The sequence below is a fragment of the Akebia trifoliata genome, chromosome 10 (assembly GCF_017979445.1).
Source record: "Akebia trifoliata isolate Shusen 1 chromosome 10, ASM1797944v1, whole genome shotgun sequence".
Classification (NCBI taxonomy): Eukaryota; Viridiplantae; Streptophyta; class Magnoliopsida; order Ranunculales; family Lardizabalaceae; genus Akebia; species Akebia trifoliata.
Genome location: NC_141384.1, coordinates 743,324 through 814,937, shown reverse-complemented (window position 1 = coordinate 814,937; position 71,614 = coordinate 743,324). Strand labels below are relative to the sequence as shown.

At 33.4% G+C, this 71,614-nt stretch overlaps 7 protein-coding genes across 12 annotated transcripts in view; 3 read left to right on the top strand and 4 right to left on the bottom strand.

Annotated features, from left to right (window-relative positions):
- The window catches only part of APX6 (ascorbate peroxidase 6), a 10,405-nt gene extending 9,940 nt beyond the window's left edge, over window positions 1–465 (top strand). The window contains exon 10 of the mRNA XM_086455753.1: window positions 239–465. Coding sequence (XP_086311879.1) covers window positions 239–341 — 103 coding nt within the window. The 3' untranslated portion in view covers window positions 342–465. The remainder of the gene's footprint in view (window positions 1–238) is intronic.
- Window positions 466–11,757: 11,292 nt separating this feature from the next.
- Window positions 11,758–17,511, top strand: LOC147392579 (uncharacterized). Of its 2 annotated transcripts, none has more exons than XM_086455604.1 (9): window positions 11,758–12,099; window positions 13,027–13,274; window positions 13,366–13,644; window positions 13,764–13,825; window positions 14,372–14,458; window positions 14,561–14,660; window positions 14,759–14,830; window positions 14,944–15,054; window positions 16,806–17,511. In XM_086455604.1, the coding sequence occupies exons 2-9, from the start codon at window positions 13,032–13,034 to the stop codon at window positions 17,217–17,219; spliced, it is 1,368 nt and encodes a 455-aa protein (XP_086311730.1). In that variant the 5' UTR covers window positions 11,758–12,099; window positions 13,027–13,031; the 3' UTR covers window positions 17,220–17,511. The 2 variants fall into 2 exon arrangements, with proteins under 2 accessions (XP_086311730.1, XP_086311731.1); XM_086455605.1 differs by having other exon boundaries at window positions 11,759–12,099; window positions 14,372–14,449.
- Window positions 17,512–19,482: 1,971 nt separating this feature from the next.
- On the bottom strand, window positions 19,483–22,321 carry LOC147392578 (uncharacterized). The gene is made up of 2 exons (XM_086455606.1): window positions 22,043–22,321; window positions 19,483–19,881 (listed from the first exon to the last, which is right to left on the bottom strand). Exons 1-2 carry the CDS (start codon window positions 22,296–22,298, stop codon window positions 19,736–19,738), a joined length of 402 nt encoding a protein of 133 aa, XP_086311732.1. The 5' UTR covers window positions 22,299–22,321; the 3' UTR covers window positions 19,483–19,735.
- A 7,940-nt stretch (window positions 22,322–30,261) lies between these two features.
- LOC147392577 (CBL-interacting serine/threonine-protein kinase 24-like) lies at window positions 30,262–40,958 on the top strand. Of its 4 annotated transcripts, XR_015181961.1 has the most exons (16): window positions 30,263–30,488; window positions 30,625–30,809; window positions 32,017–32,079; window positions 32,250–32,321; window positions 32,401–32,508; window positions 32,749–32,823; window positions 32,925–32,982; window positions 33,740–33,861; window positions 34,537–34,626; window positions 35,464–35,586; window positions 35,792–35,911; window positions 39,084–39,200; window positions 39,937–39,993; window positions 40,103–40,177; window positions 40,593–40,759; window positions 40,863–40,958. XR_015181961.1 is itself a non-coding variant. In XM_086455198.1 (15 exons), exons 2-15 carry the CDS (start codon window positions 30,651–30,653, stop codon window positions 40,692–40,694), a joined length of 1,341 nt encoding a protein of 446 aa, XP_086311324.1. In that variant the 5' UTR covers window positions 30,262–30,482; window positions 30,625–30,650; the 3' UTR covers window positions 40,695–40,958. The 4 variants fall into 4 exon arrangements, 3 of the variants coding, with proteins under 3 accessions (XP_086311324.1, XP_086311323.1, XP_086311325.1); XM_086455198.1 differs by having other exon boundaries at window positions 30,262–30,482; window positions 40,593–40,958; XM_086455197.1 differs by having other exon boundaries at window positions 40,593–40,958.
- A 1,120-nt stretch (window positions 40,959–42,078) lies between these two features.
- On the bottom strand, window positions 42,079–42,675 carry LOC147392576 (EPIDERMAL PATTERNING FACTOR-like protein 2). Its single transcript, XM_086456400.1, has 2 exons — window positions 42,501–42,675; window positions 42,079–42,419 (listed from the first exon to the last, which is right to left on the bottom strand). The coding sequence occupies exons 1-2, from the start codon at window positions 42,601–42,603 to the stop codon at window positions 42,079–42,081; spliced, it is 444 nt and encodes a 147-aa protein (XP_086312526.1). The 5' UTR covers window positions 42,604–42,675.
- Window positions 42,676–52,390: 9,715 nt separating this feature from the next.
- Window positions 52,391–56,066, bottom strand: LOC147392575 (EIN3-binding F-box protein 1-like). The gene is made up of 2 exons (XM_086455607.1): window positions 55,744–56,066; window positions 52,391–55,098 (listed from the first exon to the last, which is right to left on the bottom strand). Exons 1-2 carry the CDS (start codon window positions 55,766–55,768, stop codon window positions 53,150–53,152), a joined length of 1,974 nt encoding a protein of 657 aa, XP_086311733.1. The 5' UTR covers window positions 55,769–56,066; the 3' UTR covers window positions 52,391–53,149.
- Window positions 56,067–61,709: 5,643 nt separating this feature from the next.
- On the bottom strand, window positions 61,710–66,859 carry LOC147392574 (uncharacterized). Of its 2 annotated transcripts, none has more exons than XM_086456237.1 (6): window positions 66,704–66,859; window positions 66,453–66,585; window positions 63,547–63,805; window positions 62,213–62,303; window positions 62,062–62,128; window positions 61,710–61,968 (listed from the first exon to the last, which is right to left on the bottom strand). In XM_086456237.1, exons 2-6 carry the CDS (start codon window positions 66,459–66,461, stop codon window positions 61,915–61,917), a joined length of 480 nt encoding a protein of 159 aa, XP_086312363.1. In that variant the 5' UTR covers window positions 66,462–66,585; window positions 66,704–66,859; the 3' UTR covers window positions 61,710–61,914. The 2 variants fall into 2 exon arrangements, with proteins under 2 accessions (XP_086312363.1, XP_086312362.1); XM_086456236.1 differs by having other exon boundaries at window positions 63,547–63,800.
- Between the last annotated feature and the right edge of the window lie 4,755 nt (window positions 66,860–71,614).

The window sequence follows — 71,614 nt, the reverse complement described above, 5'->3', positions numbered from 1 at the left end:
AATGGGTGAACCAAACACTCATTGGTCGGTGAACACAAAAGCACGTACCAACATAACATTTTTTGGTGTAGACATCTGTATCCATCCATGATTTTTCAGGAGTGGACAGTTTTGATCCCAAGTGACAGTGCTATCTGTTCATACCCGGTTCAACAACTTAGCAATCTACCCTTTTTAAGTTCAAACTTAATACCACTCGTCCTAAAATGTTGTTTTTTTGCTATACTCCCTACTTCAGGTGGATCAGAATGTACGCGGAGGATCAGAACAAATTCTTTAAAGATTTCAAGAATGCTTATATCAAACTTGTGAATTCTGGTGCATTGTGGAAAAATGTCTGAGAATTCATTATGCACATGAGACGGTATGTAAATGATAATCCCTTCTTTTTTTCTTGCCCTAACTACATTTTGTGATTCATTTATATATTTATAGATACAATAAGAGAAGGATAATTATTGTCAACTCAAATTTATATTAATAATTATTTTAAAATTATAAGAATATTTTAATAAATTCATTTATGCATTTGAAATGATCTATTTACAATAATATTTTATTACTTTAAATAATAAAATGTGTACCAACAAGAGCCTATGGTTTTGTGGAGTTTTTACCCTAAAAAAGCAAAAGAAAGTTTTCAAAAATTACCAAAAGCAATTCGAAAAGTTGGACTGTTCAGCGATTTCAGAAGCCCAAATGCTGATTTTGTAATTTTATAAAAAGAAAAAAATCAATGTTGCTTTGGTAAATTTTCATTTATAAAATGGCAATATCACCTTTATCTGGGACTTTCAATGGGTTGGGTTGGATCGGGTTGTAAATAGTCCAACACTAATCGAGCGTCAACATCCTAGTCCAAATCTGGTCCTTCTAATTGACTAGACCGGACCAAAAAAAATACCTACATCCAACCCGACCGACCAAATCGGCAAGTATTCGAACTTGTACAAGTTGGGCATCCTGACTGACCTAGATTCCAAGCCTAATCCGGCGTGATCAGTGTTAGGCCTTATAATTAAATGGGCCTAGCAAGCTGAGCCAGCCCATTAACGGTCCTACCTTCCTCTATTCAAATGAGGTAAATCTGAAGAAAAACTAGTTCTAAATAACTGTCATTTCTTATTGAATTAATGGTTCCATGATTCAATTTTAAAAAAGTATCAAATTAATGGTTCAATCTTAACTGAATGAATCATCCATGAAATCAAATATAAAAATTATGTAACAAATATAACTTGGTCCAACCTAATTGAATCTGGATCCAACCACGATCCATCATTAGAGAAAGATCATTAGTTCGACTTCATAACAATCCATTCGCCCAACAAACAAGCTCTAATCCAATTTCAACACCCCAATAATATCACATCACACACTTAAATGGATTGGATCAGGATCGGATTGGGATTGATATGAGATCAATCCAATAAAGATCAGATTTGATAACAACCCATTTGATAGATGAGATACAAATAAACAATAAAGATCAGATTTGATAACAACCCATTTGATAGATAAGATACAAATAAACTTTATATATAATATAATTTACATACTTTCTCATATTTAATGGAATAAGGGTCCTATGGGATTGAGGCACGGTCGATCCAGAACCAATCCCCAGTTATCGAATCAGATCCTTATCAAAACTGATCCATTTACAGTCCTGTTGATGTAATATTGATGTTTTGTGTGCTAATCTAATTTTTCAGCCACTAAATGATTTTTTTCAGGAACAAGCAGATAGATTTGATGGGTTGATTTATGAAATTTAGCAATATAAACAGGCCAACAGCCTCCACTTTGGAAATCCCATTAATTTCTTCTTTTTTTCAAAGTTGCCCCTCCATTAAGCACGCCCACTATTATGTAATCTTTCTTCTTGTAATCCACACTTAGATATGGCAAAGTGGATTTTTTCTTGGAGCTCATAATGCCTATATGACTTCACCTCTTCTGTTACCAAAAATTTTAAAATTTTAGTGGTAGAGTTGAGGGTAATATTGTCATTTTAGTATAAAATGACAACTACTACTATTTTTAAGATTAGAACTCTAGTTTACTTATAATCATAAAAAAACTTGAGAGTTTTAGAAGGAGAACAACTACCCTCTATTTATAAGATTAGAATTCATTCTGGATTTCCTTCCAATCATAGAAATCTGAGTTTGACTAAGAATAACTCTCCTTTTTAATATGAAAATTTACAACTCTTTTTTAAAATTGGAATCCCAATTAGATTGGAAAAATAGAATAGCTCCAACTTTAATTAGTCTTAGGCAGCCGTACAACCCAAATTTGAAAAATGGTAAGGTGTGTAGGATCACAAAAAGGGTTTTCTTTTCTAATTAAATTAAGAATAATGCTGAAGTGACCTCACATCGCACACATCCTGACGTGAAAGTGTATGGGAACCATAGATATCTTTTTCTCGAGATATGAGTGAAAAAGCATCTATGATTCCTATCCACTCTCACGTCAAGATGTGCGATATGAGATCTAATTAGGGGTGCAACTTGGTCCGATTGAAATCGAGAACTGAACCGATAGCTTTGGGGTGGTTTGATTTGGTTTAGTTTGGAACAAGTTGCAGTTTAGTTCCAAGTTACAAAAATGGAGAACCTATCAATTTGGTTCTGTTCTCGGATCAAGCTTGTATAGAACTGAACCAAACCCCTATGCAATAAATAAATATATATGTATATATAATAATTATTATAAATTATTTTAAGAGTTACGACCTAGATTAGTGATCTTTTATCAATAAACTAATGATTTTTTATGGATAGATTTGTGATTTATTGTATGAAATTTTATGTTTATTTTTTTATTAAAAAATATTATTTACAATTTATAAAATATTTGCAATTCGTAGAATCGAACCAAACCAAACCGGTTTCAATTCGGTTTGGGTTGGTTTGATTTCAATGGAATTTGGTTCAGTTCTGATCTTATTTAGTGGAACTGACCTATGTCGGTTCAATTCTAATTTGAACGCAAACCAAACCAAGTTGCACCCCTGGGTCCAACTACTTAAAAGACATCCAACATAAAATACCAAGGTATAATATGAAAAAGTCTGTTTTGAAGTTTATGAATTATATGTACCCATGGGATTAATTTGGAAAATCGATAGGGATATGCAAGAACAAACCATATTTATTGGAAATATCCCTCTAATGAATTCCCTAGGAATCTCTAAAAGTAGTGATAAATGGGCGCGTTGAAACGTACTTGAGCGACGTGGCAAGGGCACAGAACCATAGATATTTTTCTTCGGGATACACAAGAAAAAAGATCTACGATTTTATGCACTTGCCACATCAGCTGTGTACAGACTGTATTTGTTTCAGTGCGTCATTTTATTATAGTAAATGGAATATACAAAATTGTGATCAATCAAATATTGCAAAACCCTAGTATTTATTACTGTTCAGAATTGAACCATAACCTAATTTCGATCTACATTTACCAAATTCATTCCTACTAGGCTAAACCACGAACCAATATGAAACAAATCAAATTGCAGTACAGTACGACATGATAACATTTGTTCGATACGTGGAATGCAACAAATCATGTACCGTGGCCTGTATGCGCCTGATGTGGCAAGGGCATAGAACTGCAAATCTTTTTTCTTATGTATCCCAAAGAAAAATATCAATGATTGTATGCACTTGCCACATTAACTGTGTACAGACTGTATTTGTTTCAGTGCGTCATTTTATCATTAGTCTTATAGTAAATGGAATATACAGAATTGTGATCAATCAAATATTGCAAAACCCTAGTATTTATTACTGTTCAGAATTGAACCATAACCTAATTTCGATCTACATTTACCAAATTCATTCCTACTAGGCTAAACCACGAACCAGTATGAAACAAATCAAATTGCAGTACAGTACGACATGATAACATTTGTTCGATACGTGGAATGCAACAAATCATGTACCGTGGCCTGTATGCCCCTGATGTGGCAAGGGCATAGAACTGCAAATCTTTTTTCCTATGTATCCCAAAGAAAAATATCAATGATTATGTGCCTTTGCCACATCAATTGCGTATGATTTACCGTGTGCAATCATCACAACTCTTATTTAATATTATGGTCAAACTAGTAACTTGCTTACGCACTTGAATTATATATAGAATCGTGCTAGAGTATCATTGAAATTTACATCGTGTCACGCATTGCTAACATGGAGGCATGTATGGAATCATGCTTTCATCGAGATAAGAGTGAAAAGCATCCATGGTTCTGTACACACATCCACATCTACAATATGTGAAACGATGTAAATTTCAATGTCACTTAAGTATTTTTCTTATATATAATTAGTGAACCTAAGTGAATCGAGAAACAAATTATTTCTTTCAACCCCTACAGTTGCAAATCGACAAAGCTAAGCAATATACATTTGCTTGAGAGTATCATTCATTAGTCATAATCATTGATCAAGGTCCAAAGAGGAGATACACTTATTGATAATAATGTTTGGATGACTTGCAAAATTACCAAATAAACTAATGAGAAGAGACAAGAAAAAAATTTGTATTATTAACGACAATGACATAATCTCTACCACCTATGTATGTATTCTCGAAAATAGCATGTGATTAATGTGATTGGAACTCTTCGTTGTTATAAAAAAATAAAAATAAAAATTACGATCATCCTGCAAAACTCCAAACCGATCAACGTTCATCTTTTATTCTTTTTGATAGGTAAGAAGATAGAAATAGTGTTTTGATCCAAGGTCTCTAGTATTACTTATCCTGTTTTTTATCTTTTGTTATTATTATAATGGGGGTGTCCAGACTTACATCTGACCTGGGGGACTGGATGAGCCAAGGCATCTGGGATCCACCCCCGGCACACGCACCCAGGTAAGTGAGGGAATGCCCTCGCGGGTAGTCTCGAGAAAATATTGCTCATACTAAGTATTGAACACACAAATTATGGACTCTCACCACTTATTGGATTTTAAATTGCCTTTGAACCACCTCCTCGAGATTAGGCATCTAATAATACTAGTCATGTACTTTATCAATTAAAAACACACAAAAAAGCATATTGTAAGAAAAAATATTAGAAATAATAATAATAATAATAATTTCAACATTGTAAATCACCCCAAAAGAGTGGGGAAGAAAAAATATTAGAAATAATAATAATAATAATAATTTCAACATTGTAAATCACCCCAAAAGAGTCCCCACTATGCATGAATTGAAGGGATGTATAAAAAGAAACAAACTCAAACATGACAAATAACAACCATTAAAAAGAGAAGAAAATAAATGGGTGGATGGGTTTTTAGAATTTGGAAATATATAAAACCTAGAAGTTGTTAGTGAGTCCTTTTCTGTACAAATGTGCACCAATATTTATTTCTTTCGAAAGTCGTAAATGTTAGGGCATTGATCTAGTGTGGTATGTCGATTAGATTCGTGGTCATAAGCATAGCCATCCATGTCCCCATTGGTCAGCCATATTTCAATATGGGTTGACCATATTTCCCTAAAATTGATTAGTCGATCAATTAATTGCAATCCCAAGGTTTATACCGTACGTATTATCGAATCCACATGCTTACGATCTATCTTAAAAGTTTAGATATTCTTCTTGAGATGAAATAACCTATATTAATTTTGAAGGAAATACTTATCTGTCCGATTTACAATTTCTATTTTCTTTTACGAAAATGTTACTTTTTTTAAAAAAAAAAGATTAAGAGGGGGTTAGGCAGACCCCCAGCCAATCCATAACCATTTTGGTAAAAATAACTAATTATAAAATTGGGTAAGTAATTATTGCAAAATACTTGGTCATTTTCATAAAAGCACCCTTTATTTTAAATGATTTAGACATATCCCTCCATGTTTTGTCTTAATAATTATTAAAAAATTAGGTATATAGTGTATACCACTTTTAATAATATATTTGAGATTCCCGCTGTATTTTTTAAAGTGATGACATGCCCCTTGACCTTGGTCTTTTTGATAAATATTTTTAAATCGTGATTGTATTTGTAATTTCTGCAAAATAAGAGATCATTTTATAATACACGCTTTGATAAGATCTATATTTACAAGTAAGTCCTTATACACATTTATTTATTATAAATTATAATCCCCTGTTTATATATGCTGTACTATACTATATATTTTATTATATAAGTGGCAATACTGGTCTCTGTTACATAATATCAACCAGGTATAGATGGTGGACCCACTTATAATCAAACATACTCTGGGCCCTGGACACAACACGTGTCGAGTTGATGCTATTAAGCTAAGTTGTCGACCACGTGGTACAACTCATGGGACCATTCCGCACGTGCAATGGTAGAGAATATAGACGGTAGAATCCAACAAATGCATCCATTCGGGTTTGTTTTAAAAAACCGGACCGGTCGTCTGACCACTTTGGTCCAAAACCTATTCAATTGGTGGGTCAAATCGGTCTGACCAAAATAAAATATTAAGAAAGGTTTTTTTTTTTTTTTCTTTTTTCAAAATGAGGTATCTTCAGTTTAAATATATAATTGAATATAGATCACAAAATTCTTAAATATTTTTTTTGAAAAAAGATAAATTTTAATCGTTATATTTGAATTTGAAATTTAAGATATTTTATAGACCCTTGACTTTCAAATCCATGGATCATTTTAAAAAAAAGTTAAAATTAAAATTTGTCTAGGCCATATGAATTCTTGAGAATTGTGGATGTGAGAGAGTGAATGTGAATCGTCCATCAAATTGATTCATTTGAGACTAAGATAACTTCTTTAATATTTTGAAAATCTTAAAAGAGTTTGATCAAGTCAATCAATTTTTCTTTGATACAATATAAGAATCTCGAACGTATATAATGAGGAAGGAGGTTTAAAACCCGCCTCTCACCCCTCAAATCTAGACAAATAGATGTCTAAGAAACTAATCCCAAGGGATTGGCTTAGTGCAAATCCGATGCTTGATAAGCTCCTCAGAAAGGATACATCAAGTGTTCAAAACCCCAGGAAGCAATGAATTCCTTGGGACCACCCTTCATGATCTGGTTGACCCTCGACTCAACTAGTTGCACGTAGGACTTTCTAAGAAAGTTGTGCATGTGACCGTGAGATTAATCTCTCCTAAAGGATGGGATACCAATGATAAACACAAAAACAAAAAAACAAAAAAAAAAGGTCTAAGAAACTTTTTCTTCTTTGCCTTTTCTCTAGAGGCATTTAATGAATATCTCTACCAGATAAGATTTGAGGTGTAGAAGACAAATTTTAACCCTCCTCCATGATTGTAGGTTGCGGAGGTTGTTCCTAAGATTTTAGGTTCAAACCCCTTAAACCCCCTCTTATGTTGGTCTACCTTAATCTTGTTGATCTTTAAAAAAATAGTGATTTAAATATTTATAATTTTTACAAAAATATTATTTTGTATTTGAACATCTACTAATTCATCTTATAGTAATATATATATATATAAAAGAATTTAAAGTTTAAAATGGGTTGATTTACCTTGGCTCATCTTAAATAATATGACTCAGACAAGACAACTCAATATCCATTGATAGATGATTGAGTTTCAAAACCATGGTACAAGGGTGACAATAGGCCAGGCCCCAGCTTTTTTTTTTTTTTCAATCTTTCTAATTTTTAAAAGTCAGACTCGGACTAATTTGCGCCATCGGCACAGTTCGAATTTTGACATGTGGGACCCAAATTGACATACTTTGGATAGAAAACTGTCTAAATAAATTAATAAATAAATAAAATCATCAAAATAGGTCATGTCATGAAGTTGAAAATATAGGGAGTGTCTCAAAATTTCACAAAAAAAAAAAAAAGAAGAAGAATGTCTAAATCATGCCAAAACAAATAAATTAAGTCGAGTGACCTCAAGATTGGACCCCATATCCCACATCTTGACGTGAAAGTGGATAGGAATAATAGATGCTATTTCACTAATATTTTCAGAAAAAGAATCTATGATTCCCATATAATTTCACATTAGAGTGTGTGATGTGAGATCTAATCTTGAAGTCAGATCAGCATTATTGTAAAAAAATTATAAGAAAGGGTGGGTAATAAGATCAAAGGGGTATGTCATCAATTTAAAAACATAGAAAAGCCTAAATTATCCAAAAAATTTAAGGGGATTACGCCTAATAGGGATTGCATAGTGTTTTAGTTTATGGATACACTTACGGTTTTCTGACTTGAAAATTTTCACTCAATCTATATTTGGATGACGTGGCAAGAGCACATAACCATTGATATTTTCTTTGTGTATCCCGAAAAGAGGGATACACAATTTCATAGATTTATGGGGATGTGCAATTGTGGATCTTGAGGCATAAAAATCTACGGTTCTGACACACCTCACGTCAAGGGAGTCGATTGAGTATGCCACGGGGGAAGTCATATTATCACCACTCAAAGATCTATGGTTTTGTGCCCTTACCACATCAATCGAGTGAAAATTTTCAAGTCAGAAAATCACGACTCTTATGGATATGCATTTCTAATACAAGAAGTCATTAATATAATGTACAAGAAAATTACTTACATTAAAACAACCACAACCTTGGGCAGAAGTTTTTTAAACATATTGATCGATATAGTTTGATATTTTGAACGATAAAAAAATATTATGATAAAAAAAATAAATATATATATATTCTAAATTGACAAAGGTGATATCAAATGGAATCTAAAAATCATAATAAAATATTAAAGATAATAATTATATAAATAAAAAATAGATATTATTTTCTTGATGAATAAAATGTGGCCAGCCCAAATGAATGTGATGGGGATATTGAACCCATGTTTTCAATATTGTCATCCACATAACTTTGAATAATAATATAAAAATATCGGCAGAATGTCACCAAAAAGATACCCAAGCTTCAAATTGCAAGTGACCACAGATATATAATATATAATAATTAATAAATAAATAAATAAATGTTGAATCTTATTAAATTGTGAAATTCAGAATCCAATGTTGTTATGCCACGTGACCCCATGTTAAATAACGTCCAGTCCACGTAGACGTTACTTAACAATCATCATTACTTGTCGTGGGTATTATTATCTTTATGTTTGGCCGTTACAAACCATAAGGGAGTAGAGTAAACTTCTTGCTACATTGTGCTCCCATCAAGTCCGCAAATTATGAATATTTATATACTGAGTGCTTGACTTTATATATCTAAGATCTCGATGATTTAAATTTTCAAATTCTGGGCTTGAAGTCCACCCATAAGTGGGGTATCAAAGGATTGAATTACTCGAAACCCAATCCGTTCTGACCCCGATAACTTTAGATCTAGATTGAGGATTTGGGCTTTGATTTATTAGATTAATTTTGGATCAATCATGTCCTAGTCTAATAAGATTTTATTCGATCTAGATCCAATCCAATTTTATCTAATCTGATTTAGACCATAACATTGAGATTTGATAAAAATTTGATCCAATTAGAGTCTGATTTGATTCATTTTGATTCGAATCTAGATATTGAACTAGGGATCTCAATGGATTGGGTTTGGATCAGATTGGACCCTTATCAAATTGGAATTTGTTAGAACTCAATATTAAGATCCAAATCCTATCCATTAATAATCGGGTCGAGTCCAGATGGGATCAAATCCGATTTTATATATAAAATCTAAATAAACTTTATACATCTCAATAAATATATAGTATAATACTTTCATATTATCGGATTGTGACATGATTGATCCAAATCTGTTCCAATAAGATATCAGATCGAAATTTTATCATGTCAAATCCTTTTCAAAATTCAAAACACTTTTTTATGAGGAGGTGCAGTCGTGTATCTCGAGGAGCATAGATTTATGATTTTCAAACTTATCACGTCAGGATAGTTGATTAAGTTTCCCACGTGAGATAGTCAGTGTAGTCGATTGGGATAGTCATATTATCACGATTCTAAAGAGATTCTTAAATCCAATGGCAATAATTTACCAATCAAACTGATTGGTAGGGAAGAGTTGGGTAACGTTACCCAACTCCTGGTGTAGAAGACGTGGTTGGTAATAGAATGTTAAGGGTCGCTTTTGTTCACGGTAGTGGGGGTAGTTTCAGTTGATAATTACCTAAGTTTCCTGGAAAATAGCATTATGGGCAGTAGATTTTTATTTTTCCAATTTTACCCTTGTTTGATATTTGTTTCTGATTTTTTTATAATATATATTTATTATATTATTAGTTAAAAAATATTTTTTATTTTTAAAATTATCTTGAGAGAATGAAGTGACCCCATGACTAGTATTCGTTGTCTATGTATCAGACATTATTGGGTCCCTCTTGGATTGGCTCATCTGGGCTTAAGCCAAGTCACATGGGTACTAAGCCCCCCATCATATAGGGCCACAACACTTCCATCTCTTCTCCTTCCAACATACTCTTTTTTATAAACAATCATTTTATACAAATTACAAACATGTAAAGGTCTTAAAAATATTATAATTGGATGAAAAATACCAAAATTAATGTACACCAATTAACTCAAGAGAGCTTTCAAATATCAATCTAGATTTTAAACTCAAATGAGTTCAACCAATGGTTTCAAAACTCACCCGAGACCGAGATGTATCGTCTGAGTCATCTCGGTATTAGGCATGGACGGGACGAGACGGACGGGCAAGTCAATTTTTTGGATGAAATCTATAACTCCACATTCATTTTTATTTTTATTTTTGAACAAGACGTCTCAAACATTTTAAAAAACTCATCCGAGACGACTCAATATCTAGCATGGACGAGATGCGAAATCGAGTTTTAAAACCATGGTTCAACTGAGTTTCGAACTAGTTCGTTAAGTGATCAATACAAAATGAAAACCTCATTCAAATACATCTGAGACCAAGATAACTTGGGTTTAAGAGGTATTGAAGCTCATTGAGGTGAAACCAATAAGACGGATCAAGAATAGTCAAATGTTTTTTAAATTACATTAGAGTGCATAACTCGATTGAACTATTGTAATGCAACTTTCAACCGTGGCTTCAAACACACAAAATGACAACGAAAACATCAATGAAGTCTTAGGACAAGCATTTAGGGTTAACTAAATTAATCTTGCTCTTCTATTCCACCCTCACAAGAACCAAATGTTGGGTATTTGTCTTGCTCTCATTGGATTTTCAATTTGAACATTCTTTTAATTAAAGTTATAATCGATATTTATTGAATATACCATATTAGTCAACGTTCTCTTATTTTGTTGTCCATTTAAGTTTTTCCTACATTTTTTTTTAAAGAAAGAAAATGCATATACTAAAATGGACCCGATGTTACCACTTTAACAACCATGGTGTTTTTAAATGATGGGGGTGTCCAGACCCGTAGGCCCAATTAATAAGGACGAGTCGATGAGGCATCTGACCTATTAGGGCATCATATCTCGTCTAAATCATACATATATATGTAATACCCCTACAAAACACACATACCAGATAAGTTGAGATAAATCCTTGTCAGTGACCATCAAAAGGGTTTTAACCACATGGTTATATTTATTATGGATTTACAAGTAAAATATATAAAAATAATCAATTATATCAGTTTATTAAAAATCATTAAAATGTTAAGGGTATTCTCGGTATTAGAGAAAATCAGAGTAATTTTAGGTAAATTTACTTAATTAATTCTATCTTATTACGTGTCTTTTTTTTTTTACTTTTCTATTTAACTGTCTTCTAACCGCATCTCTCTCTGTGGTTTGAGATTCAAAAGCGCTGGCACAAAAGGAGGTTAGAAACTTAGTTCGAAAAAAAGGGGAATTTTTTTTTTTTTTTGAAGGAAAATTGCTCTTTTTTTTTCAATCTCTGGTTTGTCGATCCGTACAGTGATGGCGATGGAGATCGGACTCTGTGATGTCTTAAAGCATTTTAAGCTCCTCCTTATCCATTCGATTCCACGGTAGTAGATGAAGGAATCTCATATGTTTCTTTGTTCTTTTCGAAGCAACTGAACTCTCTCTTGTTCAAGTTCGAGATTTACATCATCAAATCTGAATCTGAGCTTTAATGGCTTTTTGATGCTTGAGTTCTCTTCATAGGTGAATTTTTTTCCGCTAAAAATGCTAAAAAAATTTGTCTTTTTTTCTTAAAATCTGCTCCATTTTTTTAGTCCTGAAGCTACCTTATGATAGCAGATCGATTCGGTTGTTTAGATCTTTGGAAATGCTTGAGTTCTCTTTGAATTTTGTTATCTTTTATGGATAAAAAAAATAGGTTTTTTAAGAGTAGAGATAGAGAGGATCGAGTTCGGTATGTTGGATTCTGTTCTTTAATTCATAGATCTTAATAACTGAGACATGCTTGCGGCCCTAAAAGACATATTTTTGTTTGCGATTCTTGCCTAAATGAACATGCATATTTTTCTGAGATGCCCTAGTATCTGAAGATTCCTTCCCTTGAAAACCTCCTAAATTTTTTATACATAATTGACGAATTAAGATCCCATAAAAAAAACCTCTTAATTAGAGGATGTATTTTAAAACAAAATGATATTTTATCATAATTTTTTTGTAACAATTTTTGAATCATTATTTTGAGGTTTTTTGGTTGATGCTGTAGAGATTCATCAGTGGTACCTAATTGGTTATCGATATGTAGAGCCAGTCTTTTATGATCTGTGGATTTGGGGGAAATCTTTTTTTTTTTTTCTCTATTCAAATTGTCTTGGTGTTTCTTCAATTAGTTAAATTTGGTTTGCGGAAGAAAATTTTCAGCAATATTAAACTACATTTTTCTTCCAAACGTAAAAGTTTAGAAATCAGGAATTTGATGGATTACTCTCAAATGAATTACTCAGACTCCAAATGCTGATTTGTAGCTTTTGTGCTTTTTGGAGAGAAAAAAAACATAGTTATCAAAGGTGTTGATAGGATTTATGTCTTGCATGCATATGTTTTATAGAGATTTGACTTGTAGGAGGAAAAGAAGAAAAGCAAAATTATACTAGTGAGCTTTTGTATTTTCAGTTGTGATGGATTCTGATAATCTCATAATCGGTGCTGGAGTTGAGATGGGACATGAAAATGGTGTTCTTGACCAAATTCCTTCCCATGTTGAGGAGGGTGTGGCTTTGGAAAGTGTAAATGGTACTATTGATAATAATAAAGAAATTACGGTGGCATTGGAAGAGAGTGAAATGGTTAAATCATCTTCAGAAGAAGTTGTAGAGGGATCAAAGACTCACGTGGAAAGCAATGGTTTGATCATATCTAAGGTGTGCAATGTTAGAATGTGTTCTGTTGGTTGAATTTTTTTTTTAGTTTGTTTGATTCAAAACCCTACTTAGTGCTCCTGTCACTTTCTAGGAATCTGGAGAGAAAGACACGGATTGTACAAACCATTCCAAGACACATAAGGGTCTAGGAAAGAGTAAGAATGAGAAGCCTTCGAGCCTCAAACATGTTGTGGCAACTTCGGATAAGAAGAACAGTAATGGGAAACATGCAGAGGCAGCATCTGCTGCTTCAATTGGTTCAAAGCAGCCTTTTACCCTTGCAACCAACAGGGATCCATTTAATGCAAGTATTGATTCGAGCAGGACAGTAAAATCTGCATCTGCACCAAGTACTGCTCGACAATCCCAGGTGAACTTCTTGTCAAGTAGTCTCCACTGTAATCAAGGTCAATTTCATTTCTGTTGGATTTTGAAATGGTCAATTTTCTATTATTGTCGAACTCATTGCACCATATTTGCATTTGACAGCAATCTGGAAAGTCTGGGTTACCATCCTCTGCTTCAAATGTCACTCAATCTGTGAGCCTGAAGTAAGTTTTGCACCATTTCTAGATAGTGTGCTTGTGTCCTTTTCTTTCCCCTTGTAGTTGGGGACCTTGCTTTTCTGTATATATTTGATGTATACATTTCACTGTTAGCTCTAATATTATTGTATACACTAGAAGGTGGCATGTGCAAACGCACATGTATCAAAAAGGGCTTATTTGTAATTTAAAATATTGATTAAAGGGTTTTTTGAAAGTTACATAATAAAAAGGATACTTTTGTAATTTTGAAAATCAAGAAACCTGATTATACAGTTGTGGGTTGCAATTTTCTTGTTTTTTTATATACCAAAATGACCTTGATTATATTAAATTTAAATATAAAAGTGGGGGCATTTATGATCACTCAAATTTTGGTGTTGAACCACTTCTACTCTGCCTTCTCTTTTTATAGTGGTAAAGATTTTGTCTGCATATCTTGTAAGGGTGCCTCAATCTTATGTTGAATTGAAATGCCTGTTTTTTCCCAAGTCCCGGAATTTATTCTGATAGGTTATTTTACTGTCCGTGAAATTTGATGTTTTGTTGCAGGGAGCACGCAAAACATCTGAAGCCTCTGAATCCAGGACAGCCTAATAAAGAAGAAGAAAACACTCATTCTTCTTCTTTGTATCCTTTGTCAGTGATGACATGTTCTTTTACATACTTATATTCCATGTCATTTGAATTGTAATTACCTTATGTCTATGAAGTCTTTGTTTATCCTTAAGTACTTTGTAGGAGTCCGACTGCAGAAGACCCAAAACCTCCCAGAGTTGGAACTCTTCCTTCCTATAGCTTCAGCTTTAAGTGTGATGAACGAGCTGAGAAAAGAAGAGAGGTTAGTCCGACTTTTGCTCCCACTATCATGATGATCATATGATTCTTGGCAACATGACGTGATAAACTTATGATGGTTTCTATTGTTACACTGGACAGTTCTACTCAAAACTTGAGGAAAAGACTCATGCAAAGGAAGCAGAGAAAACTACTTTGCAGGCCAAATCGAAGGTGAATCCTTTCTATTGCTTTGGGTTGAAAGCTTCATACTAACTTTGACTGGTGTACATGGTTTTTACATATCATTTGTTATGACGTTATTCTAATCCTCAATTGTTTTACAGGAGACTCAAGAAGCAGAGATTAAGATGCTGAGGAAGAGCTTAACATTTAAAGCAACACCCATGCCAAGTTTTTATCAGGAACCCGCACCTCCCAAGGTGGAGTTGAAGAAGGTATTTTTTTCTTCTTCTTTTTCTGTTTATATTGCCAGTAAATGCAAAACTCTCTGCCAAGTATCTGAGAGAGACAGCACTTAAAAGTTCATTTTAACAAGTAGCTCTTAAATGTTATAAAATGTTTCCATTAATGGGTGGGTTTGTACTCTACTTTCTTTTTTCTGCTGACTTGCCACATGATTACCTTCTTTTCTTGAAACCCTGGGAATGTGATGCTACCTTGTATTGTTGGCAACTTGATTTATTGCTACCCAAAAAATAGTTTCGTCTACGTTCACCTGTTTAAATTTATAACCCGATTTACTCTTCACTGTTAAATCCCAAAATATTCGTTGGTTCAGCTCAATATCTAACATTAGTTAATTTGATAAGTAATGGGATGTCATCAGGTTAATAAACAAAGAGCGACATATAGAAAGCTTGGGTCGGTTGTATGGGTATTAAAGATAAAGACGAGACCTAAGATAGATGGTTTCTGAGTTTGTGAAAGCATTATGGATTCTGCTTTTGTAAGAAGGCAGAAATTAAGTGTTTGTTTTGGGTGGAAGGCTAGGGTTTGTAGACATGGAATATTCAGATAGGGTCGAGTGGGTACTGGTTACAGATGGATGGATTACTGATCAGATGAGTTGTAATTAAAGGACAAAAAGAAACTGGGATGACAATTTGTATAAGACTGTAGGAAGGGTATCTCAGTTTTATAGGTTTGGGATTTGAATGGGTGGATGGATGTTATGCGGTCTGGTTGTGTCATGCTGTTAATGGTGTTGAAAGAATATAGATAACAAGTGATAGAAAAGAAAAGGTGGGGAATCATATTCTTACTAATTAGTGGAGGCTAAGTGGAGAACACCGACCTTCTAGCTTTATAGATGGAATCAAAGATAAATCTAATGCAACTTTCTCAAAGAATATATCCCGTAGATTGTTCATAAAAGTGCTGGAAAGCATTGTCAAACATTTCCTAATCAAACTCATAAATTTCTAGTTCTATGGTTCTTCTTCAACACTTACCGGAGTTGCCCTAATACAATAAGCAATGGATAAAATAAAACTAACAATTTACTAAAAGGAGAAACTAAACATGTAAAGCTTCTTGGTGGGTCCTTCCATTCATGGTAAATGGACTATTCAGTGGCCTTAATGAATGGGCCTTGATACCCATTTTGCACCAAGCCCATGTTGTGAATCTCCACACTATTGAGTTTATGGGCTTTTTGTGGGGCTCCCAGATCTCACCTTGGTCACTCTTGGGACCAAGATGTCTCAGCCAAGGGATTCTTGGACTGTTTAAAAGGTTAACTGAATTTCAAATTAGCTTTCAACTCTTTTATTATCTTGTAGATAGGGTTTACTTCTTACAATTTGAGAGATGAATCATGAAGGTATCAGAGGTTTTCTTATTAGATATGTCATGTTCTGAGGAAAATTTCTAGCAATCGTTGTTGAATGCTGGCGCGGCAGCAATTCTCTTCTTGAATCAATATTCAGAAACTCAAACTTGTAATTTGAAATCAATATTTTAGGCGATGAATTCAACCTGGATGTTCTTTTTCTGTCATATTATATCTTCAAATTTGTCATAATGTTTTTATGATGCAGATACCACCGACAATTCTTCTTGAATCAATATTCAGAAACTCAAACTTGTAATTTGAAATCAATATTTTAGGCGATGAATTCAACCTGGATGTTCTTTTTCTGTCATATTATATCTTCAAATTTTTCATAATGTTTTTATGATGCAGATACCACCGACAAGAGCAAAATCTCCCAAGCTTGGCCGCCACAAGAGCTCACCAAGTGACAACCCTGAAGGAAATCGTAGTCGTAGTAGCAGATCAAGCCGGCTAAGCCTGGATGAGAAAGTCTCCCAAAACGGCCTCACCAAGGTATCATCCCCTCAACATTCGAAGAAGCCACTTAGAAAATCTCTTCCCAAGCTTCCTTCTGAAAAATCCAACTTAGCCAATTCAACAGAAGATGCTACAACTTCTACCCAACAGTCCGAACATCATAATCCAGAACAGCAGAAGTCAAACTCTATGACCGAACCAAGCCAAAATGAGTCCATCCAAGACAGTTCCCCATTGGTCCAGGAAGAAGCCGTGAGTGAGCCCATTGTGTCTGAGCATTCTACACCAACATTGCAAGTGGGCTAAAGCATATGCATTCATGGAGCCATCCATCGTCACCATTTTCGCCTACTATAATGAAGGTAAGAATAAGAACTGTAGAATTATTTTACCAACGAAGGCGTGAAAGGATTTTGTATAATGGATTGTGATCTCTTTCTTGTTTATAGTCTCTGCAGCAAAGGTAGCTTAGCTTGGTTGTTTGTGTGCTTGCTTTTGTGATTGCCAGTCTAGCCATTAGGACTTGCATTCTACTGAGCAACGCTGTATTATTATTTTAACAGTTGTTTTTTATTTAATTGTTTCTCAATATTAACAATTTTTTTTTTTTTTTTCGTTTGAATGTTTACTATTAAATCTGTCGGTTTCACGTTAAGACTATTACTTGGTTATTTATTATCGTCTGAATTCATCTGCATTGTTCTAGTCTGTGACAGCATTGCAGAAATTTTCTTGCGGATTGAACAGACTGATGGAAGCAGGGATTGGAATGATCCTTCCATATAAATCGTGAATTGGCGGCTTATGGTTCTGTGTGTCGATGTTGAAGGTTACCTTAGGGTTTATGATTGAAGGGGGGAAATCAGAGGGAAAATGGTTTTACTGGAAAAAGTTGATTTTCAGGTGTGCGATGTTCCCCTATTGGTGGAAAAAACATTTTCCCACCATACACCTCAGGAAAATGATTTTCTCACGCAAATATCACCTAGAAACTTAAAGCCAACACCCTCTCCGACATCATTGTTAATGAAATATAGGGATTTATTTTGCTTAGGAAGTCATTTTTCAAAATAATTTAATTACTCTGAAAATATTCTCTCTTATCAATCATACATACCTGATTAAATGGGGGCCTAATGGGGTAAAAATTTTATCCTTCAACCTTGACATTTTATCTTCAGTCTTTAGATCTCAAGGACATTATAGGGTTCTAGGAGAAGTTCAAGATTTTTTGGTTTTGGGGAAGAAATCCCAACATCATTTGCATGGTCTCCAAAAAATTTCCAAATTTTACTGATGCTTTTTCGGATTTTTATCCAAGCGAAAAACTGACCCTTCAAATAATTGCTGAATCCAATCTTGCTAACTGTGACCTGAGTTGTATGACAAGAGGATGTTGGACGTCTCCTACGTTGATATGGTTTAAGTTCTCGAGTTCATTCTTTAGGAACAAAATTTGTTTAAACGGGGAAAATCTGTAAGGAAATTATTTTCCAAGAAAAAGCAATTTGCAGTTTAATAATTTAACATTTTATAAAAAATCATTTTCCTCTTGAAAGTGTTTTTTGATCTTTATGGAAAATACTCTGCAAAATGCATTTGTTTTTTTTTCATCAGATAGGAAAATTCCAACAACCAACTCTTATATTTTTCTCATGCGCTCTTTCTATGACATATTTTGGATTTTTTTTTCTGAACCACTTTTCTGAGGAAGATAATTTTGGTAGTTCTACAGCAGATGCGATTTATTTATTTTTAAACCTTACCTTCGAATTAAGGCGACATAAGAAATAGTATCTAACGTCTGTATCTAAGAAATAGTATCTAACGTCCGTATCTCTATTATCTTTCTTGGCCATTTTGGCTTACTCGATATACTGGCATTGGCTTATTATGTTCTACAAATGTACCAGCACCAAGAAGGCCTTTACGACACTAGCCTATTTTATTCTGAAAACATGATGCCGACATCTTCATCATAGAAAAGGTCTGAGATTCAAGACATTTGATGTGAGCATTTTTAATGGTGTGGGACCATACATCAATGGCATTATGGGGATGTCTTCATCAAAGCTTGGATAGATGCTTCTTTATCAAAATCCAACCCTGTCTGGATCTAAATGATGGGGAAAAGGAACACTCTTAGACCATCTGTAAAAACAATCATTTTTTAAAATATGGGTCAGAAGTTTCGGATTGAACTGAGTTTTTGTAAGGATTATCTCTATGATGAGAGGATCATCCTTACAACAAATCAATTTAATCTGAAACTTCGAAATCCATCAAAAGTGATTACTAATTATTGGTAAAGTATTGATGGTCCACATTCTAAATCACTTTTGATGGGATTAGAAGGTCCTGGACTGATTTTTGTGTGAGGATGATCTTATCATCATAGATATCATCCTAACAAAAAATCAGCTCAATCCGAAACTTCTAACCCATATTTTGAAAAACCATTGTTTTTACATATGTTTTTACTTATGTCCCATGAACCGTCCCCTATATATATATATATATATATATATATATATATATATATAAAATTAAAAATTAGAAAAAATAAAAATAAAACAAAAACATGTATATAAATATTCAACAACATTAACCCTATCACAAGGCAAACTGTATCCATTTCACATACCAAGTTGTGAAATAGTAGGCCCACCTGCATGTGTCCCACAATCTAATGGTTGCCAATTTTATTTTATTTTTTCGTACTATATATATATATATATATATATATATATATATTCTGTATCTCTGATGCTTCGTCACCTAAATATATCGTTATTTACAGAATATATAAATACTTGAAGAAGTCATCTTCGAAATCGAGGTCCCTTTGTGGGCCTGTCATCATTCCTCCCATCCCCTACACAAACCCAGAAGAACAGCGACATCCAGAACAGAACAGCAAAGAAGATCTGAACCTTGTCTTGGACCTTGGAGAAAGTTGCTTCAATACCTGTTTCATAAGAAATAAAATATAAAGGTTGGTAAGGACTCGAATTCAAAGCAATATATTGAAGAGAGAAAAGTTAGAATATTCGAATAGGCCTCAATGTTTAAACTGTGATATATCCAATTGTGTGAAAAAGTAAAGACAATTTCATTAGTTGGAAAATAACCCAAGATATGAGTTGGGTTTGTGTGTTCAACTAGGAGAATCGAATCTGGGTGATTAAATACTTCTCAGCAAGTGCAATTTTGGAGACCCGCGGAGACCCAATGTTTCGCATTGGTCCACATGTATTGAAAAGCAATCTAATGTGATCTAACATGGGTAATTTAGGAATTATTTTCAATACACGTGGACCAATGAGAACATGGGGTCTCCAAAAATGAACTCCTGCAGTTTTACCCAACTCTGAGTGTACAAGTTAGGGAAAATTAAAATGGACCAAAGAATTGAAAGGACAGGCCACTTGGAGGGAGTATGTTCCTCCATTCCATCATGTCTAAATCAATGTCTTATGTTAAGTTTGGCGTGTCCGTACCCAGTCTCACTACCTCACCTTCATCTTCTTTTTGGTCTTCCCCTCACTTTTTTAAAACCTTCAACTTGCACATTTCTTATAATTAGGGTTGTAACTATAAACTTGTAACCAACCTTCGTGGAAAATGATCCAACTATCCCAATCAATTTTCCCTTAGTTCATCACTTATTGAGACTACGGCGACATTTTCCTGAATGTGTGCATTTATAATTTCATCTTTCCTAGTTTTCTACTCATTCCTATTAAGCATACTCATCCCTGCATGTGCAACACCCAATCTATGCACACATTTTGCTTCTAGATTACCCAACATTCAACTCCATAAAATATATTGGGTCTTCTTGTTGTCTTATAGGATTTTCCATTTAGTTTGATTGGGGTGCATCAATTACATAGCTCTCCAGAAGAAAACGTCCACTCAAACCATCCAAATCTAATTAATGGAAAACTTTCCCCTCAATTTCCCCATCCTTATGGTTAATAGAACCTAGGAAACAAAAATTATAGCTTAGGTGTAATTCATGGCCCTCAATACAACGAATGGTTGTGGCATCTTCCTTCGAAGTTTAATTAATCACACAAACATCAACTTCAAGTATATCCACAGTTAGTCAGACTAGCATAGGTGAATGTGAACTCAAATCTATTGCCAGAGAATGTTCCACTAAAATTCACCAAGCCCCACATTGCCCTTAATATATTATCATGAAATGCAGTTATAGATGAAAGCACAAGTAGACTTTTCACGAAATTTTATGAATAATGCTCCTTACACCCACAAGTTTCCAATGACCATACAAACAATGTTCCATATGCATATTTTACAAATAAAACTACCATTCACCAAAATTTTGAAGACATCAACCTCCTAAATCTCATTACTCAACCAATTAATTTCTTCACATTGTTCCTTCATTGCTTTACAAAACAATAATAATGCAAACCTTAGCCCCTTAACTTTTCCTTGATCATTTCGTCATTTACGAAGACTCTCTAATGATTTCCTTTGATGAATTCATAGTATTTTTAGTGCTTGTTCGAACCATTCACTCCACCAACAACTTCCTTATGTGGTGTCACTTCGTTGGAAAAAGCTTTGAAGCGGACAGCCCGCTTCAACATTTTGAAGGAACCCTCTCTCCATTGGATTACACGTGGCATTTCCAAGAAGGTATTTCAAAATTTGGCAGAAATGTAAGAGCGTGAAATAAATTTTAAACACCATGTGTTTTGTAACTAAGACGGTTCCTTCAAATTTTGAAGCCGACTCCACTTCGATGACCCAAGCTTGGATCAAGTCTAGAAACTCATGATTGTGGTAGATTATAACAACAAAGTTGAAGATGTCAACTTCTATGTGTCAAAATCCTTCAGACCTAGTTTCAATCTTCACCATTAACCCACTTTTCTTCCAAAACCATTTTTTAAATAAATGAGATTTATTATCTTCCTCTCCGTTAATTGCCCATTAAGATATGCAATAATTTATATAATCAAATAAATTAACATCATGAAACAGATAATTTTCATACAAATTATCAAACCTTTATAACTCATAAACCAAAAAACTAACCATAGAACATGTAAATAACGATCAATCGGACACAAATAAATTATTAGAATCCATACCTGAAGTCGAAATCTCATCTTTTCCGACATTTGGGTCAGATTCCGGAGGCGGAGAACCGGGATTCGTAGAGTGACAACGATTGGACCGAAAGCGTGATTTTGCAGAAAACCCTAGAAACGAACGGCGGAGATGAAAAGGGGAAGAATATCTTCCAAGTTGGTTGATAGAAGGACAAGAGATAGGAAAGAGAAGAACATCAACACGTGCGTTACACGGCAGAGCCTGAGCTATGGCTCTGTGCGAGAGAGAGTCCATTTTCTATCTCCGTTTTTCTTTCCAGCAAAAAATAAAAATCTATTTATAGTTTATATTATAATGGAAAATAAAAATATCTATTTAGAGATACCCCACCACGTTTTGGTGAATATGTGAGATACCCCCTTGTATTTTCAAACTTTTGAGATACATCCCTTGACCTTGACCTCGATCAAAGCTAGATGACTAGTATAATGGCTTAAATACCCTCATTTTCAATTTTTTTCTTCTTTTTAATAAATGTGGTTAAATAATGACTGAAACTCAAGACCTCTTCAGTTTGAAGAGAGGACTTGAACACTATATCCAACCATTGTGATTATTTTCAATCTTATGATTGAAGATGTGACAAAATTATGAGTTGTGCTAGGGTGACACATGATTTAGTGTGATTCTCACAATTCTGACATGGACATGCATGCATAACCGTAGATGGTTTTTACTCGTATCACGAGGAAACACATCTATGATTATGTGCACATCCCACGTCAAACTTGTGAGAATCGCAATAAATACTTTGTGTCATTTTAGTGTTTTCCTAAACGTATTTATCATTGGATTTGAAGATAATTGATTTTGAAAAGAAAATCAAGAACCGAGACTTGTTAATGTGTGCCCTTAAGGGATTAAGGACACACATTAAAGTGCAATAAATACACTTAAGAAATTGTGTTTTATACCAAAAATACCCTTTTTTTTTTTTTTATAATGAAAATGCTTTCGGATGCTTATTCCCAAAGTGTATTTATTGTACTTTAAGAACACACGTTAACAAAACTTCAAGAGCCTATATCATGGTTGTAAATATGTGGGCTTCGAAATCTTTGGGAGGTTTAAGCTCATCTACTTGGGGGGTTTTGGAGTAACCATCATTTAATTAAGATGTTAATAGACATTATAAAATAGGTTTTAAAATTCGTTTTTCTTGATTTGTAGTGACTCTCATATCCAAATGGATAGATAAAGGTCTACCTAGAGATTATAAGTAAGGGAGTTCGGTTGAGAGACAATGAAGGTATTAAGCACCTTGTTCCTCCCATCCAAAAATGATTACTAATATGACCATAGATGATGTTTTTAAAACTATTTTTTTTTTAAATTTTAAAAATAGAAAAGATTATAGAGAAAATTAAGGAAAATTTGGCTATGATTTTGTTTTTGAAAATGAGCAAATTAGGATAATAAGCAAATCCCTACTAAAAGTAAGTGTTTGTTGAATTTTTTTGTGAGCCAAAGACTTTGATGGGAATCCACTTGAATTTCACCATTTTGAGTCTTAAAACTTCAAAACAAGATTATGTACTCATTTGGGAGTAACTTTTTATTGGTTTAGTCTTTAGAAGATCTCCATAAGTTGGACACCACTATTAGAAAGATTAGAGACCTTTATGCATGATTTGTATCTTTTTTGAAACTATTTTTTTTATTGGTATAGAGAGTTAGGTGAGGATTTAAAGAGATCATCACCTTTGATTCTTAACCCTTTTGTAAAGTAAAATGTGGTATGTGTGGGAGTGTGTATGCATGTGTTACAAGAGAAAATTACCTCCTAATAGGGTTTACTCTCTAACTCTATTGTCATCAAATAAAACAAAAAACAAACCATTATTCTAGGAAACTTAGAATGTAAGAAAAAGAAAAGAAAATATCTTCAATATGAATTTAAATTGCATAAGTAAATAAATTAAAAACAACATATTCTAGTGTTCTTAAGGAGTTTATTGAGGACTTATTGAAGGAGATTACCTTTAAAAGGGATTACTCTCTCTCCCCAAGTCTCTAAACTAGAAATTTAAAGAACTACATTAAGAAGCAAATAAGCTAAATAAGAAAAATACTTGAAAGTAAAGAAAAAGGGAGAGTAAAAATAAGGAGATTAGAATGGAGGGGTTGGAGGGTTTAACCCCACCTTAGTCTTCTTATTTTCTTCATTTTTCTTCTTCTTCTTCTTGGTTTGTTTTTCTATGAATTTTTAGAGAGGTTTTGAGAGAATATGAAAGCTTAGAGAGATTTAGGTAGAATTTTAAATCACCAAATAAGCCTATCATTTTTTTTAGAAAGATCTCTTATTTATAGGATTTTGGAAGACTCTTAGGGATAAATTGATCTTAATTCTTCAAGTTCTCAATAATTTTATTAAAACCTTCATGAAAAAACATCACTTCCACCTTTTAACATTGGCCTTGATAATATTTATTTTCTTGTTAGGTTTCATCAATTTTGATCATCAATGGGTATGATGGTAAAAATTCAAAAGTTCTAGAGAATTATTCATGGAGGTTAGAATGGTCCTAAGACCTTGACTTTGAGTCAATTATAAAGGAACAAAGCCAAATGACATGTAATTAGATGGTAGGTTTTTGACATATTTGATCACTGTTCTTGAAAGAATTTCTAACAAACTAGGGATAGGTTGGTCATTAGGCACAAATTCTAGAAAATTCTCTAAGGAGGACAGAGTAATCATGGACTTTAAAAATTGGTCAAATTACATTGAATGTCATGGAAAACTCTTTGAATTTTGAAGAATATGGGAATGGTAGAAGAGAGATTTGCCTTTGATGAGTCTCAACAAACCAAATATAGTGGAGGTAATTGGCGTTAAGTGGGGACCAAGTAAGATTAAAAGTCTTTGTTGGAAGAAAAATAGAATTTACAAAAAGACCATAATAGTAGATTTATTAAAGAATTAAAAGATGGGCAAAAGAGTAAAATGAAGGAATTTTCTTAAGGAAAAATTATTAAGGAGTGAGTTAAAAAGTAATTATCCCTAATCAAATTTGAGCACACATAGGTTTTTGTAACATAATTGGCCTTGGGTGAACCAAAGCTTGAACAAAAATTATGTTTAACTATGATTCACCCTTGGACTAGGCAAACATACTCTTGGACATGGGTTACCCTTGGCTAGGCAAATAATTAAGCTTGGCCAATGTTGAGGTACGCCCAAACTTAAATTTAAGCCTGGCCAAAGGTTGGATTCGATCAAAGCTTAAACCATAATCTTGAAAAAAACTGGTTTTCAGGATTTATTGTTGCTTGAGAGGAGATTTTTGAACCCTCTTAAAAATTGTCTTGGATCATACTCATTCTTGAAAGGTTTTTGGTACTCTTGGACTCGACCTAGGCAAAAATGGGGTGTCTACAATGGTGCCAACACTCAGGGACTTTAACCAACTCAACAAGTCGACACTTTCATCTAAGAACCCGTTCAATAATGGTTTCACTTAAGAATTGAACCATGATTGATCTAAAATCTATTCAATAAGATATAAAAATCTTTATTGAAATCCGGACCTCAAATTGGTTCCTAATTCATCGGTCGGATCTCTCATTCAGGCCGATCCATTGATTTAAATAGCTTAAGAAGTTAAGGCACATTGGGCCAGGCGACTTCAATGCCCAACCATCATTTCTTCCATTGACTTTGATGCAATCATAGAGAAACTTAAGCACATTTTAGGTGAAAAATCAATCAGATTGATCAAGATGCCATATTATACACTTTGTGAATATGTAGCAACCAGTTAGGAGTGTAAGACCCATTTAAGAGGTATCCATCGTGGATATGCGTGACTTGCCAACAAGATCGAACTGTGATTGATTGGTATTGACTTTACAGTGATAGACTTTTCTTCGGGCCTTTTAAGTGAAAAATCAATATACAGGATAAATGCGCCATACCCACATTTGTTTATGTCATTTGCAGTGAAAATGCAATTGAGTCGTGCTGGAGTAACATTGAAATGCACATCACTTCACACATTGCTGATGTGGAGGTGCCCACAAAATCATTGATGCTTTTCACTCTTATCCCAATGAAAAACATCTATGACTCCATACACAGGTCCACATCAGCCAAGTGTATATTATAATAGTTCAGATAAAATTATAATGATCACAATGATGATGATGAAAATTTGAAGTCCATTCATCGAAACAAAACAAATATCCTATGTCTTTGATATAAACCCTGAACACTGATTTAATGATTTAATGATTTGGATTTTGTGATTTTTTTCAAGAATCAACAGTTCTCCAACCTTATTTAATTCATTTAAAAGAAACATTCTTGTTTAATCTCATGGATACGTTGACTATGTCAAAAAAAAAAAAAACACGAAAGCATGACTAGATATGTTACTTACCCTGATAATTCTGATTTGATTTTGTGTTTTAATTAGAATTTGTATTTTTCTTATGAGTCAAGGGACCACCCCAACCATTATTGATTTCATTTGAAATAAATAATTGTTGTGTCGGCTCACTCTGGGCATTTCTTAATTTCTTTTAGAGTTGTGATAATCTAACTATCCCACATGGCACATTCAATCGACTCTCCTGATGTGACAAGTTCAGAAACCATGGATTTGTATGCCTTGGGATCCACGTTTTTATGGGGAAGTGCAGTTTTGTATCCCAAGGCATACAAACTCACGATCACGTCAGGAGAGTCGATTGAGTGTGCCACGTGGGGTAGTCTGATTATCACTTTTCTTTATTTTATTGTTTTTTTTTTTTGTGAAGAAAATAAAAAAATGTCTTTATCTAACAAAACGTGGGGAAATTGGGGATAATCTTATATGGAATTAGGATAAGCTCATACCTCACCGCCCCTTTAAAGCAATGTCTATCACATATGATGTGAACTCTTGATAAGCTTATTTTCTTTATAAAACGATGATTTTTAAACTTGGTGATCAATATCTTCTTCTTCTTCTTTTAAAAAAAATGAGAATCATAAATATTTTTATCTAACAAACGTAGTACCAAGTTAAAGTGATTTATCTCGTTCGAGATCAGAGCAAACTATGAGTTTTAAAACCATGGTTGACAATAATCCTTGATCGAAAGTAATTACATATAATATCTCAAACAAGAAAAAAAAGGACATGATCACTCAAAGAAATAAATTTTTTAAATCTAGATGACTAGTAAAATGGTTTAAATGCCCTTATTTTCAAAAAAAAATTTAAAACTAAATAAATGTGATCAAATAGTAACTTGAACTCAAGACCTCTTCCCATTTTGAAGAGAGGATTTGACCACTACATCCAACCATTGTGATTATTTTCAATCTTATGATTAAAAACGAGATAAAATTATTTATATTGAATTTGAAGATAATTGATTTTGATAAGAAAATCAAGAACCCGAGACTTGTTAATGTGTACCCTTAAGGGATTAAGGGCACACATTAAAAGTGCAATAAATACATTTGAGAAATTGTGTTTTGTATCAAAAATACCCTTAATTTTTTTATTTTTATGAAAATGCCCTCGAATGCTTATTCCCAAAGTGTAGTTATTGCACTTTATGAACACACGTTGACAAAACTCCAAGAATCCATATCGTGGTTGTAAATACGTGGGCTTTGAAACCTTTAGGAGGTTTAAGCTCATCTACTTAGGGGGTTTTGGAGCCGCCACCATTCAATTAAGGTGTTAATAAACACCATAAAATAAATTTAAAATTTTGTTTTTCTTGGCTCATAATGACTCTCATATCCAAATGAATAGATAAAAGTCCTACCTAGAGCTTATAAGTACGGGAGTTTGGTTGAGGGACAAGGAAGGTATTAGGCACCTTGCCCCTTCCATCCAAAGATGATTACCAATATGTAGCAACCGGTTAGAGTGTGGGACTCATTTAAAAGGTCTCCATCATGGAGATCCATGACTTGTCGACAAGATCGAACCGTGATTGATTGATATTGACTTTAGATTGATAGACTTTTCTTTCGGCCTTTTAAGTGAAAAATCAATTTATAGGATAAATGCGCCATACCCACATTTGTTTATGTCATTTGCAGTGAAAATGCAATTGAGTCGTGTTGGAGTAACATTGAAATGTACATCACTTCACACATTGTTGATGAGGAGGTGCCCATAAAACCATTGATGCTTTTCACTCTTATCCCGATGAAAAACATCTATGACTCTGTACACAGGTCCACATCAGCCAAGTGTAAATTATAATAGTTAAGATAAAGTTTTAATGATCTCAATGATGATGATGAAAATTTGAAGTCCAACCCATTGAAACAAAACAAATATCCTATATCTTTGATATAAATCCTGATCACTGATTTCATGATTTGGATTTTGTGTTTTTTCAAGAATCAATAGTTCTCCAACCTTATTTAATTCATTTAAAATAAACATTCATGTTTAATCTCATGGATACGTTGACTATGTAAAAAAATACTTGAAAGCATGACTAGATATGTTACTTACCCTGATAATTCTGATTTAATTTTGTGTTTTAATTAGAATTTGTATTTTTCCATGAGTCAAGGGACCACCCCAACCATTATTAATTTCATTTGAAATAAATAATTGTTGTCTCGACTCACTCTGGGCATTTCTTAATTTCTTTTAGAATCATGATAATCTAACTATCCCACATGGCACACTCAATCGACTCTCTCAGGAATCGTGGGTTTGTATGTCTTGAGATACACATTTTTATGGGGAAGTACAGTTTTGTATCCCGAAACGTACAAATCCATAGTCACGTCAGAAGAGTCGATTGAATGTGCCTCGTGGGGAAGTCAGATTATCATGTTTCTTTCTTTTATTGCTTTTCTTGATGAAGAAAATGAAAAATGTCTTTATCCAGCAAAACGTGGGGAAATTGGGGATAATCTTATCTTATACGGAATTAGGATGAGCTTATACCTCTTTGGCCTTTAAAGCAATGTCTGTCACATATGATGTGAACTCTCAATAAGCTTATTTTCTTTATAAAACAATGATTTTTAAAATTGATGATCAATATCTTCTTCTTTTAAAAAAACATGAGAATCATAAATATTTTTATCTTACAAACGTATCTTATATTTTTTAGATATTTACAATATCGAGTTAAAGTGATTTATCTCGTTCGAGATCAGAGAGTTTAAAAAAACGTATCTTATATTATATGATTTACATATAATATCTCAAATAAGGAAAAAAGAAGAAGAAGAAGAAGAAGAATACAGCATCATCACTCAAAGAAATAAAACTTTTATTATGGTTCAACTCAATTCTTAGACTAATAATTTCACAGTGACAATCATTCATTTTTCAATCTTTGGATTATCCACTCATAGGTCTTGCGTGAAAATTTGATTGAAGTGACACATTTTTTGGTGACTTGTCATTGAGTCCAATTCAAAAAAAACTTTATGAAATTATGAAAATAAATATCCTCATATTTATCACTATTTTATTATTCATTCGTGATCGTAGTATTTTTTTAATTTTTTATTTACGTAAAAACAATCCGTCAAAATGATCGATTTGTATCAATTTTGACTTCTTAATCCTTTCAATGTCCCCTCTTTTAAATTTTTTTTTTTTTTTTTAAATAATTGTGTATCCCTATAAATAATAGACTGGACCTGTATCCTAATTCTGTCCAATCCATAAATCATGGTCTTGTCCTGAGGCACCAGGTAAGTGAGGTTGCATCCCTTTGAGGTATTGAATTCATGACCTACGGACATTAATTACTTATCGATCCAAAATTACCATTGAGCCAAACCCTTTTTGATTTTATTTTGAATGTCCCCTTTTATTGATGAATTAATGATAAAATTTTGGTTCTAATCAAATTTTAAGTTAGTAATTTAAGTTTTTGGAGAATAGTTTGAATAACACTAGAAAACTCATGAAAATATAGGGACGTTGACTTTAAATCAAGGGTATAATCTAATATTGCATTTTGCAGGGGTAAATCTATTATTACCAATTTCATGGGGGTATTACTAAAATTCCCTGAACAATTCAACCATTAACCATCAACCAAAAAAAAAAAAGACGTTGGTGCATTACTAAATCTAATTTTACATTTTATAGGGGTTAAGTCTAATATCTCTAATTTTCAGGGGTATTACTAAAATTCTCTAAACAATTCGGCGGGTAAAATAGACAATTCAACTCTCTGCGTTGTTCTTCCTCTGTTTTAAAGGCGCGCGAGATGCAAAACTAACTTCGATTTCTACATTTATATCGCATCGATTGATCTGATTTCTCCGGAAGTTTAGAAAATTTCCGGAGAAATTTTGATCTGTAAAACGAAAATTTCCAGATCTTCTGCTAAGTAAGAAATCTACGAGGATCATTTTCAGAAATCGCATTAGCTTCCTGTAATCGTTTCTTCTTCCTTGAAGATCATAAAATATTAACCTGTCATCGAGTTAGGGTTCGTTAATTTCTTTTTTGAATCTTTTTTCATCTTAAATTGTTTTTAGTTGAAATAATTTTTAAAATTTCTGTGTGTTTTTCGATCCTTGGAAGCTTTTATTCCAATTTTGATGGAAACTCTGGAAATATTGTAGGAAATGAGCTTAAAGAGACTGTAAAGATGGTGATGAGGAAGGTGGGGAAGTATGATGTTGGTAGAACAATTGGAGAGGGGACTTTTGCGAAGGTTAAATTCGCTCTGAATACAGAGACTGGAGAGAGTGTCGCAATGAAAGTTATGGCCAAAAGTACAATTCTCAAGCACAGGATGGTGAATCAGGTGTTCTCTTTGCTCTCTATATTTCACAATTCAAATCTGTGTGTTTTTGTTCGTAATTTTGTTACCTTTTTCATGTAGTTGGTTTCAGAGGAAATCTTTCCCCTTTTTAGTTGGTAAGCGATAATTCTTTAAAATTGGAGTAAATTCATACCAAGTCTTAAATTTTGGTGATTGATCAGCAACTTCTGTTCTTACATATGTTTATGCCACATATTGAGTTTTTCAAGCAATCCTTGAACAGGTAACTTACAATAAAGTAAATTTAAATTAAGGGAACTAAGCAGAAGTACACCTCTCTTCACATTTCAGATATCTTATCTTTGAAATTTAACATGAAACTTAGAATTAGACAATCTGGTCTCTTGGCCATGACTCAGATGAAATCCTATACACTCCATGATAAAAAGGGATCGTCAATAGGTTGGTTTGTTTTGGTCACAAGATCATTTTGGATTTTCCAATTAGGTTGATTCAACTAGACACTGTAATGTATACATTACCCCCATTTCCCCAAATTTGGGCTCGCTATATTTCATATTTCTTTCATTCATTTAAGCTACATTTGGAATTACAAATGTCTAAATATCTACAATGTATTTACAAGCGTTATTCAGTATCTGTGGAAGTTATGAGTAAAAAAAAAATTATTCAGGGTCATAGGTCAATTGGGCTGTGGATAATTATGATCTTATTGAATTTCATTTACTTAAATGGCATTATCCTCAGCAATTAATTATAAATATTTCCTTTTGAATATTTAAGTCAATGTCTGTAGAGTGCTATTCATCTTGTTCAAATGTTAGTTAAAATGGTTGTTCTCATGATATAAAGAGTTATGATTGTTATCAACATGGTTTTTCTATCATTTCATATAATATCTATGCTCCAATGTTGTGGCTCTAATTCTCCAAAATTTTCTTATTGAAGAATTTTTGCAAAACTCTCTGTTTCGAATTAAACTTCCTCAATTTGGTTCCACATTTTTTGGATCAAAATTTAGGGGACATTTTGAAGTCAGTACCTTCTCTCATTATCAAACCATGGTTTTGCCAGTGAAATGGAAAAGTTTTCATAACTATCTTGGTTTTCTGGTGTACTTCACACTGGTATTGGTTGATATGGTTAGCCTATCTGTTTTTGTCAAGGATGTTTGCTTCTTCCTTCTCTATGTAATTTGTTGATCTGATTTTCATGAATTGATTTCCAGATTAAGAGAGAAATATCTATAATGAAGATTGTTAGGCATCCTAACATAGTGAGGTTGCATGAGGTATGGTTGATATATGCTTCACTTTAACGTTTTGTTGTCTGTATGGATCTTTCTCTTATATTACTCCGTTGATTTACTAACTGTTAGATTTTCTCTTGCTAAAACTTTCTTTGTTGTTTTTACTACTGACATGACTTATTCTTTTTTTTCTTTTCCTTTGTTTTCCATAGGTTTTGGCCAGCCGGACAAAGATATATATTATTTTAGAATTCGTAACTGGAGGAGAACTATTTGACAAGATAGTAAGACTTCTGAAATATCCCATATCTGAGCACTGGGAGCTTTTTATCTTTGAGTTTGTTCACTGTTCATGTTGTGCAGGTTCACCAAGGTAGGCTTAGTGAGAATGATTCTAGGAGATACTTTCAACAGCTTATAGATGCTATTGATTATTGCCACAGCAAGGGTGTGTACCACAGAGATTTAAAGGTATGCCATCTGATTATACTTTAATTTTGAGAGATTCTTTTGCCACACCAATTTTTACTAATAGCACACCAATTCATATGATACCATCAAAGAATTAGCACACATATTGGGGTGCTCTTAGTTAAAATTGGTGTGTCAATAGAAGCTCTCTTAATTTTTCTTCCTCTATGAGATCATAACATCTTTCTTTCCTAGGCCTGATTATTTGTTCTACATCTGCTTCTTTTTATCTTTTTGTAGCCTGAAAATCTTCTACTTGATTTCCAAGGAAATTTGAAAATTTCTGATTTTGGACTCAGTGCATTGCCACAGCAAGTAAGCATGGTTACCTTTTCTGTCACATTATGCTACACCATATGGTTATACCATTTACTTGAGCATTCTTTAATGTTGTTTTCAATCATGTTCATATGCAGGGAGTTGGCCTTCTTCATACAACATGTGGAACCCCAAATTATGTTGCACCTGAGGTACCTAGCTTTTTAAGCACCTTCAAGAAGATGCAAACATTTGATATTGTTCACTGTTTCTTACTAGGGTTATAAATACCGGCCACTTTAATTTGTTTTATTGTTGTTACCTTTTAGTTCTTTTTCTCGTGCAATTTAGTTTCTTTTACTAACAATGCAGTATGTAGTAATGATACCAGCATTAATTTTCCTTTTATAACTGTTTATATCTATTTTTTATAGCGGAAAAGCCTAGCATCAAATTTGGAAGATTTTTTTTTTCTGTATCCACATGTTCGTGACACAAAGTTTCAGGTCTTGTGCTTACAATATGTTATACTTGTACAAAAACCTAATCACCAATGTTGATACACGTTGCTCTTTTAGGCAGTTGATGTATTAGGTTTTGCACTAATCCTATCATGCCGGTATTATTCAAATAATGTGAGTCTTGTCACTTGGTGATTATCTAATGGACTATTTTTCAGCTCCATGGGAAACATTTTGATTAGGTCTTTTGCCATTTAGTTTCTTCCTCTTTTTTTACCATAAAAAATGTTGTTTATAAATGATTACATGATGTGAATGCCATTCTTTTTTTGAGTTAATTCCTTCTTGGAAGTTCTGTAATATTGTTATGACTGTTGTATACATGTGTTTAATAATCACCATTCTACCATGATGCAAATGCCATTATTTTCTAAATTAAATATGATACTTCCTATATATGTCAATTTTCTACTCTCTCATCTCTTAAACTAAGCCATTGGCCAATTAGGTACTTAGCCACCAGGGTTACGATGGTTCTGCTGCTGATATATGGTCTTGTGGGGTCATCCTTTATGTTCTAATGGCCGGATACCTCCCATTTGATGAGACAGACCTTCCAACCTTATACAAGAAGGTTTGTTACCTTTATATTTTCTTAGAATTTGGATAGAACCAGGATTAATGAACTTTATCATGTCTAATACTTGACAAGCTTTGTCAAACACACATACTAGCAATGATTATTTTGTTGGCTTGTAATTATGCATGGTTATATTAAATGCTTCAATCTTTTCCCCTATTCACTATACAGTGAGAATTTTCGAAACGTTAATGTCCTGTTTAACATGATATAATTTTTATGCTTGAGTATATTAACTCCTTGGAGATATCTTAAAGTGTAGACAGCAATTTTTAGGCCCATTCTATGTAACTTTTACAGGTTAACATGAGATATTAAATGTTAGCAAATTAAAACTAAACTCACCCATCTACATTTTCGTTTGTTTGTTATCTACATATGGATTATGTTATTTTCTGCTGATGAATGATGGAACCATCACTTGACCTTTTGACCTTTTGGTTGAAGTGTTGTAGTTGCTTCCAAGAAAGCAACCTAAGTGATGATGAGTCTGGTCCTTGCTTGACTGATTTTAGGCACCTGCAATGGACACATGCTTATCATCAGGTCACCTGAAAAGCCCATAAGTAGCATTTGGCCTTAACAAGGGGTTTCGAAATTTTAATATATTTTATATGTTATGCAATTATGATCTCTGGATTTCCTAACTGTTCTGTGGTTCCTGTGTAGATCAATGCAGCAGAATTTTCCCATCCATCGTGGTTTTCTCCTGGTGTAAAGTCATTGATTCAGAGAATACTTGACCCCAATCCCAGAACTGTGAGTTTTCAGAATCTTTCTCCTTTTCACCGAATAAATTTCATGATTTTCGTATACAAAATTGATACAAATATAGCTCGTCGTTTTATAGGCTTTATCATGTTAAGTCGGAATAGTTTAGGTAAGACTTTCAAGGTGACTCTCGACGGGTGATCCTTGGATTTTGGAGTAAGCATTAGACCTTGATCACCTGAATATCTCAATGCTCCAAAATCATACCAATAATCATTGGTTAAAATAATCACAACCAACTGAGACCAACATCACTTGAAATGAGCGAAAGTGATGACAAAAGGAAAATGACCTAACAAATTTCCCAGTTGCAAATTAATGATGATAGAAGTACAATATGGATTGAGATTAAGATATTAATTATTTCAGCTCATCAAATGTTCTAATGATTTCATTTCTCATTTTATCAGACTTCATGGAAAAAAATGCAAGAATTCATGTTATAAATGAGTATTAGTGACTAAATAGGATTTCTGATATTACAAAGTTTCATATCTTCAGCTCAACAGATTGGTCAGAAGGGACAACAATGGAATTTTTAGATTGGAAGGTTATCTTTTGCTTGAAAAGTCAATATCTCTGAGATTTTTAGAAAATCATTGTAAACAATGGCCGTTCTTCGTCAGAGGTGTTACAATATAGACAAATGCTTGTGTAGTTTGTGCATGAGAATGAATGAATGTATCTTGTTATCGTTATTTGCTAGATAAAATTATGAAATTTCTTAGTTTCTCGTCTATTTTCACAAATTTGTCTCATAGCCAAAATTTTCTCTTACCATTTTGTTTCTTTCATTTTTCATTATTCGTTCATACATTCATGCAGCGTATCCAGATTGAGGGAATAAAAAATGATCCATGGTTTATGAAAAACTATGTTGCTGTTCGACATGGCAAAGATGAAGAGGTCAATTTGGATGATGTCTGTGCAGTTTTTGAAGACATTGAGGTTGGTCATAAGTGTTTTCCAATGAGCTTGTTGTAGTTGTCCTAAGACAATTTCTGTTGTTAGATTTCAGTATTCCTGTTCCACCAACTAATGGCATGGTTTCTTTGCTAGAGCTCATCAAAGGAATACTTCCTTCTTTGGCCTCTTTACTATGTACCTCAGTTCATCTCTGTTGTTTTCACATGGTAGCTATGGTATCTTGCAGGATCAATATGTATCTGAGCAGGTAAGAGACAGTGATAAAGGACCTTTGATAATGAATGCTTTTGAGATGATTACCCTATCTCAAGGGCTCAATCTATCAGCATTGTTTGATAGGCGACAGGTACATCTCATATATATTTTTAGCCTTTTTGGCTACAAGATGTGATTTGCTTCTAACTCCTCCCCTTCCTTTCAATCTTAAAATGCATAGTTTCTTTGGTAAAACCCAATTAATTGCATGTGGACAACATACAACTAGTTACTTTGTTTCTGTCTGTGCAAAAATAATGTCGGTTTTATAGATTTCTTAACTGTAATTGGACATTTGAGCTAACCACATCAAATTTAAGTTTGTTACAAGAGTGTTTTTCACTATGTTTTATGTGATTGCTTCTAACTATTCTTTTTATATCAATATTTGACTCCTTTAGAAAATTATGGTTATTTGAACTCCATAAGGAGTCAAACCATTGTAATCTCAGTCCCTTTTTGTATCACATGTACAAGCTAGGAAACTTGGTGATGTATTTTGTAATTAGGGTGATTCAAAGTGAGAAGGAGAAAAAGGAAAAAAAAAACATTCTAAAAACATATATATCACCAGTACACTGGGTAAGTGATGCAACACAGATCCATTCTACAAAGAAGCATCCACACCCAGGGTTTAAAGTTTTGTACTGTTCAAAATGTCTCGGTTGAAACCAGAATGAAACAATGACAGAGAAATATTGAATGTTTCGGTCAAACAATCTTGTATTTTCTCCTTGTTGAGTGTACATTTTCCTCCACTCTCCAGTGTGTCATACCCCAGTTAAACCCCGTGACCCTCTATTCATAGTTTTCCCCCTCCAACAGATCTGTCTATTGGAGTAAATGGTTGTCCACATGGTATTAGAGCCCTAGGTTTGTATAGGTCATGGGTTCAATTCTTTCTACCCTTATGGGTGAGGGGGAGTGTTGAGAGCATATTTTCCTCTACTCTTGTGTGACCCTCTTATATTCATAGTTCTCCCCCTCTCCAACAGATCGGTATGTTGGGGTAAATGGTTGTCAACACTCCTAACCGAAACATTGCCTCGAGACAAGATTTTAAACCTTGCACATATTCCAAAGTCATCCAAGCCACTGGTTATCCCACAGGAGATTGGATTCTAGTTCTTTTGACTCCCTTGCGTTCTTGCCCAAGATCGGTTTGCAACCTTACACTAATTTAGTATTAGAGCAAGTTCTTGATCTTGCTGTTAGTTCAGGTTTCCTGATGAGAACAGGCAACAATTTGTGCGATGATTCCATTACACTGATGGTGATGGGGACATCAAAGCTTGAAGAGTCAATTTTTAAGTTTATTTAACTTTCTATTTTGGGCCTTTATTTATTTATTTTTATTTGTCTTATTTTCATATTTTATTAGCCCATGGTTTTAGTATAATGTTTAGGGGTAGTTTGGTAACTTTTGTTTGTCTTTTATTTAAGTTTATAAGGATTGGAAATTTAGGAGAGAGAAAGTTACGGAAATTAGGTTTTTATTTGGTATTTTAGTTTATTAGGATAGGATTCTTAGACTGATTTTCTTTATTTATAGATTGTATTAGGGTTTATTAAAAAAGAGTGATGAATGGAATAAAAAAACATAAAATTTATGTTTTTTTTATTGTTTGGATGGTGGTGCATTCACGTGGTGATACCATAGAAAACATTAGGGTGATTCCAAGGTAAATCTACCATCTTTTTTCTTTAGTTTTCTTTTTTCCTCCATCTTCTTCTTCAATCCAATTTTTTTAATGTATTTTTTTGTTTATTTGTGAGAAATCAACCCATCCAAACTTTTCTTGAATCTTGATTTCTTAAATTTCTTAATTCTTGAATCTTGAAATGTGATTCTTGAATTATTAAATTTTGATTTCTTGAAACATCTTTTCCTCAACCCTTAATTATTTCCCCATTCCCTTAACCCTTAATCCTCACCCTACAAACTTTAACCTTAACCCTTTCCTTTATCATATTGAAAATATCTTAATTGTAAAATTTTGTACTATTACCCTTTCATGTATAGCCAGTAAGATTGTGGTTGTATCCCAAATCCTTTGAATTTACCCTATTCTATCTCAAATCCTTAACCCGATTCCAAACCAGATTTCCCTAACCACCCCTTTTTTTCATCTGCTTGCATCAATTACCTTCTCGATTGAAAAAAACAGTGCCCATCATTGCCGTCCAAGCCATTCAATGATGCAAGAGTAATTTGACCAAACCAACCATTGCAACTGTGCTAAGTTCTGTACAACAACGGTATCAATAGACCATGGATAAGATCCAGAGTCGGGATCATCTAAACATGTTGGCATATTGGGTTTGTGGCAGTCAGTGTAACTGAAACTTTGTGTTGTGTAGGTGAATACCTTTGTGAAGCTCACTTAGTAATTTGATCAAACATCTATTGAGTATTTCACCAAACACCTTATATCCCACACCTTCCAAGACCTTGTTTGATAATGGCAACGAAGGATAACCCAGATAATGGTAGCAAATGCAAATAAGATAAACAATCACACAAAGAAAGAGCAAGAATACAATACCCACAACAAGAGATTTTACGTGGTTCACCCAAAGGCTACGTTCACGGAGGTATGAGTGTAAAGCTCGATTTCACTATGAAGAAAACTGGGTAAATCGATACAAGGAAACACCTCTATCACTTAGCTTCACCTTCTTCTAGATCCCATTATCTCCAAACCTCTCAACCTCTCCTCTCTTGGCTTTTCTCTCTTTCTCTACTCTCTTCTTTAGAAAAGACTTAGACTTAGAGTTGCACCAAAAGAAAATAAATTCTCTTTCTCTTTTAGAAGCACCACATTAGTGGGTCACTTACATAAGTTACAAACCCAACCCAAATTGCCTTGGACTGACCAAAAAACTCACACACTTGGACCGAGCCTAATTAATTTTGAGCCATAACTTCAACACTTTGTATCAGAGTTGGACTTCGATGAATATGTCCATGACTTTGTTATATTTGTCTTGATTATTGACTACTCAGGTTGCTTTTAATGTTTCCCATAACAATAATTGGGCCTCTTTATAGATGTTGCAATGCTACTTTTGCACAGGCATGGTATTTTCACTTAAAAAGTGAAGTGCTGTGCATGGTAATTGACCTTATGACTTTGAAGTTTCTGAGTACTGAGGGATCTTCTCCTTTTCTGATGTTCTTCTTCTAACACCAGAGACTCTATGCACCAACTTATTTCTGTTGGAAATGAACATGGACAATTTGACTTGGTTGTCTCTGGCAGGATTATGTAAAACGGCAAACTCGTTTTGTCTCTCGCAAACCAGCTAAAATCATTATATCAACCATTGAAGCTGTTTCACAATCCATAGGTCTCAAGGTACATTCCCGTAACTACAAGGTAAACCTTCTAACGATACTGGTTATCTGGTCCTTCTCTGCTGCAATAGTGCACCTTGGATTTAGTACTGTATGATTGATGTATTATCTTACTTTACAATGATCTTTTTTGGATGAGAAACTTGGATATGTTTTTTTCGAGGGCATGAAACTTTTCTAAGCATTTAGTTGTGCCAATATGTTATTTCAGTTTATATACTCATATGTTCCATTTTGTAGTCTTTGTTGTACCCCATCTCATGGCTATAAAAAGTGACATGTTTTTCTTTGACTTTAACCTGACATCGTAACTATGAGATTCATATTGTAGTAATGTAGTAAATATTCTTTTTCATAAACAAGCTAGTTAAGCAGCATTAAACTTGTGAGATCAAATGAGCTTATAAACTGGAATATTTAGCAAAAAAAAGAGCTTATAAACTAGAATAACAAGTATTGAATACTGGTGGATTGACTTAGACATTAGAAGTTATTCTATTATATAGGTTTTATACATGTCATATATAAGGCCAATCTGTATGTATATAGGAGTTTAGTATTGTTTAACTTAGACTGTTATAGCCTATTAGACAGAGAAGAGAGAAACGTGGATAGTTTGATAATGGGCACATTGTTGATAATGAATAGGTTCATTTGTTTTCTGCCTTCATAACTAATCTATCTTTGCTTGCTTTCTGGTGATTCTTTTGAATTAACATTAGCGGTATTTTAATTTCTCCACAATTATTCTACTGCAGATGAGACTTGAAGGAACATCCACGAATAAAACTGGACAGTTTGCTGTTGTCCTGGAGGTGACTATGATATCTAATGCTTACATTACTCTCTCTCTCTCCCCATGACACTTTTGTCTGTGGTCAAAGTAATTCCTTATCTAATAGAAATTCGTTGGCTCATTGTCAGGTTTATGAAGTTGCACCGTCACTCTTCATGGTGGATGTTCGAAAGGCATCTGGAGATACTCTAGAATATCACAAGGTTAGCTTTCATTTCCTCTGCTTTGTTAATTCAACTTAATTTCTGTCTGCCTACAAAAATTCTAGGGAGACCGTTGGTGTGGTGTCAAGCGTCTCAATGTATGCTTGGCCCATGGTAGCACAATCTTAAACAATCATTCAATTGGTGATTGCTTGGGTAGACTGTGTTTTCTTAATCACTCAGTTAAGAACTAAAACTTGAATGCCTGAACAATATTATGAGCATCATTCAGGGGTACATATGTCAGGATCTTCTGAGGCATCATTAGGGGGTGCAGACCATCATCGAGGTGACCACCAATTGAATGGCCTAGATTGTTAAATTGGACCACATATAACCATGGGTTTTAAATTCAGTTTTCATCTCTTATGTACTGCAGTTAAATAGTATCTCAATTGTGGTCTGTATTCTGCAGTTCTACAAGAACTTATGTGGTAAACTCGAGCATATTATTTGGAAATCAGCTGAGGGTGACACGAAATCTCAATCTAATCTGCTTAGAACAAAGACTTGCTGATCAAATGCTATGGGTGTGAAGCAAATCTGTAAACAGATCAACGTGGCCTCAGTGGATTCCTCAAGGTGTTAAATGTTCAATTACCAATAAGGGTCACCCTTTCAGCCATGTAAATCTTGTTTTGTATTTAGCGATTAAATAAGCCGTGTAACTGTTACTGCCATGCAGACATTCTACTATACTTGAAGCTTGAAGCAACGGTTATCGAAGAGCAAGAAATACATTATGTGGCTGATTATAGAATAAGAAATTTTTTTTGCTCGAGACTTCGCTCACTGTGTTCACATGTATTCAATGGCATCCCCAATTTACAAAACCAGCCTGGTTAAGCTGGATGTGACACGCTATGGAGAGGCTGGGACTGTAAAAGCACTGTGAGCAAAAAATCTCTCCTGATTATGTGTGATTGGAATTATATTTGAGCTTTAATGAAATAGGTTTTGTAGGATATGCCATGGAAAACAGACACCCTTTGATCAAGTGACCAAGTCAGTTGATCCTTCATAAAATATTGACTAGAAATGGAAGATAAACTATACTTTTAAAATTTTAAATTCTCTTGAAAAGAAACAAATTGTGCGGTAACTTGATTCTCCTCGATATTGCATTTCTCTTTGATAATGAGGCAAGAATCATATTTAATGTATTTCTGGAAATGTTTCAAAATTGACGACCAAATGTATATTTAATTGCACTCTAATCCTGTTAGAGAATATGATAATAATATAATATGTATATCATGTATCTTATTCTATAACAAATTTTGATTCAATAAGGTTAGATTGATTTACATTCTTTGAAAAATAATTCTTTAAAATTTTTTTTATAGATTATATCATAAAGTAAGGTCGGGCCCGGTTCGGTCACCGGTTCGTCCGGCTTTTATAACGTTGATTTCTTGGGCATATCGCAAGCTTGCGCGGAGCCCATTCACGAGGGACGAGTACGGCTTGCTTGACTAAGCGATCATCATTTACTACACAATAAAGATTTTAAAAAAAGTTACTATATTGCAGGGTCGGACGAAAATGAGTCCATCACTCACATCTGCACAGCAGGCTCCCTCACAATTGGAAAACCAGCTTGAAAATGTTTCATTCCAAAATTAGAAAAATTTTAAGGACCATTTCTAGCCATAAAAGAGGTTTGAGGCACTCCACCGTACGTTAAGATGAGAGAGAAACAACGACGCTATGGTCTAGAGTCTAGACATAGCTGTTGGGCCTTGCTAACTGCCACACTTCTTCTTAAGAAAACCCTAATGTGAGAAGGAAAATAAGTGTCCAGAAAATAAAAGAGTCTTACTTACAATGCAGAGAGAGAGAGAGATTTCTAACAATAACAAGAAATTAAAGATAAATATTATAGTAGATTATAAACAACATTAAGGTTGATAGAGCTTATCTCCACATCTGCATTTCCATGAGAGTAGATAATAATTGTCTTCTTCATCTCTAGATGATGTTGCCTTGAAACTTTTCTTTCTGTGAGGAGAACTAACAAGAGTAGGCTTGCATGGTTTGCAACTCAAACACTTGTTGATACAGAGAGGAGGCCTTGAACCCAACACCGGTTTTCTTTCCTTTAAACCCTCATCATACTTTGTAAACCCTATCCCATCTGCCAAACCTTCAAAAAAAAAAAAAAAGGCAAAAGACAAGAGTGAGATTAAAAGTGAATGAAAACTATTGGAAGAAGAACTTCTTTCCTTGTCAGTCTCATTATCTATCTCAAAACACAAGAAACATAAAGACCCATTTTGGATTATCTTCTTTCATGAGAGGATGTCAAAGTCTGATGATATGAAATGGGTTTTTTTACCTGATTTTGAGGGTAGAAAGGAGAGAGAAAATATGAGAACTGTTACTGTAAATCTAAGCTTAATTGGGTAGTTTGTTGGTGAAGCCATCAGCCTTATTTTGAATATTTTTTTTTTTTTTTGGTTGTGGAGGAGAAGAATACAGTCTACATGGATATTTTTAAGAAGGTTTTGGTCTATAAAAGTGTGTATGTGAAAAAGAGAAGCTTTGATGGGAAGCATTGTGACAAAAGGTTGAGAGTTGTTGGCAGAAAAAGAGACAATTTTCTGGTAGAATTCTGTCTCTACCAATTAAAAATCAAAAAAGAAAAAGAGATGAAATAAATCTCAATCCGAGTGCCCAATAGTAAAATATATTTTCCAGGTCTTTTTGGGAAACTGCTATTAAACTTGAAGACTTTTGGGTTCTAGTGAATGACTGAAGTGAGAATTTGATGTTCTGCACATCTGACTTTTACTACTTTTTTTTAATTATCAAAATACCCATATGTTCCATAGCTCTTTTCTTCCAAAGTAGTGGACAGCCAGAAAGGAAAAAAATAAAAAGAAAACAAGAGAATAAAGGAGGACATAGTTAAGACTTAAGACACTGTTTTTAGAATTAAAAAAGAAAACAAAACCATGTTATCTTCATAAGGCAAAGAAATTATATAAAAATGTGCTTATAGAATGAAGGAAGCAATTCTCTATATCAATATAATACCTAATAATTTAAAAATAATACATTTGAATTCATTCAAATACTAAGCATTAATTGAATCTTCTACCATCTCTTTTGTGTATAACTTCTTCTTTGGGTGTTTGGGTTCTATTGCTCTAACACTATCGTTGAATTTAATGATTGGGAGAAAAAAAAATGTCTTAATGATACATCTTGAATCTCTGAGAAAAATTTTAATCATTGAATTTTGTATTTTCACGATCAAGATTGTGTGGACATAAGAGTTCTTTTTTCACGAGTCTACAGATTTTAACCCACATATCATATTGTTCTTGGGTCTCAAGTTAGGGGGGAAACGGCTCGATTGACCATTTACCTACTTAAAAATTAGGATAAATTAATTACATTTTGACACCATAATATTTTGATAATTGTACTTACCTCTCCTATAATTATCTAATGGTTTCAATTACTCTCTTTCGTCAATTTAAGAGTCAAATTTCGTTTATAAGGATCATTTTACCCTTTTTAAAATATTAATTTTTTATATAAATAAAAATATACAGATAAAAAAAATGAATGTCTAGAGGGGGAGTATTTTAATTATTATTTTAAATTTGTTTTTTTTAATAAAAAATAACATAAAATAAGAAGGTAAAATAACATCTATATTTTAACCCCGTCAGTGAAAGAGGATATAAGTGTAATTATGAAAATGTTAAGGAGTTAAAGTGCAATTTATCCTAAAAATGAAAATAATTTGTGTTAATTTCTAGAATTGTTAATGCCCAGTTATAATTTTAAATATTGAGAGTGTTAAGTTCGTCATTGAACCTGTAGAAGAAAATTTACAAGTCACCTCATTCATTCAAAAGATGCCACGTGGAATCCCTACGAAAATAGAGTGAATCGATGGCAGAGAACAATAGATAAAAGAGGTAAAATTAAGGTTATATTTTTAAAAAATATTACGGTACAGTGTAAACAAACAGTAAAAGTACTGTTCCGAATCTTCTCTGAATTTTGATCAGTTTAGAAAAAGTTTTCAAATCACCTCCCTTCTTAAACTCACATATTACAAATGACTCCCTACTCCAAAATAATCCTATAGTCTTAAAAAAATTTTTACAGATTTACCGGGCAGACTTAAAGGTTGCATTTTTATTAAAAATAAAAACTCTACAAACTCCAATAACCTTACGAAGTTTGTTACCCACTACACCCTATTTCATAAGTTTGTTACCCAACCAAACCTTAGAGTGGGGATCCATGTCATAAAATTCAAATTGATGCCCTTAATTTGTTACTTAACATGCCTTAGAGCAAATAATATTCGAAAAAAAAATATTTGAAAAGCAAAATTAAGGTTATAAAAGACAAAATTTTAATAACTTTGGAGAAAAAATATTCGAAAAAAATTAATTTTCATCGTTGAATTTTAGTTTCAAATTTGGGAGTTCGATAGCTATCCACTTTCAACACATTCGATTAAGCTAAAAATTGATTTGTTTTTGAATTTTTTTCTTTTGAATTTGATTTTTTTTCATGAAATCTAGAAGATTGCGGTGTTGAATTGCCAATTTGATAGTCCATGTGGGCCCAACAATCGTTAGTAAGATTTGAAATTTTACTAAGTTAGTCGTGGTAGCATGATTCATAAAGTAAGAATTGTTTTGAAAAAGTAATGGAGTTTTTGTAATAAAATTACAACAGATAGGTCTACCCGATAAATCTCTCCATATTTTTTAGTTTTACTTTATCACAGTAAGCTTTTCTTTTAATCAAAGTTATCAATTCCAACTTTAAAGTAAGGATGTTAATGGATTTGATAATTTAAGAATTAGAACGGGGTTACAGGATCTAAGAAATGATCTATCATTGGATTAGTTCTTGTACCCACTCAATCTTATTAAAGTTTGAGACATTGGCATTCAGTTGTTAATGGATCATAACAAACTTGAAATTTGATCTGTTTTGATTGTATAACTTCACATGTAGATCGAGGATTTGCTTCTGATAAAGATTTGGTTTGATTTGATAACCTATTGAATAAATTGTAGATTGAATGATATCTAATCCAATAGGGTTCCAGTCCCTTAAAACGTGAGAATTTATGTAAATTATATTATATATTTTAAAAAAATATATGAAGATTATTGATATTTTGTATATTAGACACGATTTTATCTAAATACTAGTGGATTAGATTTGGATTCCACCACTTAGATTTGGTTTTAAATAAAAAAATCCAATCCATTAAGTGTGTAATCCAATCTTTATTAGATTTGTTCCAGGTCAACTTTGATCCAATTCGGAGCCTAATTCATCGACAACTCTACATTGATAGTCCAACAAATAAATGATGGAATTATAAATAGATGGCTTTTCATCAAGGGATTAAGGTGAGTTTAAAAATGATGTATTGAAGATAATATCACGAATTAAAAATAATTTGGGTACTCTTGAAATACCCCCTTATTAAATTGGTTATATTATGTTTATTCCTGTAGATACCCCAATTTGAACGGCACCATGCAAAAAATGTTGAAAAAAGATGCTTTAAAATCAAAATGGGCTTAAGGGTCCAAATCCTAAAAAAATGTTTGTTTTATTCCAAATAATAGTCTAAGGCCTCTTTGCTTGGCCCATGGGTTAAGAATGGGCCATCTCTTACCATAAACCGTCACCACCTCACTTCTCAAGTCAATCAAATCCTACACATATCCTAACCTAAGCAAGTCCAACTCAACCCCGAGTTAAACCAATTATAATGCAACCCAACATAAACCACCACTCAATCTTATAGCCAAGTCCCCTACTCAAGCCCAAAATCATACCAATTATTACAACCAATCACCACAAAAATCAATAAGGGACACATGTCACCCCCACAACCAATATCTCAAAAGGAAAATCATTCTCATCATCTCCATCATTATTCTCACACCTCAACTCACACCCCATAGCATAACCTACCCCTATTATTTTCTCTAAACCCTTATCTCAAGCAATCCCCACACCCCTTCTCCTTAATCAACTCATTTAACCTACTTACCCCATACTATTGGACACATATCATCACGAAACTCCTCCTCCCAAAATCTAATCACTTAATCCCTTACATATGTCATTATTTTAATCAAACACCTAGACCCCTTAACTTAACCAACACTCAACCTAAGTGTGGATTGCCTAACCGATTCAATTGGATTTTATTCATTGATTTAGATCAAAAGCAACCTATTAAACCCTTTTATCTCACTTACCCCTCCCCAATTCAAAATGTCAAACTTTTTAAGTTAAGATTCATATCTTTTTCCATCACTTTTTACCTATGACCATCTTAGCCCTAAAGGTAACCATCAATCTCCTATAAAAACCCCTCTCACCCTTTGAAAAGCCAAGACTTGAACCCTCTCTAAAGCCTCAACATTCTTATCTCCATCACCTCTAAAAGCCTTTCAACACCCCTCTCTCTCACCTTACAACCTCTACTCCTACATCCATCAACCATTAAACCTCTACACTGCAAGCATATCAAGATTAAGATTAAGAAGTTCATTTTAAAGATCAAGAAGAAGACATAAAGAAAATCAAGTCAAGAAAAATAATACATTATTTCCCTTTTCTCCCTTCAAATTTTCCCTTCTTATCTCTCCTCCTCTTTCTTTATTTACATTGTTAAAGCAACTTTAAGATGTAGTAGATACCATCCCTTACCTCTGATAAATTGGACTTTGGCTCAGTTGAAATGGTAGGGATTGAAAATCATTTTCAAAAGTTAAAAAAAAAAAAAAAAAACTCCTACACACTTTGCACTCATCACAAAACATTTTTGATACTAAGGCATTGGGCCCTTTTTATTTTATAATATGAAAGTGGGTCCTTAATCGATGAGTCCATGATTTTCAAAAATTTGTCCAAAGACATGAATCATAGAAGGGCTTCTTCCTTAATAAGAAAGACCTTATTGGTTTAAGCTGAAATCGAAGTCCCTTACAATCAGAAGTATAAAATCAGATTTTATCAATTTTTTCTTTTATTCTCGAAAAACGATCGAATCGATGATTATCACCCATGGTGGAGGAAATAGGGTGCCTAATGCCTTTCTTATTTCCTAAAATGAAACTCATTATCTAAATCTTAGGTAGATCAATATCCTTTATCCGTACGAGAAGCACTATGAACCAAAAATGAATTTTCGAAGCTATTTTATGGGTACCTATTCACACATTTTCTAAAAAAGACTGATGACAACTCCAAATCCAAGTAGTAAAAGTTTTCGAACTCGAAAATCTCATGTCTATAATCCTCTTAAAAATACAAAATTAGGTTAAACCACTGATTTTGAAAGAAATATTAATTATTCTTTTAGAGAACGACTATTTGCATTCTAACTTTTTCTTATTACACCCCAATTAAAAAAAAGAAAAGTATAGACAATAAAAGTTGGGTTGCCAAGAGAAAGTCTAAAAAGTCTAATTCTTACTATAAACGACTCGTGAAGTTGTTTGAATATGTTGTAATTCTTTGTAATGATGAGGTAATAACTTGAACCAAACTTTTGTAATGGTAGAATGGTGTGCTTTAATCTTTAACTAGGGGTGAAATAATAATCTTAAAAAATTAGAATTTAATAGGTAAAAGTTGGGGTGGCAAAAGCAGCTGTCTTCTTTTGCTAGAAGTGGAAGATAAGAGTATTTAGGTGACATTGAATGAAGAATAAGGGGTGGATCTGATCTAAAGCATCTGTTTGCTTGGGTCACACTTCCCTGACGTGGGTACATCAGATAAAGTCAGTCTTATTAAATGATTTCGAGACTTTGACTCTAATATTTCTTTTCCACCAAAGAAATTGTGGTTGTGATAATAAAATCAAAAATCAAATTGATTACGTGTTCAAAGGCCAATCATTGTTGGCTGGTGGGTGTGAATAGTGTGCCACATGGCACCTAAGAGGGCTCTTGAGTAAACAAACTATCCAATCAATTTTAAGATTTATTCAACAATAAGAGATCAATAAAATGACCTTAAGACCCTATGTTTAAACTCTTTTCAAAATTCTTATTTTTGGAAGAAAAAAAAAAATCATGATTTTCTACTATTTCTTCAAAAGATCATGATCAACAGTTTAAAGATCATTGGTATCTCAAAAACATGATTTTAAAATTTAATATCTCACTTTACATTGCATAATTGCTCAGTTGATTTATCTTTTATAAGTTTATTAGACAAAAGAAATCATTAAATTCACTTAAAATTATCATTAAGACCAATTAAGATTGACTTCGATTGCCAATGATGTGGAGATGTATACAAAATCATAAATTCTTTTCATCGAGATACGAGTGAAAAACATTTATGATTTCTCAAACACCTCCACATCAACAAAATGTAAATCAAGATCAATCTCGAGGTCATTCTAGCACAAATCTATTAATTAATATAATATATATTTTATAAAAAAATAAATTATTACAAAGAGATTTAAGGATATTCGATGTCCAAATCATATTTTTTATATGAAAAATGTTGAAATAACATTGAAATTGGCATCATTTCAGACACTATTGATGTGGATTTGTCTACAATCATAAACGCTTTTCATTGTGATACGAGTGAGAAATATCTATGATCATGCAAACACCAATGTCGCAATGATGTCAATTTCAATGTTACTTCAGCATGACTCTTTTTATATATAAGTATAAATGATAAACATTTTTATTAGAAATTTGAACAACTGATTTGGTAAAGTTCTAAGTAATTTAACCAATATTTTTATGTTTTAAAAATAAGACGAGTAACACAAAAATAGGACGGAAGAGAGAATAAGAGAAAGCTAATATAAAACAATGAGAGACGGCCAATGATCAAAGACAATGATGGCGTCATAGCTCTGATGAGGAATAGTTAGAGAGAGCGCGCGCGCGCGCGAGGGACAAGTCTTATCAGCCTTTCTTTCTTTCTTTCTCTCTTTCATTAACGTACAATATGATCCAAGAGATGATCTGAAAAGTGTTTAGAATCTGGTTCTCACCTATATAAAACAAAACAATAAATAATAAAAGAAAAAGAAAAAAGAGAGAAGATGATTTATTTATGCCCCTCCAGATTTTTGTAATATTTGAGATACCCTTGTGTTTTCAAACCAATGACATGTCCCTTGACTTATGTCTTCTTTGAAAGACTTTTATGCAATGATCAAAATGCTCATCTCCAACCTCTATCAAGGTTTTCAAACCTTGAGGGCATTAAGATCATTTTTTATTTGTATTTATGAATAAAATGAGATCAAGGGGGGGCATTTCATCAATTGAAAAACATAGGGATTATTTGAAAAACTTCTTATATGCTTAGATAAGTGTTTGAAAATAGATGGTTACTGAACTCCTAAACTTAAACGATTGGATATAACCGTCTTGATGTTGTAATACACGTTTAATCGTTGATATTAGTTACAGAGAGCTATAGAAAAAATGGTCTGCAAAGGATTTGTGTCCAAGCAGATATCTAAATCACACACACACACACACACACAAAAAAAGTGGTTTGTATAGTTTGTTTCTTATTGGTGACCTTTTCCCAAAGGGCCATGTGTTTTTTATGATCCTATAAGAGATAAGGGCATAATCACTTAGATGGTTTTATTAGCAATATTGTAATACAATTAGGATTTCAATCTTGTAAGGGACGATTTGAGAAAAAGAGTATTTAGAGATAACTCCCTATGTGTTCAAATTGATGAAAGCCCCCCTTGATCTTGTTCTTCTTTCAAAGACTAATCGAAAATGTCCTAAACGCTCTCTTTTTTGATCGATAATAAAAAAAATCCTTGATTTTCCCCAAAAATCAACTATTTTAAAGCTCTTCATCCTCAACCCCAATTGCTTTATCGAAAACCTTATAATTTTCAGCCTAAAAATTCATTCTCTTCTACCTTCCCAAAAATCTTATCTTATTTTTTAGGTTTAAAAGGTTGAGGGAAAGAGAATCTTCAAATTGAAAAAGAGGTTAAAAAGTTATATCCTTGATGTTGAAGATGACACATTTTTGTATAGAGAAATCAGAGGTTTTTTCGGGAAGGAGATTGAAGTGAGGGCATTCAAATTGGTCTCTCAATGAAGACCAAGGTCAAGAAGTATATCTTCAATTTGAAAAAGCATGGGTATCTCAAATATTTAACAAAATGTGGATGGATATCTCTAAATCAAATGATCTTTTGCTTACAGAAGGACAATTATTTAACATGTGGCGCAAGTCAAAATTAATAGAGAAAAAAGAATAATCATAAACTAACCCTATCTCTGACATACTCTCACCCACTCTTATGGCGTGACATGTGCATAAAATTATATATTTCCTCGCGATACACAATTGCATTTAAATATGTGCAATTGTGTATCCTGGGGAAAAAAATCTATGGTTCTATGTACATGCCACGTCAGGAGAGTAAAGTGAGAGCATGTCAGAGGAGTCAAGAAATCATGACTTGAGAAAAAAATCTCTTTCTGAGCTAGATGTTCCCTATTAAAAAAAATTAATTTCAACACTTTAAATCTTAAATGGATAATTGAGCCTAATGTATTACTACTTACCACATCAATAATCTAACACCACAACCTTCTAGATTTCATGGAAAAAAAAATTATTATTATTTTTTTGAAAATTATATTTTTGAAGTTGTTGAAAATAATTGGCTACTAACATACAAATTTAAAATTAAAATTCAACGGTGAAAAATAACTTTTTAAAGATATATAATTTTTTAAAAACTCATAGAATTTTGCTTTTTTTTTTTTTTTTTTTTTTTTGCTCACAGTCCAATAACCATTTAACATGTGGTGCAAATGACATAAGCAAAAAGAGAGGAAAATTTCTCCTCTCCACGATGTAAAAAAGAAAATTTCCTAATTTGATCACCTTGTGGCATTCAAAAACATGATCCATTTCCACTTGGTTGTAGAGGATAAAATTATACAAATTTTTTATATAAAAATTAAAACCGAAAGAAAAACATTTATTTTTCACCTTTGAATTTATTTTTCAATTCCATGGACTAAGCTGAAGAAAGCATTTTTTTTAATGAGTGTTTCCATAAAATTTAGAAGCATTTGTTGATAGATTGATAATGTGATAATCCATGTGGTCTCAATGACTCATTTTAATATTTTAGATCTTAAAATTGAAATTCTTGGGAGAGAGAAATTTTGGTTTGAATGACGACTTTAGGAAAAAGTCATATTTTAGTGGACTTGAAGATATGTTGACATATTTGATTCCATCATTCGGATTCTAATTTTATTTTAATAGATTTGATTCCATGTTGTTAGGTTTCTCGTGAAGATTGGAACAGGATATCCAAACTCTGTGGTTAAGTCTTCCATATTATACTTTACAATTACAAATAAAAAATAATTCTTTCTTCTACAATTACAAATAATTTCCAATTGAAACAGTAAGATCTAATATGGAAGAGTTTACCACAGACTTGGGATGTTGTGATATCTGTTCCAATCTTCACAAAATACCTAACAACATCATGAAATCAATTAAAAAATAAAATTAGAATCAAATAAATATCTGGAGCGTTATCTTTGAAGTGGTTAAAAAATAATAATTGTTTAACGTTTTTATTTATTTATTATGGATTTGGTGCTTCTTACCTTTGGTTTGATCCAATAGAGGAGACGACAGAGACATATTCAACTGCTCCATCATGACATCACACAGCGAAATTCTTAAAAGAGTTTTAAATTTCTAAATGGTTTTTTTCTTTGAAAATCACTGTCACTATGTCATTGCCCCTAATCAGGATCGAATCTGGGCAATACTTTAAAAGAAACATCTCTACAGTATCCTTCACAAACAATATCAAGATCACGACAGTGAGATGATTCAAGTAATTATCTCCATCTCCTGTTAACATGTGGAAGGATAGGGCAACAAAACAATGAATGTTTACATCTTAAAAATGTTTTAAAAATATTTCAATTAAAACCAGTTTACTTTTTCTCCTTACCAAGCAAGATTTTAAAGTTATGATTCAATTTTAGGCTTAAAACCAAAGCTTAGTTGGTTGACAAATTGCAATACACTTATGAGGGCTTATAAGAGATCTGAACTTGGATTGAATCCTGTTGTTGATGTGTACTATATAAGAGAAAAAATCTGATATCTTACACCATTAAATAAGTCCTTCATAAAACAGAAACATTAACACAAAATACAAATATCCATTCCATTAATACATGACAAAGTTGCAGAGAACAGTTTGAAACAGACGCTTGTAAAAAGGGGCTTGGCAAGAAGAAAAAAAAACAACCACCCAAACAATGGTTGTCACAGCAGAGACAAAGAACCTGCTGCCATTGCCAAACCCAAACAGATATCCCAAGCACCAACATTAGAACTGCCAAACACAACGATGGCCAATAGACAACAAGAACAACAACACGGGGAACCCACGCTAAAGGATAGAGAGAGACCCAGCCATCATGCAAACACTAAGTGCAAACATGCGAAAAGACCAACAATGGGGCGAAAAAACAGACCCAGTAAGGGCTGAAACATACAAAGCATATGCCCAAGCACAAAGTGCAAGGCTTAAAAAAACCAACAAGACCGTATCAGAAAAAGAAAAAAAAAAAAAAAAACCAACTAATGAAACCTTAACCCAAGACCTGGTAACTGTATTCTCAGGGAACAATTGCCGTGAAGAAAGCCTCCTCAAAAAAGCCAAAACACTTAGCAACAACACTCCATGTTAGGAGCACTGTAAAAAAAAAGGAGACAAAAGTAACCAGCCGTAGTCCCTGGAAAACAACCAAGTTCTTGAGAGGTGAGAGGCCAGAAGGCCTGTTTCTGATGGTCCAAAAACACTACCAAATACTGCTATCCATATCAACCAAACCCCATCCTTTGTGTTTGCCTTTCTAATTCCTTCGATGGGGCGTGTCCAATTTCCTTCCCTGTTTAGGAAAGGATGTCACATCTCCACAAATGCTCCATAAGCAACTCAACCGTGCTGCTTGAGATTGAGTTGCAGTGTTGGATATTCAAACCCATTAGGGTCTGACCCAGATTTTCCAAGTACTTCATGCTCTTGTTTGACACTTGAGTGCAACCAGACACAGAGAGGATCTGCAAGTTGAGCAGCTTTGCACAAGACAAAGCTGCAACGCCAAAATCCGTGATTGCGCACTTGGAGACGTCAAGTTCACGAAGCAACGGACATTTATTAGCGATTTCCACCAAGCTTGCATCTGTGATGTTCTTGCAACCATCAAGATTTAGCAATTGAAGGGTTTCACCATGAAGCCTAGCAATGGCTGAAATCAACGCGTCTGTCAGGCTCACGCAGTCACTAAGCTTAACCTTCACCAGCCCAACCTTGCAGGTCTTGAGCAATGGGAGAAATCCGACATCCATAATACCACAAAGCCCACTCAGGTCTATGTCCTGCAGTTGTGGGCACAATTTCCCCACCATAATCAAGCTAGCTGTACCAAAACCTGGACAGTTATGAATGGACAGGGATCGCAGAGATGTGCAGGGAGAGACTGAAGACAATCCCAAACCGATGTCCTTTACCCCCGTACACTTTACAAGGGCAAGTGTCTTTAAGGTTGCAGCACAGTTTGAGAGGACACCGACAACCCCAGATAGAGAGATTCTGTTGCATTTCTCCAGTTGCAAGCACTCAAGAGAAACAACAGTTTTGGCAAAAGCTATCATCCCAATGTCGGATACAAAGGAACACCTACGAAGGCAGAGCTGTTTCAGGTTCGGGAAACCCTTTCCTAATGCTTCAAGACCTATATCCGTTACACCTAGACAAGATGTGATTACAAGAGACTTCAGCTTCTGCAGCCCTTGAGTGTTACCCATAACCCAGAAGCCCCTTTCACTCACATTCTGAAGGCCGGTGAGGACTAGATCAGTAATGGCCACGCCGTAATGCCCTATAACTGCAAGAGACACATCTGTAATGTTCACATTCTGGAGCTTTATCCTCGTCATCGAGTAAGAACTCGCCGATACAAGATTTGCAAATCCTTGATCCCCGATAAGAGGGCAGTCTTTAATAGCTATGGACTGTAGTTTTGGGCAACACCGTCCAATTGCTTGAAGACTCTCATTCCCAATTTTCGAACAAGACTCTATTGTTAAAGCAGTCAGATTAGGGCAGTTCTCAGCAATAGCAACCAAACCCTTATCAGAAATTGAGGGACACTGACAGAGGTCGAGTTTCTCTAACATGGGGCAACCACTAGCAATCTCAGCTAGGCCTTCATCCCCAATCAAAGACACATTCCAGAGAGAAAGTGTCCTAAGTGATGGGCAACCATGGGCAATTGCCGAAAGGCCAACGTTGGTTACCCCGCGAGTACAATTGCTTCCTCGAATCAAAAGCTTACCCAGGCCACCACGGCTACCAGTTCCGACTGCAATAGCAGCAAGTCTGATATCTGTGGTTTTCTTCCCTTCCAAGCACCTCGTAAGGTACCCATCATTCTCAAATTCCTGATTATCATCCTTGAAGATCACTTCATCGCCCTTTGAAGAGGGCACCTTTGCTTCATCAGATTTCAAAAACTGAGTGGTTCCTCCACTACAGAGTTCATCCCTTCGAATACTACTCAGAAGCATAAGCCAACGTTTGGAAACACAAGCGGAGGTGCTCCTATCTTGGCCCTGGGGCAAACGTCTGAAGATCTCAAAGAGACACTCATCTGGAAGAACTTCAATCGATGGTCGTTTCGGCTGCTCAAATACTTCTTTTCTGAAGACGAAAGGAGCACTGATGCGAGACCTCTTGCGAGGAGGGCAGTATAACTCGACGTGAGGAGCAAGAGACAACAACAGGCTCGAATCCTTGGGATTCGAGTACATCGACCCCCTGGAGCAGAAATCATCATCCCCTGAAAATTCAAAAAACCAACAACTAATTCAGCTACAAGTATCCTCAAGTAAATTATGAAGATCACTAAATATAAACACCACAAAAGGCACAAGCTAATCTACGAAAGGTGACTCCTTTTTCCCCTATCAGAAGCCGAACATGAAATTTCCATGAACTGCTCTACAAGATTCAAACCATAGATCGACTAGAAAGAAAGAACATTAAACTCGGCTCTCAACTATTAATCAAACCCCAATTTCATAATACCGTCAATTAAATCTAACCCCGCCACACACACACACACAAAAAAAGCTCAATTAATAAATGAAAATCGAACCAAAAAATAGAAGGACAAAAAAAATTCTTTACAAGGCATCATATCTCTATCAACCGCAAGACCACGAAATTCGAAATAAAAGACATAAAGAAATCTCAAAATCCATCAAAACACATCTGATCTACAAAACGAATGGTAAAATCATAGAGAGGGTGACACGTTATCCTTGTAACTATCCGATCTACTATCAAAACAGTCACGCCACAAGATAAAAGCAGAAAAAACAAATTTCTGTAACTCCAACAGTAAATTTCGACCTCATCACAAACAAAATTCTATAAAAAAAAACTAAAATTGAATAAAAAAATTCAAAAATCCGAAACTTACCACCATAGTTGACGAGCGTCGGCATGATGAGTATGATCTAAAAAATCCTTGGAAGTCGAAAAACCCTCGATCGAGAGCAAAAACCAAAAGATCCAACAAAAACAAGACAGAGAGAATCAAATATAGGTCGTCAACAGCTGGATGCATCACAGAGAACGAACAATCAAGTTCATTGAAACCCTAACAATTAGGGCAAAAAGAGAAGATGAGAAAGAGAAAAGTGTGTGGTGTCCGAAACCCCCAATTCTCCATTCTATCTCCCCTCGGCCTTTTTGTTTTCAAAGTCTCGTCATCAAATACGTATACAGACATGACCCAACTATGTACTGTACACCTGTCCAGTTCCAATTCCAAATGCAATGTATCCATTTCTCCAAAACCGCTTTTCACATCAATACCACTTTCCAAAACCGAACACAAGAAATAAAACCGCTTTTTAGTTGATGTTCTGTTTTACACGTCATTTCCACCTACATAATACCGGAAACCGGACACAGAAAATGAAAACCGCTTTTTAGGTTCTTTCCTCGTTGGTTTTCATTTATTACTACTTTGGCCTAACTGCCTAATTAATGGTTCGTGAATGAGGCTTGGCAGTTTTTCTTGGCGGGAAAACCATTATTTTTTCGGTGTAATATTTTTTTTTTTCTTTCATTTTATAAACATTTTTTTTATTTTTTATTTTTAATGGCCCTTTGAGCTGGTGAGATCATGATTTAAGTTGTTGAAATCAACCTCTCTTCTCTTCCAATAATTGAGATAACCTTTTACAACATTGAGATTAAAGATTGTGAATTGTTGATGTTTGAATATGAATCATTGAAATTGTCGAGATTTAACTTGTTATAATTGTCCATCTAGACATTTCGATATTAATCGTCAACATTGAAAATTTTGCATTGCTGATTTCGACAATTTGGATCTTGATCTCTATTATATGAGTTAGGATATTAAGAAAGAAAGATTTTATTAATGGTGTGCTAAGATATCTTTTCAAACCTCTGAGTGCACGTTTCTCTAGATTGAGATTATCTCCTACAAGTGGGTCCATATATATATATATAGAGAGAGAGAGAGAGGGTCCCTTTCAACAACAAACATTTTGGCAAAACATTTTGGCAAAACATTTTTCAAAACATGGGTTATAGGTTTTGGAATGGGCTGATTTTTGGTGAGAATGATCTCTACGGTGAGGAGATCATCCTCACCAAAAATCAGCTCATTCCGAAACTTCTAACCCATGTAAGACAAAACGCGTTTGTTAAAGTGTGTGGTAAAACTTAGGGTGCCGAACGGGACCCTATATATATATATAGGGTCCCTTTCAGCTACAAACATTTTGGCAAAACATTTTTCAAAACATGGGTTAGAGGTTTTGGAATGGGCTGATTTTTGATGAGCATGATCTCTATGGTGAGGAGATCATCCTCATCAAAAATCAGCCCATTCCAAAACTTCTAGCCCCATGTTTACAAGTTGAAAAATCGTGGACCGTCCATTTTTTGTAAATCAATTTTGATGGGGTTAGAAGTTTTGGAACGAGCTGATTTTTGGTGAGGATGATCTCCTCACCATAGAGATCATCCTCACCAAAAATCAGCTCATTCCGAAACTTCTAACCCATGTAAGACAAAACGCGTTTGTTAAAGTGTGTGGTAAAACTTAGGGTGCCGAACGGGACCCTATATATATATATAGGGTCCCTTTCAGCTACAAACATTTTGGCAAAACATTTTTCAAAACATGGGTTAGAGGTTTTGGAATGGGCTGATTTTTGATGAGCATGATCTCTATGGTGAGGAGATCATCCTCATCAAAAATCAGCCCATTCCAAAACTTCTAACCCCATGTTTACAAGTTGGGAAATCGTGGACCGTCCATTTTTTGTAAGCCATTTTTGATGGGGTTAGAAGTTTTGGAATGGGCTGATTTTTGGTGATGATGATCTCCTCACCGTAGAGATCATCCTCACCAAAAATCAGCCCATTCCAAAACCTCTAACCCATATTTTGAAAAATGTTTTGCCAAAATGTTTGTTGCTGAACATTTCCCATATATATATATATATTTTATAATCGGGTATGCCCTAAAGACAATTGATCGGGCTATATATTTTTATTATTTTTTCATTCTATAGGATTTATGTCAAAAAAAAATTTAAGAATATTTAACTGAAAATATTTCTTCAAACTAGAGCTGCAATCGATTTACGGCGGAGATGGCCAAATCATCTCAGTTAACTTTTTCGTAATTTATCTTTGATATATATATATATATATTATATATATATATATATATATATATTAGAATATTCTTAGATTTTTTGGAATGTCTATTTTATATGTAGCTTCGTATGGTCCGTCTAATTATCATCTTATAATATTATTATTTTTAATTTGATACTTTGGAAAAAAACACAAACTATACTCTAATTATTAAATAAAAACACTAGTCATGCTAATATTTTAGTGGCTTGAAGGTGCCAAACTTGCTTTAGCCATGAGGGTCAAAATCATAACTTTGGATGCCAAACCTATCTTTACCTACTAATTACAAACCACTAACTTATTCGCTTATTTAAAAAAAAAAAAAATCAAATGTGTAAATATCGCACAATCGGATAATCAAGATAATTGAGGGATCAATGGATTTTTATTGGTATGATCCTAAGCGAATGAAACTGATCAAGAAACTTCTTAAAAACAAGCAAAGGACTAGACATATAAAAGGGGTACGAAAATAAACACTTTTCGCCTTTGGATTATGATTATAAGTCTAACTTGAGTATAATAGATTTTTGGTAGGTATCACACTAATGATGAAAAGCGAGGAAAAAGTTTGATGTAACTTTGGTTGCATCCAAGATCTCGAGGTATCAAATTGACAAAAAAAAAAAAATCTCCCACACAATGATCTTTACCAAAATCTCATCATGGGAAAGAAATATTTTAAAATTTTGTAATTTTAAAATGATACAAAAATCAATGATTCTTTGAAAGATCTTGATTCTATTTGGACCAAACCAACTTTATTACAAAATTCTTTGAATAATTGATTTGGTTCTATTTTTAAAAGCATTTGTCCAAGTTACTTATCTTTACTATTATAATGAAAGAAGGCAGAGTAAAAGTGGCTCGAAAACAAAATTTGAAAAATCAAATTGCCCTCACATTTTCATTTAATTTGATTAACATGAAAGTCATTTTCATCAAAATGTATAAAAATTATAACCGAGCAACTCTTAGATTCGTGTTAGATAAGTATTTGTATTTTAAAATTACAAAATTATCTTTGTATTTCTCTTAAATAATATTTTAATTTATTAAAAATCATTATAAAATAACCCTAAGGGGTGGCACAATGGCAATTTCGAATCCAATAAGTGATGAGAGTCGTTGGTTTTGAGTTCAATACTCAGTTGAGCAATATTTCCTCGGGGCCACCTGCAAGGGTGCACTTCACTTATCCGGTGCGTGTGATGTACAAGTACTGCACGTGTCTGGGGGAGGGATCCAAATGCCTTTGCTTTAACCTTAGCTCTTCTAGTCCCCCAAGTCGAACGTAAGTTCGGACACTCCTATCATAAAAAAATCATTATAAAATAAAATTATAATCACAGTAATCCTATTGTTAGTTTTGACAAAAATGACCTTTTATGATGTTACTATCTTCAAAATCACATCAATTGATATTTTAAATTACAAATATATCTTAATAAATTAAATTTAAAATTGTAATAATAATTGCAATCATGTATAAATCCTAATTTTTTTTAATAAATGTGCATTTGCATATGCCACTATAATTCCATATTGGATATTTATGCCACTATAACCATAAGAACTATATTTTATCGGTTCCGATTTCGAATCTAAAATAAGTGGAATCAGAATCGAAACCGTAAAAAATCACAGGTACCCATCAGTTCTTGTTCTCAACAATCAAATGAGAAAAATTATTTCTAAATCATTATATAAAAAAAATTCCTTCTAAAAAATAATATATTATTTGTAAAGTATCAACTTAATAACAATTTATTCCACAAAAAAATATGATTTAATGACTTTTATTTTCAAAAATTAAAATTTATCTCCTTTACAAATAATAAATTTAAAAAGAAATGATCCATTTTAAACTCAAATATGTAGATTATATGAAATTTGAAGAAATTTTTATCATATATGTTAATTTTAAAATATAAGATAACTTTTAATCATGTATAATGTAAAATTAAATGACAAAATAAATCGGTTCCGGGTCCCATCGGGTATCTATCGGATAGAACTTAATAATTTTGATTCTTATTAATTCGTTTTCATATTAAATCTGACTCTAATCGATTTGAATAAAAAGATAATTGAAATTAAAATTTTCGATTTCAGTTGGGGATAAATGGGTACCCATTGACACGCTAGAGAGGATAACATGCGCATTACTTGTGGAGAGAGTGAGGCCAACGATGCACTTCAAATAAACACGCATTTGGTAGAGAATATCGACTTAAAAGTTGAAAAGCAGTAAATTGCACATTTTTCACATTAATAGCCAGACATTGATTTGACAATGGACCACGATATATGTGGACTCATAGAAAACGATTGTACAAAAAAAAATCAAATCTAAATTTTTTTCCTACAGATATGTGCATGTTATCAGTATTTTTATCTTATCTCGATAATTTGATTTTGTGTTACAATAGTTAAGATTTTATGAGAGTATCAGTGGGTTGTGTGTTCAATACCCAGTATGAGCAATATTTCCTCGGGGCCATTCGTGAGGGTGTTCCCTCACTTACCTAGTACGTGTAATGTGTGGGCGTTGTAGGTTCCCCAGTAGAAGGTCCCATAAGCCTTCGTTTTGATCCTAGCTTGTTCGATCCCCCTAGTCCAACGTAAGTCCGAACATCCCGTTATTAAAAAAAATAATACTAATAAAGATTACATATTTTTATAATATTCAATTTCCATGAGTCCACATAACTCATCATATAATAATAGTTAGATTAATTAAATCAGAGAATGCCCCACGAAATGCACAAATTCCTCAAGTAGTGGTACCGGTAGTTGTTTGTTTTCTTATAACTAAATACAATTTTTTGCATAATAAGAGCTTTGGAATAAGGAATTATTAAGAGTATCAATGTATAGATAAAATATAACTATACTATTTATACATGGGAAGTGAAGGCGTTAAAGAGAGTCAAAACATTTTTCAATATATGAGTTAGAAGTTTCGGAATGAGCTGAATTTTTGTGAAGATGATCTCCTCACTATAAAGATCATCCTCACAAAAAATCAATTTATTCTAAGACTTCTAAGTTCTAACTTATATATTGAAAAATGTTTGACTCTTTCTATGGCCTCCAAACACTCCCCTTTATATATATAATCACTCTAGTAAACAATAAAAATCATAAAAATACTATAATTTTATTTTATATTATTATTTTTATCATCGTCAAAGTCTTTCCAAATGTTGAGCCTTCCATGCACTTTGGGTCTTCCAGCTTTTTGAGTACCCTTGACTTGATCTCTCTTTTAATTGAGACTCTAATCTTGGTATCTTGGACTCCTAACCCATCTCGCACAACTAACTTTGTTTACATCTATAGGAGGATTCAATTTATTTACCAAAAAAAAAAAAAGAATTTGAGTATCAAGGAACAAAAGAGTTTTGGTTAAAAGACCACCTAAAAAATCGATCAATTTTTTTTCATTCCCAAGGAGAGCATATCTTACCCATAATGATATGGAACAATAGTATCAGATTAGATAGACAAATGAACCCAATTATTTCAAACGCTCAGGATACCCCTTTTTTTAACTGCTAGGGTCCATATCTTAGTTCAAGATCCTTCTGACAGGAATCAAAGAATTAATAGAACTGTTCTGCCCACAAAGAGTTATTTATGTGTTGTTTTTTGCCAAACCCAACATTCAGCACCATAAAATTTCAAGAATGGTCATTGAAGAGATGATGAGATGGATGATATAATATGTCAATATAAATATTGATACAAGAACACTTTCCATTGTTTAATCTGTTTTCGATATAAAAACCTTTTAAAGTTTCAACAGCAATCGGTCACTCTTCATCCCGAAATTTAAAAAAAAAAAAAAATTTAAGAAATAAAAAAACATTTTAGATGTTCTCCAGGTGGTTTCTCTTGCTTAATCATACATCCCCTCCTGTTCCCAAACATCTACAAGAAAATCTACCATTTCCTGCAATTTGGAAAAATACACGTTACAGGAAACAGAAACCAGAAAATGACGGTAATATTGTCCTAACCATCAAAGTCGGGAAAGCGGACTTACAGAGAGAGGGATGGGCTGTGAAAATGGCTTATTACTCCCAAGTAAGCTCTCATACGTTGCATTCCAACTGCAAAGGACAGTAAGTGCTTTGGTCAAAACATGTTTTCTTGAATAAACAAGCAGGTACACGCCTGAAGTAAGATCTACGCACCTTAATCTGGGTTCCCGATCCTTTTGTGCCCGATTCTCAGACTTTTTATTTCCAATCCACTGCTGCCTAGTTTGATTCCAAAGAAGAAGACCTGCAACCCACAGAGATCTAAATCAGTGTCACCTAGGGACATGACATGATGCTAAATTGTCTAGGTTTCCACATGTGCAATGTGCTGATATACAAATTATAAAAACTTCAAAATGAGTGCTCTGCTCCCTATATTTTCTCCTTTTAAAACTAAATTGTCATGTTCCAAGAACGTTTTCCATTTTCCATCATTTTTTTGTAAAGCTCAAACTTTAAAACTGTATGCCTATTTGCAATAAAAAGATAGATCCAACCGAAAAATACAACCTATATGTTTCCAATGATATTCATTATGAATACATAGACATTGCTCTAGGTAAAGTGGAAAGAATATTATGATACCAAATGCAAAGAATACAATGTGATAAACATAATAACAAGAAGAACAACATCACAAGGTGGATGACAGGAAGCCATCATCCTCCAAGTCTTATCCCAAAAATTTGGGGATAGCAGAACAAATCTTGTTCCTCCATACAATTCTATCTAAAGTCATGTCTTTTGTTAATTCTAGCGTTCATATCCACGCTCACTACCTCAACCCATGCCATTTTCTGTATTTCTCTTGCTCTTTAGAATCTTCAACTTGCACATTCCTTGTAAATGGAACTAGCACTACATTTTCTAAAATGAGTTTGAACTCCAATTTTATCTTCCAAAATTTTCCACCCATCCATTTTCAACATCCTCATCTCTTTTACGTATCAATATATGCACATACTGCTTCTTGATTGCAAAACATTAAACTCCCTAAAACATTATAAAATTTCCCTTTTAGTTTGATTGGCATTGGTCAGTAACATAGCACGCCATAAGCACATCTCCAGATTAACCATTGACTTCTGATTTTGTTGACACCATCCTCCTCAGTCTCTCCATTCTTGTTGATGTGCTGGTGAATACTGGCCAAAAAACACCTCCACATACCATCCCATCCTTCCCAGCCTAGAAGTGATGCACACAGGACATGAAAACACAGGTGCTAGGGATACAAATAACACAAAAGCAAACAAAAACACAGTCAGATGATCACAACCATCCATGTGATAAGCGCTGCTTAAAATTTCTGCAATATGCAACAGCCCAAGGTAAACCAATTTACGAATTTGAGGATGATAGAAGTTGATTGGACCCACCAAATGCCAACTCACAATCATTACTCATGCACATGTACAGTATATGAACACACTGAACCTAATATTTATCAGTAATAAGAAAGGAGTAGTTAACAAATTTAAACTTGCCATGATTAACAAATTCAGGAGGGTTGCTTGTGCTGCTAGCTCCACTGGCTGGATCAGTTCGATTCGATGTGCTGATTGATGAGATACTTCTTTGAGACTGAACTGCACTGTTGTCCATCTCACACGTGCTTGTGCTCCAGAAATCCTCTGATATGCTGGGTTTCTTCACTGCCGGGCCTTTAATTCTCAGCCCCTTAGATTGTTCATCCACTGAAATAATCAGTGAGGGCTTAGTACAGCATCCAAAACAACCTCTGCTCTGTTACAAATCAGGTTTAACCACAGAAACGATTAGGACCAGCAAACCAATAACCATTGCTTGAGATAAGTACTACTAATATCAGTGAGCCAACTACAACAAAACACATGTATACTAATAAGAAAATGGTTTTTTCCACAAACCCAACAAAGCTGTCTTTGAAAGTGCATGCAAGAGTTAAATAAATAGATAAATACAAATGACAAAGTTACTTCAGGTTACAAATGTTACAATTATTATGATCAGAATGATGATGTAAATCTTTCTATTACTTATAATAGGGAGACTAACATTTGGACAAGAAGGATTGATGGCCATGAACACCAGATGCATACACGCCTATGATGGTTAAGGGTTTCAACTAGCGAACTACCAAGACATTATAATCTTTAACATTTGGAACAGAAGAGGGGCCATGTTTCACAGTTCCCTATTTATGAAACATCGCTGTAAGGTTGGCCATAGTTAGTTTACTTTTGGATTATTCGGTTCATTAACTCGGACAATGAATGTCTAACAGTCACGGCAAACAGTTTACAACTTTATCCAAAGCACATTGATCGGATAGGTATAATAATTTAATTGAGGAAAACTTCTTAGACGATGATGTGTTAACCACGAGATGCCATTTACAAACCAGATCAATGAAATATCTGAATTCAAGAAATAAGGTAGAGGGGTAAGGGTCTAGGGACATAAATCCAAAAGTATCTTTAAAAAAATCTAATCTGAACTGTTGGTTCGGCTGGAATGGCCTGAATTATGTCACAGTATGAATCGCACCACAAATTATTACAGAACATACTAAACTGTGTTTTGAATCGACGAACCCTTGTCAACAGAACCATATACCTATGATTTATACAATAAAACCAAAAAAAGGAAAGAAAAACTGAATGAACATCATAATATTTTCTTTTCTGGAAAAGCAATATAAGTGAAAATAAAAATTACATATACATGGGCAGACATCATATGAAATGAATCAAATCCAACATTTTACATTAATTTTAGTCAATTATGATACTTCATTTAGAAAATAATCCCAACTTGTACAATAAAGAAATCGTCCATAGTATCTTCATAAACATTCTACTCATCTCTGATCAACCTTACAATAAACCAGATTCTAAAACCATTAACAATCATTAACCTTACATCATTTTCATTTTAAAAGAATCACGTAACTGATGCAGGATGGTGAGGGGAGCAAAGAAATTTGGTGAAATAGGGAATTTGATTTAGGATTTGGGTAGGATAGGCGAAAATAAGGGGTTAGGAAATTTGGTTTAGGATTGAGTTAATGATTTGGGTAGGATAGGGTAATTTGATTATGACCTTTTGCAAGTATGGCCACAACCCCAATGACCAAAAATACAAGGTTAGATGAAAATGATTAAGGGTTAAGGTTCGTAGGATAAGGAAAAGATTAAGGGTTAAAATTTGGAAAAGAAATTAATGAAATAAAGGTTAAAGAACATGGGGAAGGATTAAGGGCTGAGGTTTATTGGTTACAAGAATCCAAGAGTGGAGTTTCAAGAATCAAGAATTTTAGAAAATTAAGAACAAGGAACTAAAAGAAAATCATGAAAAACAAAAAATAAAAATAAAAATAAAGATTAAAAGAAAATAATATTATATTGGACTCACACCAAAATGGAGTCACACCAGCTTTCTTTTTATTCATTATTCTTTTTATTTTCAAGAAACCCTAATACAATCTATATATAAAGAAAATCTAAGAATCCTAATCAAACTAAAACACCAAATAAATAACCTAATTTTTCTATTTTTCTCTCTTCTAATTTTTCAACCCTAATAAACTTAAATTAAAGATAAACTAAAATTATTAAACTGCCCACAAATATTATACTAAGACCATGGGCCAATAAAACATCAAAATAAACCCAATAAACACAAAATTAAAGTCCTAAAACAGAAATTTAAATAAAAAATAAAATCTACTCTTCAAGATTTGATGTCCCCATCAGTAATCCATGCATGTTTTATCAAATAGAAGACTGGCTTAATCATGAAGGATTATTTTTATGTGCCTTAAATTCAATAGAATTTGATTAACAAGTTGAACAATCTTAGTAACACTATCTGAAAAGGAAGATTATATTGTAAACTAATATAAATTTCCACACATGTTGCATATAATTCACAAAAGGAGCGAATAGGAACACATTATGATTAACAGAAGAGATGGCTTTGGACACAATTTAATAAGCCCTACAGATTTGTCAGATTTCTTCCAAAAGCAACTGATTCCCATTTTGCGTCAACAAAAAGCCTTTCAATTCGAAAATCCAATTGCCCTGTAAATCACACCAAACCCTAAAAATGACCCACCGTACTTCTCTCAAAAACAATTATTCTCCATTTGCATCAACAAAGAGACTTTAAAGTCGAAATCTTTCAAATAATCTAATGCCCCAAGGAAGGAATTTTCAACAGAAACCCATAGACTCTCTGTTTTGTTATCCAATCTTGCTTAACAAGCAAAATAATAGATTCCAATCCAAGACAAGAATACTTAAACAGAAACACCACCAACAACAACAAAATCTAAATAAAATAAAATAAAAACAGCCCTGAAACCTTCCAGAATCTCTCGATCTATGAAGGAAATTCAACTACTCACCCCATGCATGCGAGAATCTGATTAACAAAAGCTCTGACAGATCTGCCGAGTAACATTTATCTCAAAAATCCAACATCAAAGTACAGATCTCCACCTTGAAACATCGATTCCAGGAAGAAAAGAGCTCAAAAAACTGCCATTCGAAGAGAGGGAGAACAAAAAAAAAATAATCTGAGCTCCATCAATCGATAGATGAAACATGTGTAAATCATCATCAAATAGATTTCTAGGGTTAGGGTTTCGAAACTAACCTTTGAAACTCCATCAACGTTTAGATCTCTCTCTCTCTCTCTCTAATTCCTGAAATCGACCGCCCTTTGGTAGAGAGAGAGAGAGAAACCAAAGGGCTCTCCTACAGTACTTCTGCTGTAATAATTATTGAGGGAGAGAATTAATAAATTAAGGAATTGTTATTTATAGGATTATTATTACTATTGTCAGATATGACAAAATTTATTTACGAACTAAAATAGTTCTGACAATAGTAAAATAGACTTGAAAATAGAAGAGAATCCTCGGGATTGAAAACTGTTCTTCGAGCTTCGCAACATCTAATAAGGGTTTATCTTTTATGGTCCAAATTTTTTGACATTATTCTTTTTTGACCTGAATTATCTATTCTTCCATTATAAAAAGGTATTTCTTTATTCTATATTCTATGATAAGGTGTAAATATGAGGGAAAATTACTTAAAAAACCCTCATGGAAAGACTTCCTTCTAAATAGTTTCTAAGTTTTCAACGATTGCTTAATAAGATATTTAGTATTTTTTTTTTCTAAATGGTCATTGGACCTCGTCTCCCACATTTCTTACTACTGAATGTCCTAATTATTCGATCACATTGTTTTCATCCAAAAATTAAAATTTTAATATCTTAATCGAATTTCGAAGATTCCATTCCATCATAAAGAATTTAAGAAAAAAGAAAAAATTATTTTTAAAGATTTTTTCACTTAAAAAAAAAATTAGATGAAAATCAATCAAAAGTGATTTTTTTTAGGTTGAAATTATTTAAATAAGTCATTATCTCAAATTTTTAATTGATTTTTCTATGTGTTTTAATCGAAAAAATTTAAAAATAAAAAATGGGTGAATTTTATCAGTGTCTAATTCATCACTTTTTATCTAAAAAAGCGGTGAACTCGACAGTAAACAATGGTGAGTTCGACCGTAAAAAATGTGAACTCAATATCAAATAAAAAAAATTTAAATTTAATGGTAAAAAGTAAGAACTCAATAATACAAAGGACTATTAAGAATGATTTTTTTTTATACTAAATGTCTTGTCAAGTTATCGCACAAAACTTATGGATACTTTATAAAGATACCCTTTCAACAAATTTTCCCTAAATTTTATAAACAATGGAATGGATAAGGGAGATGTATCTAACAGAAACGAAAAATTTGAAGAATGCTTTTTGACTTTTTTCAAAGAGTCCTTTTCCACGCCAGGTATTATTAAAATGCAATAAATACACTTTGAAAATTAGAATTTGAGGGTATTTTGATAAATCAAAATAATAATGTTAAATATTTTAAGCATCCCTCTCTCCAAATAATAAATCAACATTTATCTGATTTGAAATAAAAAATAAATAATGTTAAATATTAGAAATAAATTTATAAAATTTGATTAAATATGTTTCACATATAAGTTACAAAAGTACATTTATATAAATTTTAAATTATATTTATATCGATTAAAATTCCTTTGACAAATAATGAAATGTGTAAACAATAATCCATGGTTGAGAGGAGTCTTTACTCCAATTCCCTAACTTTTTTTTTATATATATATAATAATGATAAAGGATTTTTAAGATTTAAAGTATTTGTGATTAATATAAAATGATATTTTATTATTATAGGGCCTATGAACATATGATATAATAAAAATAGTGATTTAAAATTCATGATTTATTTATTTATAACGGGCGTGTCAGACTTACTTTCGACTAGAGGGACCGAATGAGCCAGGACCAGAACCAAGGCATATGAGACCCTCCCCCGGACACGTGTAACACCCACACATCACACGCATCAGGTAAGTGAGGGAACGCCCTTGCCATTGGCCCCGAGGAAATATTGCTCGTAGTGGGTATTGAACACACAACCTTCAAACTCTCACCGCTTATTGAATTTGAAATTGCCATTGCGCCACTCCCTTGGAGTTTTTTTTTTTTTTTTAATAATGTGAAATTAATTCAAATAGACTTGACTTGTGTGAATCGAATAAAATCAAATCAAATTGGATTAGAGCACCAATCCAATCTTAAAACATAAAAGATATCTAAAAAATTTCACCAAACACTGGAGGTGTTCTTTAAAATTACCAAACCTTAAATAAATGGTGTAATTATATTACTTTTAAAAATAATTTCACTTTTGATCATATTATAATGGCGCGGTAAATATGGTAAATATTTAAGAGAGGATGAATTCCAATGCAACTTGAGATTTTCATTCAAAAAGTAAGTAAAAGAAAGAATGATAGCAAACAACACCAATAATATTCAAGATGAAAATTACATAATCCTCAACCACTCCACTTATGACGACGACAACAACATCAACAATAATAAAGCCTTATCCCAACTATTAGGTGATAAATTTGAGAGTCCAATTCAAAGTCAATTGACAATGAGTGGAGAGGTCCAGGAACTCATAAGGAGAGAGACAAGTCAATGAATGTCCGAAGTGGGATTAAACTCAACATGCCCCCGCACGTGTGGGTTGGACTCGGACAATGCACGTGGATATATGAATTGAGTGACGCAGAGGAAAGAAAAGGCCCGTTCTGATACTATGATAAATTTGGGGTTTCGAAGTCAATTGACAATGAGTGGAGAGGCCCATGAGCTTATAAGGAGAGAGACAAGGCAATGAGTCCTTGATGTTGGACTGAACTCAACATGGGTTGGTTAAATAATTTTCATTCATTCATTCAACTCTATCCAAAGCCCAATCTTCTATTATTGAAAGTGAGTTCATATTTGTCTTCATTGAGAAACAAAAAAACACAAATAGAGAAAACATCCAATGTAATTTCTTCACCAATATACTAAGCATCCTTAGCCTAAGATAAAAATAAATAGAAGCCAACACGTGTCAGAGATAGGGGCCAATGCATCTGAAAAACTAGTTAATGTCATAGGCTATGAGACCTGAAAAGTTGATAAATTTAGCCCACAAAAATAGAATAGATGATGTAATTTTTGCACCAATATACTAAGCATCCTTGAACTAAAGACTCAAATAAATAGAAGCCAACACAAGAGTCAGAGAGTATTTGAAAAACTAATTAATGTTATAAGCTATAACGCACGACAAAAAACATTTCCATGAGACCTGTAAAATTGACACTCTTTACCCATTGATCGAACTCTCTTTTATTTTTTTTTATTTCTTTTAAATTTCTGTTTGGACAGAAGAGATGCCAGACCAACCCTCCAACCATAAATCAACGATGGTTCTTGCCTTTTGGGGAGAAGAGATGTGAGACCTCCACGCCAGCTATAAATAGTTGATGTCTCATGCTTGGAATTTATCGCCGAGGATCTGCCATCAGAAGACCAAAACAAGTTAGTCCCATAAGCCATGTTGTGTGATAAACTCCATTGTATGTGTCTAGGGGAGACTTGTAAGGCAATAGTGCTACTAGTGATATGGAAATACTTGGATCAAAACCAAGGTAGTTCAACCAAACAAGTAATAGTTTTCATAAAAATAAGTTAATTATAGTGAAAAAAACAAGGGAGATAGAAACAGAAACAGATGTTCGGAGTAGAAAACACGTACAGAGGAGGCAATGGGCATTCATTTGCGAATGTTGACATGCCTTGTCGTTGCTTATGCTTTGGATTGGCTGTGCATAAGACACATACTCTTCCACGACGTTTTATCGTCCTACAGAACTCACACATCTTCTTCACTGATGAACTGACCTTCATGGCTGTTCCAAGTCCAAGTCAATAAACCATAACATCTCCTAGTCCTAACCCATGAATTAATGAGAAACATCATTGATTGGATAAAATGAAACAAGCACTATGTGTGTATAGAAATCAAGAAACACATTCAAATAAGGGTAAATTTCCAAATAATTATCGAAGTTTTCAAAAATACTGAAAACGTTACTTGCATTGATACAACTACCATGAAATGTTGACAAAATATTATCACATTGTCAACATTACGTGATAACTTTGTCAGTATAAACAACATTTTGAAAATAACGATTTTTTTTTTTGTAATTATTTGAGAATTTACCCTTCAAATAATCTTTAACTAAACCAAAACCCAAAAGATACTTTTCGGAAGTTGAAGTTAAAAAAAAAAAAAAAAAACCTTATAGGATCTCACATGCCTTGCCTTCCGTTCGAGAGAATTTTCGGGGTGTGTTGACTTGGACAAAAGACAAGTAATAAGTCTTGAAAGTGTGAAGAATATACATTTTTTTTTTTTTTTGGTTGGCTATTAGCAAGGATGCAGGTTTGTGAATATCCCATGATATACATTGGACTTCCCATAGGGCAAGTTATACATCCAAGGAAACATGGATAACCTTACAAGAATGAAAATGAGTTGGACAACCTATTTTGGAATAACTTTGACAATGGATAACTTTAGAAGCATAGGAATAGGGTGTTGATTTATGGCCCTAACTTGAGTTTTTTGGGTGTATCTTGTAGCCAGGGGTGTGGGGGTCGACAGGGCCAGGATTGGCTTTTTTAGGTGTTCGTACAACTTTTGAGGGCATTTTCATCATTAAAAAAAATGTGTTTTTCACCCCAAGATGCCATATATATTCCAAGTTCAAAAATCCAAAAAAACATGTATTTCTCAATTTTCATCAATAAAGAACTATCATCACCGGCCGTGGACATAGAAAATCTTATCAAACCATGTAAATCTTGCGTTCTTTATTTTTTCTGTTTTAATCTTTGTAATTTATCAATCTTGATCGATTGTTGGGAGTTTTTTCAAAACATATGTTATATCTCATTATGATATTCAATTTTTGAGTGATCATTTTATTTTAGTTTTTCTATTGTGGTTTGCTTGATTTCTTTTTGTTTTTAGTGAGACTCACATTTCTTCCTTATCATCATGTATCCCTTTCTTTCTCTTAATAAAATTTCTTTTTTATCAAAGCAAAAAA

Excerpts from the sequence above, each read along its gene's own strand:
- LOC147392576 (XM_086456400.1), bottom strand. The coding sequence starts at position 42,603 with ATGGCTTCACCAACAAACTACCCAATTAAGCTTAGATTTACAGTAACA. Across the intron at positions 42,420-42,500 it reads ATCAGGTAAAAAAACCCATT|ATAATGAGACTGACAAGGAA; the intron begins TCATATCATCAG and ends GTTTTGAGATAG.
- LOC147392578 (XM_086455606.1), bottom strand. The coding sequence starts at position 22,298 with ATGGACTCTCTCTCGCACAGAGCCATAGCTCAGGCTCTGCCGTGTAAC. Across the intron at positions 19,882-22,042 it reads AGATGAGATTTCGACTTCAG|GTATTGAAGCAACTTTCTCC; the intron begins GTATGGATTCTA and ends CTTATGAAACAG.
- LOC147392575 (XM_086455607.1), bottom strand. The coding sequence starts at position 55,768 with ATGCCGACGCTCGTCAACTATGGTG. Across the intron at positions 55,099-55,743 it reads GACGCTCGTCAACTATGGTG|GGGATGATGATTTCTGCTCC; the intron begins GTAAGTTTCGGA and ends TTGAATTTTCAG.
- LOC147392577 (XM_086455198.1), top strand. The coding sequence starts at position 30,651 with ATGGTGATGAGGAAGGTGGGGAAGTATGATGTTGGTAGAACAATTGGA. Across the intron at positions 32,983-33,739 it reads TTATGTTGCACCTGAGGTAC|TTAGCCACCAGGGTTACGAT; the intron begins CTAGCTTTTTAA and ends CCAATTAGGTAC. Across the intron at positions 33,862-34,536 it reads TTCCAACCTTATACAAGAAG|ATCAATGCAGCAGAATTTTC; the intron begins GTTTGTTACCTT and ends GTTCCTGTGTAG.
- LOC147392579 (XM_086455604.1), top strand. The coding sequence starts at position 13,032 with ATGGATTCTGATAATCTCATAATCGGTGCTGGAGTTGAGATGGGACAT. Across the intron at positions 14,459-14,560 it reads TCTTCTTCTTTGTATCCTTT|GAGTCCGACTGCAGAAGACC; the intron begins GTCAGTGATGAC and ends AGTACTTTGTAG. Across the intron at positions 15,055-16,805 it reads CCAAGGTGGAGTTGAAGAAG|ATACCACCGACAAGAGCAAA; the intron begins GTATTTTTTTCT and ends TTTATGATGCAG.
- LOC147392574 (XM_086456236.1), bottom strand. The coding sequence starts at position 66,508 with ATGTTACTCGGCAGATCTGTCAGAGCTTTTGTTAATCAGATTCTCGCA. Across the intron at positions 63,801-66,452 it reads CAGATTCTCGCATGCATGGG|AGGTTGTTTTGGATGCTGTA; the intron begins GTGAGTAGTTGA and ends GTAACAGAGCAG. Across the intron at positions 61,969-62,061 it reads CACAGCCCATCCCTCTCTCT|GAAATGGTAGATTTTCTTGT; the intron begins GTAAGTCCGCTT and ends TCCAAATTGCAG.